This window comes from Rattus norvegicus, chromosome 20, assembly GCF_036323735.1.
Source record: "Rattus norvegicus strain BN/NHsdMcwi chromosome 20, GRCr8, whole genome shotgun sequence".
Lineage (NCBI taxonomy): Eukaryota > Metazoa > Chordata > Mammalia > Rodentia > Muridae > Rattus > Rattus norvegicus.
Genome location: NC_086038.1, coordinates 43,241,019 through 43,313,107, shown reverse-complemented (window position 1 = coordinate 43,313,107; position 72,089 = coordinate 43,241,019). Strand labels below are relative to the sequence as shown.

General features: G+C 38.4%; 1 pseudogene; it reads left to right on the top strand.

Moving 5' to 3' along the window:
- The first annotated feature begins 23,485 nt into the window (after window positions 1-23,485).
- Timm21-ps1 (translocase of inner mitochondrial membrane 21, pseudogene 1) lies at window positions 23,486-52,267 on the top strand (annotated as a pseudogene).
- Window positions 52,268-72,089: the final 19,822 nt, after the last annotated feature.

Here is a 72,089-nt window from a genome sequence, read left to right as displayed (position 1 = left end):
TAAATTCAAAATTTCTAATATACTTCTCTGCTATGAAAATTTTTAACATGTATACACGTATTTTGATCATTTTTACCTCCAGTACATCCCTCCCCCTCCTTCTCTTCCTCCTGAGAACCCTACCATTTACCTTTCCAACTTCGTGACTCCCCTGTCTCAGTGATAGTGGCAAATTGCTAAATTTCTTAGATTCGGTTCCAAAGGAAATACTTCATTGACAATCATGTTTGCTCTAAGACTCTTTAAAAATTATATATATATATATATATATATATATATATATATTCCCAAAGAAAAATTACTCTCCCTACTCCAAAAGCCATCAACTGCCAAGTATGGGCAGAGCCTTGTGAATCCATTCACATCCATATTGGAGTTTTGCCTGGACTGACTGCAGGACTTGTTCAGATGATTATACAAATGTGATTTCATGGTTATAACTGTCATGAAATGTCTAGCAACAGCATTTTACAACTTTCATCCTGTTCTGTCCTCTCTTCCTCAATGCTTCCTGAGGAAAATTTAGGAGGGGTAGTAGGTTAATAAAGATGCTCCAACTGGAGCTGAAAGTTCCCAGTTATTTAGCCTCAACACCTTGACTAATTACATGACTTTGCATTAACTGCTGTCCATGGGGGGGAGGGAAGGACAAGTCTTTCTGGCAAAGACTGAGAAAAACATAGATCTATGCATATAAACAAACATTTAGTTTGATAACATATCAATTAGTTGTAATAACGACAGTAGATTTCTCTTACTTTCTATGACATCTTGGAACATAGGATTTTGACTAGGTTTACAGTAATATGCATAGATTTTCTCCTGAAGAACAGGCCTCAAATCAAATCAGAAAGTGACTGGGTCACCATAATATCAGTCACTTCGCTATTGAGACAGAGGACATACTCTGCATGGCAGGCCTACATTGGAACATATGGAGTCCACCATTGGGAAGGTCGTCTGGTTTGTTCCCCTCCTTAGCAGTATGTATAAAACCTGCAGGCATCCAAACACTATCCAACAGGGAGGAAGTTTCCTAGTCAGCTTGAGATTGATTTCTCTGTGTCCTTCAATGGAAGTGTATGATGTCTTCAGCAACAGGGTCTAACTATGTAGTTATGATGTGCAATCAAAAGCAAGAACAATAGCTTGTGTTGTATTGGAGATCGCTGGGACCTCTACACAGAAATGTTGAATTTAGTAACCTAGGTTTTATGAGGGAAGTATTGTTTACCCATGCAGGGTACTCCTGTTCAAACAAAAATTGAAAATTTCTTTTCCCCTTGGTCATCATTCTATTCTACTGTCAGGCTTTGAGATAACAGTGTCACAGACACAAAGCCTATCATATGTGCAAAGATAATTTCTGGTACTTTACAGTGGCTGGCTTTTGGGGCTAGAAATGTTAGTAAAAAGAGTGGACTCATGAAGCTGGGTGAACAGGCTATTTCGCTCAGTATCACTCCTTCCTCACATGGAGTTGTCATGTTCTTTCGTCTGTGAAAGCTGGTAAGAAGCTACACAGATTACACACCATCCTGTCTTGCCTCATGCTAAGGTTTTTAAAAAAAGGCTTGCAAACCTATGATTAAAAGCAAAAGTGCCATGTAAGCTCTTGCTGGGGTTGGCAAAAGTTAGCACACTGTTTGTCTCCTTTCAGTTCCTTATAGACTTAAAGGAGGATCATTTCCCAGTCAGTGACTCTGAGAGTGTCACTTTCAGGAGATGTCACTGTAAAATCATATTACAGATGTTCAAAGAAAATGGCAAAATGATCTTCACTGGAACCAAAATATCAGAGATGATATGAATGGCTCATTTGGCCTGACTACATTATGACAGATAAATAATTTCCAAGGATAGATGTTGGTCAATGATAACAATGAATAATAATAATAATAATAATAATAATAATAATAATAATAATAATATACTACTACTACTACTAATAAACCTTGTCAGGTAACCTGCTTTGAATGACTGTTGAGTCATCTCCTTGTCAACTGGAAAATGTTAGTTGTTCAGTAAAAAGCAGATTATTGTCTCCATGGCAGCATCTTTAAAGCAAGAGCCAGAACCAGCCTTTACCAATTGCATAATAATAATATTTCAAGATACTTAAACCTCCTTTGAAGAAGTTGGGCTAAATTATTGGTTTATTTTATCATCTTAGTGATATCTTGTGTGTATATCAGGTATTGACAAACCTCCAGGTACAGGACTGAAAAGCCACTAAAGTTCAAACCCTCTTTGTATTAAGAAGTAATTTATTTCTGTGGCATGCCTCCCTAATTATCCCTGCTTTTTTGAATTACTCAGGACTCAGAAAAATTATTTTCAATACATATTCAAAAGTAAGAGAACAATTGTAGATATTACCACAGAACTATTCCTTATCGAATTTCCCACATGTGTAGGATAGCTACCAGAAGAAAGGGAGAGGAAGAATATGAGAAATGATTGGGGTCCATGGTGACTAAGTACCACAGGAACTCCATTTCAGAAGAAGTCTGGACTTTGTGGAAGACTATTCACAGAGTTCCCACTCAACTCATGTAACTCAGTCCAATATGATAATTGATGACATCATCAGAAGACCAGTTATGAGGCTCAAAGTAGAGTTTCCAAGTTATAATTAGTTTGAGCAACCAAACATATTCCAATGTATGGGTTTATTTACTCATAATTATTTTTTTAAAGATTTATTTATTTTATGTATATGAGTACACTGTCGTTTTCTTCAGACACACTAGAAGAGGGTGTCAAATCCTATTATAGATGGTTGTGAGCCACCATGTGGTTGCTGGGAATTGAACTCAGGACCTCTGGAAGAGCAGTTAATGCTCTTAACCACTGAGCCATCTCTCCAGCCCCTCATAATTATTTTTATATCAGACTGTGCCATTTATTCTTCTTATCTGTTCAGCTCATCTTCCCGAAGATATGTGCAAAAAGATTTAATTAATTCTGGATTATATGTAGAAAGAGTTATTACATTGCAGACTTCCTAAAGATAATTTGATACAATGGTTTAGATGAGATTTGAATTCAGATTCATTCCTAGTATCTTCTAGAGAGGGTTTTGGAGAAGTTGGAAAGAGGAAGGGAGATACGAAGAGAGGGAGATGTGAAGAGAGGGAGGTAGAGGACAAGGTTGAGCAGAAGCAGGGAAGGAGAAAAAGGAAGGGAGGAAAGAAGAAATGAGGTTGATAAAGAAAAGCCTGTAGAACATTTTCTCATGCTGGTTTTAGCAGAAGCTGTTGTAGCTATTTAAACAGATCAATCCCTCAAACCCCAAGAGTAAACAAAAGTATACACTCTATCTCTCTCACACAATTCTTCTCTCCTCAGATTTATTACTTTGCAGACTTCCTAAAAATAATTTGATACAGTGGCTTAGATGAGATTTGAATTCAGATTCATTTCTAGTATCTTCTAGAGAGGATTTTGGAGAAATTGGAAAGAGAGCATATTTTCTAAAGAAAGTTAAAGCTTTATAACCGAGGGAAAAAAATGCCAATGAGCTGTATAGCTCTATTTTCTTTTAAAAATTGAAAGATATTTTTAAATTTAGATATAATTTGGTTAGGTCACAAAACTCCATAGAGTTGATGACTCTAAACTGACTTGTCATCAATACACTTTCCACTGAGGCTTGGTGGGTGGGTGTAGCATGAGCTGGCATTGTCTGCTTAGAATCTTCAGTGCAGCTCATCTCTGCACGGAAGCCTCTATCTAACAGGGATCTTCTGGTATCTGCTGCATTTCTATAGTGCTAATTCTTTAATCAAAGAGGAGTCCTCTTGGCTCCTAGCATGGAAAGCAACTCCTGTTCTGTAGCTATATGTGAGTAGTTAGAGAAATAAAGAAAATAATATAGAGGATTAGGAAGCTCCTGAAACATGTAATATTCCAAATTCCCTTCTCTCAAGGCTATGGAAGCAGTGATCCCTTTTCAAGCTTTGGTGACACTGCTCTTATAATGCATATTCTGTGCCTGGCAGGCTGTTCAGTGATGCAGCTGCCTTTCAGCCACCCACATTTGTGCCAACAATCCAAATAAACTCATGGGTTCACTAAACTAGACTTTGGTGGAATAATGTCTTTGGTCTTTCATGAGTGGTCTGCAAGGGTTAAATAGATGTTTGTTTGTTCATGTCTCCCAGAAAAAGTTACCCAGCAGGTATTCAAGGCAATAGAGTATTCTTAGTTTTCTTATAAATCTGCACCAAAAGCCCTGTTTAATTTTGAAAATAACAGATATCATTACAACGGACAGATGTCTGAATTTATTCTAGAAGACTATTTTTTCATCTACCCATCCATTTATACATCCAACTTATCAGTGAATACTTTTGTGCATAGAGTTCTATTTTTGTCAACCAATTAGGCCTTATTATACCTAATTTTGCACATTGTCCAGTTTAGAATCTGTATTAGTCTATTTCTAGGAATAGAACATCATTTCTGAGTCCATGTACATTATAAAGAAAGAGAATCCATTTGGTTCACAGTTTTTCAAACTGAAAAGTCCAAAATTGGGCATACCTCTGTATTTAGCCCACAATGGTTGAATGATAACAGCAGATAGCTTCACAAGAGGATATGCGAAAAGAGAACATGTCACCCAGGAGGCCAGAGAGAGTTAAGAACCTGGCCTGTTTTTCTTATAACAAATCACACTTTTGAAAAGTTTCACTGTCTCTCAAAATCTGCAATGGACTGACACTTCCTCATTTGTCAAACACGATCCAACCATAAACAAATCCTGACAGAATCCATGTTATTTTATTTAAAATTTTGTTAGATTTTTTAAATACTCATGCTTTGAAAATTTAATATACAAATATTACAAATACATTATTTCTACCAACCCTTAATCCTAGAAATAAATCTCTTCACATCTCCCCATTATACATATGTCCACACATACATACACATATAAATATAGACTTTTGAAGTCCTTAGTATCATCTCTCTCCCAGCCCGTGTGTGTGTGTGTGTGTGTGTGTGTGTGTGTGTGTGTGTGTGTGTGTGTGTGTGTTTAGGGCTGACCACTTGGGATTGGATAACCTATCAGGAGTCTTGTCACCATAGAACACTGTCCTTGATTCAATAGCCATTGATTTTCTGGAGCTCTCCATTTTGGGACATATTGGCATGTCAACTAGAACTGATACACCTGTCTGTTTTAGGTAATAATATTTCTGAGGTCATGTAGGTTTAGCTTCCACAGCATGTCTAGAAGAAACCACCCCACAGTCAAAATCCTGGTTCTCTGACTCTTACAGATTTTCCACATCTTCTTCCCTGTATTCTCTGAGCCTTTTGGATGGGGTTGTGTTATAGATTAGTCAATTAAGACTGGATAAATCATGGTCAGTTTGTTCACTGCATGTTAACCAGCTGTGGATGTCTATGTGGTTTTTATATTAGTAATACATTCCACAATATTCTGACATATATTTATTTTTCTTCCTCTTACCATGTTCACCTTTGATCTGACCTTGACTACTCATTTCCATTTTACTTCCTTGAAGCATCAAACATTGCTTCATTAGATAAAATAATCAAGTGTTACTCTTTATAGTATCTACAGTATTTACTTTTAAGATTTATACCTCTAATACTAAATTATTTTTTAAAAATAAGTTACATAGTGGTTGTCAAACAAATAATATATAAAAATAATGTGAACTGACCCTGTGATTACAATCTTATCAACTGTAGGTTTAGAAATAATGAAATAAGCAGACTCTTATATAATTTATTTTGAGGAATCAGATCTCTAGACCTTTATGTAAAAATTAAAATTTCTTTCCCTCTATGGGAACACACACAAAACAGGAGCTAATGTCATTTACTGGTAAATAGGAAATTAATCATGTTTTGGATATAATATAAAACAATAAACGCTGTTTTTGTTAATCTCTAAATAAGTTCCTGTTTATTTAAAATTTCCACTCTTTTTATTTTTTCAATGTAAGATATGGTATTTTCAGTTTAATCATATTATACTTCTCTGCATATCTCTTATCTGGATAGATTCACAAACATTGAAAACAGATACATTTAAACAGATTAACTTAACAGAAAAGCATGCATTACCATGGGAGACAAAGTTGATCAAATCTTTAATTCTTGGGAGTAATTAAGTATGTACTGAAAGAAAAACGGGGGGATGAAGATATATCTAATCCAAAAAGTACAGTTCTAGCTGGTTTTTGAGTTTGGAAGAGATTATGTGGACATGATATTGAAAAATAGTAATTCCAGTTATACCTAAGAACATTTCAGCCCAATACACTTAATCAGCTAAAAAGCATGAGTTAGAATCGCCAGTATGAGTTTGCTGATCCAGGGAATTAACTGTAAACAGCAATGGATCTATGAACACCATGTGCTTCAAAAATCACCAAGCATACATGGAAGGAGGAATATTCCAGCAAAGAGGTACATCTTCTCTATAATGTCACCAATATGAAGATTTCTTTTGTTGGGAACATGCTGTTTAATGCTGCCACTCACCTAAATGTGGATGCCACTTAAAGTAAAAAGTCATGATTCCTTTATAATAGATGCAGAAAGCTTCCCAAAATCAAAAAGGAATGGTTCTATAGTGTGAAATTTTCAAATGAAGCAGATGAAGACAAAGGAAAGTAAACAAGATGATATAAATACTAGAACTTGAGATCCCTCTTTATCCCCACCCCCACCCCACGTACCTATACTTTTTATCCATTTCATACTTTGGTCTTATGTTCAGAAATCAAAGAAAACCTGCAAAGAGGACCTTTTTCACTATTATCCTTGTATCCATCTTAGAGAAGAGATCTATTTGTGTCACATCCACTCTCTGTGAACCAACAAACTCTACTGGTATTAGGTTGACTGTAATTGGCCATCATCAATTTATTCTATGTTATCAAAACCTGTCTTTAATCAGAGCAAATAAGTAAGAATACTTGATAATGCAAAAAAAGAAAAAAGCAAACCAATATACCTGTTGTATATTTACTGATGTTTGCCAGTAGATGCAACAGTGTTAATGTATTAACTAAATCTTTTCTTATATATTTGGTTGTGAGCCTAGCCTTTAACGGCTGAGCCATCTCTCCAGCCCACTAAATCTTTTCTTAAGTAAAAAATATTCCACATAAAGATTTTAGACTGTTTGTTGACTGTGCGACACATTATTTATTCCTTTTTTAAATCTGGAAATCTATAGGCTATGATACTAGAACATGTTATCTTCATCAATTTCTTTAAATGTCATAAAACTCAATTTCCTTATTTAATTTACTCATCCTTAAAATATGAACAACTTTAAATATGTGTATTCACTTCCAAACCCAAAGTAATCATTGATCATTGTAACAAGAATGAGTACATATAAGAGTATTTGGAAAATTTGGGAGAAATCATGTAAAATTCTTATTATAGGAGATGACATGTTATATCACCACTGAAGTGCTCAAAAATCAATGAGGTATCAGTGAGTATTCACTGTTGTATGTTGAGGAAGTGGAAGGAGGATGAAAAGGGACCCCTCAGCAGGCTGTCACAAACTAAAGCAAAGGCAGGCCTGAGTGGCAAGGCATGAGTGCTGTGGTGATGTTCCTTCAAGTTATTGAACCTTACTTGTGTGTTTGTCTGCTTTTAAGACTATCTGGTATAAAATTTAGCCAAGTACAAGGATACTGGAAGAGCTGCATCTGTTCTTGTATTTTCACTACGTACTAAGTTCTGTGTTAGTTAACTATAAAATATATATGCAAAGAAAATTCTGAAGATTCCCAAATATCTGGATATTTGTCACCATGAATTTTTGATATATTGATATAATTTCTTGTTTTCTTTTTTCTTTTCTTTTATTGGATATTTTCTTTATTCACATTTCAAAAGTTATCTCCTCTCCTGGTTTCCCCTCCAGGACCCCCAACTCCCATCTGTCCTGCACCTGCTTCTATGAGGATACTCCCCAAGCCAACCACCTACTCCCTCCCACTTCCCCGCCCTGGCATTCCCCTACACTGGGTCATTGAGCCCTCCCAGGACCAAGATCCTCTCCTCCCATTGATGCCCTACAAGGCCATCGTGTGCTACATATGTGGCTGGAGCCATTGGTCACTCTGTGTACTCTTTGGTTGGTGGTTAGGTCCCTGGAAGCTCTGGGGTGTCTGGTTGGTTGATATTGTTCTTCCTATAGGGTTGAAAATCCTTTCAGCTTTTTCAGTCATTTCTCTTAACTCCTCCACTGGGGACCCTGTTCTCAGTCCAATGGTTGGCTGCGAGCATCTGCCTCTGTATTTGTCAGACTCTGGCAGAGCCTCTTTCTACATCCAGTCTTAGAACACCCAGAGGGAGTCTGACTCCTAGGTGCTCTGAAACATCCAGGATCACAGGATGACAGGATCACAGGATCACAGGATCACAGAAGAAGTTCTACTCTCAGGAGATCAGACACAACTAGGAGCACTGGAACTCTGGCACACTCAAGATCACAGTTGAGGTCACAGCATGTTCCACAACACCCGGTGTAACTGGGACCCCCACAGGAACCAGGGAAACACAAACCCCCACCAAGCCAGAGGCACGGGTTCCTTCCAGCTTGCACCTGTGCCTGGAGCAAAACTAGGGATCTGGCTGCCCACCTACTCCTGCAACACTCATAGAAAGCTCCAGGAGCTCTTATGCATGAGGATCTCAGGAGCTTGGTCAGACCAGGATTTCAGGATCCCAGAGGCAGCTTGACTCCCAGGAGTTTTGACACACCCAGGATCTCTGGATCCCAGAATCACAGGATCCCAGAATCACAGGATCACATAGACAGCTGGACTCTGAGAAGTTCTGAGACAACAACTAGGATCACAGGAGGGACAGGCTCCAGTCAGAGACAGCAAAGGCAGGTAGCATCAGAGATAAACAAATGGTGAGTGGCAAGTGCAAGAACATAAGCAACAAAAACCAAGGCTACTTGGCATCATCAGAACCCAATTCTCCCACTACAGTAGGTCCTTGATACCCCATCACACCAGAAAAGCAAGATTAGTATTTAAATGGGGGGAGGATGGGGAGGGGAACACCCATAGAGAAGGGGAGGGGGAGGGGAAGGGGGAGGGGGAGGGATTAGGGGATTTGGCCCAGAAACTGGGAAGGAGAATAACAATTGAAATGTAAATAAGAAATACTCAAATTAATAAAGATGAAAAAAAATAAAATCACATCTAATATTAGAGGACTTTAGGAAGGACATAAATCACTCCCTTAAAGAAATACAGAAGAACACAGGTAAACAGGTAAAAGCCCTTAAAGAAGAAACACAAAAATCCTTTGATATAATTTCAAAGCAACATATTGATATAATTTTTGCCCCGAAATATGTAGATTAAGTAGAAATACTTAATGAACAATTGAAAGTTTATTCCTCTTAATTTCTTTCTAGTGCTCCGAGTTATTCACATGTAAATGTCTTCTTTGTTGTTGGATAAGAAGAATACATGTGCTTTAAAAATCAAAGACATTGTTTTCCATAAACTTTGAATTATTTTATATTTTGTTCTCCAAGTGTTCTATAAGGCAAAGAGTATATATTTTATAATGGCATCGACAGATCGACAGATTATCAGTCATGCTACCAACTGACTGAAAGAAAGTGTACCACTGTGGCAGGAACTCAGGAAATAAAAGATTATTGGTACCTGATCCAGCATGAAATAAGATAAATATATTATCCTAAAACTCAAATAAAATTGAAAATGTTCTTAAATACAATGATATTACTTCCTCTGATATTCTTATGGTCAGATATTTTTTATTGTGATAAGTCTTAAGTGTTATATTTTTTAAAATTTCATTTATTTCCATATACATATATATACATATATATATATATGTTTTATTTCTTTTTGAACATTTGGATAACTTGTTTTTACATTATACATTTTAATAAATTTCAGTTTCCTCTCATTCCCTTCATCTCCCACTGAACCTTTCTCAACATGTCCACCTCCAACTTTCACACCTCCTTTTTGTGTGTAATCCACTGAATTTTATTAGAGTGTGTTGCCCCAGTATGGGTGGGGGCATTTATCAGGGTTTACAGCACTGAAGAAAATGGCAAGTATTTCCAAATAGCCAATGGTCCCTCAGTGAGGCTTGGGGCCTTCTAGGTCCTTCCCTCAGTTTTGATAAATTATTAGAGGCTCAGTGTTTTGCAGAAAACAACAGTACAGTGAGTTCCTGGTTACAATGAGCATGTCTTGTCTAGAAGAGATTATTTTGCTGAATATTTTCTGATCATCTCACTCTTATACTCTTTTTGTCTCTTCTTCCTCCAAGATCCTTAAGCTTTAGAGGAGGTAACATCGCTAACTCCTATAGTTCTGAACACTCAACAATCATTTATTAATGGCCAATTATGGAGTTTTCTGTGTTAAACAACACCTACTTTCATAGGAAGGCTTTCTGGTGAAGCTCAGAGGCAACACTTGTTTATGAGTTAGGAGTGAGTATTTAAAAGGCAAGTTGGCAACACGACCATTTAGCAAAATAATAAGAGTAGGTTCATTTTTAGGGACTATGACCTTGAAAACCATGGACTTATAACCACTTTTCCATCTCTCTCCTTTGGAACAAGCCTCAAAATTCCAATCAGATAGTTAGTTAACACCATCACAATCATGCCACTATTGTGTGAGAGGTTACATGTTGTAGAAGGCATGCATGTTTGTACACAAGTATCAGAGAAACAAGGAATGCTAATTATACAGAGTTGACTCTTAAATGGAGGAAATGAATAACTATCAGGGAGTGAATATTAGTGACCTGGTGACCTTTGCTATCTGTAGAGTTGGACCTCACCTGAATTCCTCAGAATGTTTATCCCAGACTCTCCCTCACTAGACCTTTATCTTTAGTTTCTCAGTCAACAGAACCCATCATTAGAGGAGATGCTACATGTACTTTATCCAGTTGACTTCTATACTATCTCCATCAGAGGGGACACCAGTCCCTAGGCTCTGAAGCTTTTAAACCCATCTTCACAATCACCTGTACTTTGCAAAAAAAGTTTCAAGTAGTCATTACTCAAGCTATATTTTGCACACGAGATAGGGATAGTTGTTACCAGAAAACATTATTCCAAAATTATAGTATTCTTATCTACCTATCTATCTATCTATCTATCTATCTATCTATCTATCTATCTATCATCTATCTATCTATCTATCTATCTATCTATCTACATATCCATTCATTCATTTATTATCTTTAATTTTTTTTTTACAGTTCAGTCATTATTCCACTCCTGGTCCACCTTCTGACAGTTCCCCATCCCATTTGTCCTCCCCCGTCTCCAAGAGGATGTCATCCCACCCCAACCCTGCCAAGCCTCCCAACTCCCTGGGGCTTCAAGTCTCTAGAGGGTTAGGTATATTTTCTAACACTGAGGCCAGACCAGGCAGTCCTCTGCTATATATGTGTCAGGGGCCTCATATCAGCTTGGGTCTGCTGCCTGGTTGGTGGCTCAGTGTCTGATCAATCTCAGAGGGGTTCAGGTTAGTTGAGAATACTGATCTTCCTATAGGGTTTCCCTCTTCCACACATTCTTCCAGCCTTCCCTAATTCAACTACAGGGGTCTCCACTTCCTGTCCATTGGTTGGATTTAAGTATCTGCATGTGTCTTGGTCAGCTACTTGTTGGGCCTCTCAGAGGGCAGCCATGCTAGGCTCCTGCCTGTAAGCACACCATAGTACCAATAATAGTGTCAGGCCTTGAAGCCTCCTCTTGAGTTTGCTCCCAAATTGGGCCGGTCACTGGATTTCCTTTCCCTCAGATTCTTCTGCATTTTTGTCCCTGCACTTCTTTTAGACAGGAAAAATTCTGGGTCAGAGTTTCTGACTGTGAATGGCAACCTCTACTTGATGCCCTGTCTTTCTGCTGGAGGTGGACTCTACAAGTTCCCTTTACCCACTGTAGAGCATTTCACCTAAGATCCCTCCCTTTGAGTCCTGAGAGTCTCTCACCTCCTAGGTCTCTGTACATTCTAGAGGGTCCCCCAACCTCCTATCTCCCAAGGTTGCATGTTTTCATTCATTGTGCTGGCCCTCAGGGCTGCACTCCTGCCCCCCAATACCTGATCATGTCCTCCTTTTCCCCTGCTCCTGACCTTCCCCTCTCCCAACTCTTCCCCTCTACCCTTTGCTTTCTTCTCCCTCTCAAGTGGGACTGAGGCATCCCCACTTGGGCCCTTCAGCTTGTTAACCTTTTTGAGTTCTGTGGACTGTATCCTGGGTATTCTGTATATTTTTGGCTAATATCCACTTATTAGTGAGTACATACCATGCATGTCGTTTTGGGTCTGAGGTACCTTAGTCAGGATGATATTTTCTAATTCCATTCATTTGTCTGAAAAACTCATGATGTCCTTGTTCTTTTTTTTTCTTTTTTTCAGAGCTGGGGACCGAACCCAGGGTCTTGCGCTTGCTAGGCAAGCGCTCTACCACTGAGCTAAATCCCCAACCCTGATGTCCTTGTTCTTAATAATTGAATAGTATTCCACTGTGCAAATGAACCCATTTTCTTTATTCATTCTTCCATTGTGGGATATGTGGGTGGCTTCTAGCTTCTGGGTATCAAAAATAGGGCTGCTATGAACATGAGGAGCATGTGTCCCTGTGGCATGCTGGGGATCTTTTGGGTAGATGCCCAAGGGTGGTATATCTGGGTCTTCATGTAGATCTATTTCCAAGTTTCTGAGGAACCTCCACATTGGTTTCCAGAGTGGTTGTACCAGTTTGCAATCCCACCAGCAATGGAAAAGTGTTGTTCTTTCTTCACATTCTCACTAACATGTGCTGTCATCTGAGTTTTTGATCTTAGCAATTCTGACTGATACAAGTTGGAATCTCAGGGTCATTTTGATTTTCACTTCCCTGATGACTAATGACTTTGAAGTGCTTCTCTGCCGTTGGAAATTCCTGTTGCAAATTCTCTGTTTAGTTCTATACCCCAGTTTTTGACTGGATTGTTTGGGTTTTTAGAGGTTAGCTTTTTGAGTTCTTTATATATTTCAGGTATTAGCCCTCTATTGGGGTTAGTCAAGATTTTTTTCCCCAAACTGTAGGATGCCAGTTTGTCCTGTTTGACTATGCCTTTCACCTTATAGAAGCTTTTCAGTTTCATGAAGTTGAATTTAATAATTCTTGATCTTAGAGCCTGAACCATTAGAGCTCTGTTTAGGAAATTACCACCACCACCACCACCACCACCACCACCACCACCACCACCACCACCACCACCACCACCACCATGACCTCTGCCAACCCCCATGCCAATGAGTTCTAGTCTCTTTCCCACTTTATCTTCTATTAGGTTCAGTGTATCTGGTTATATGTTGAGATCCTTGATCCACTTGGGCTTGAGTTTTGTAATTGTCAGACTCAAGCAGATTGAGCAAGCCCAATTAAGTCAGGCTAACCCAGGTTTTCCTTCTTACCTCACACAGATCATTCTGCCAGCTGTGATGCTTGCCCAGCCCCCTGCAACATGTTGACTGGCAATAGAGTGAAAAGTAATAACCTGGGTGTTGTAGCTTGTACAATTTACAACTAGGTAAGCCTTCTGATGGCTATTCGCCACCAGCAGTCTGCATAGCCCCTTTTGGTACTATCTTGATTCCTTTATAGCCTATGACCACATTGCCTGTGTTTCCAATGATTGAGACTTACCATCAAGCTCTGGTTAATAACCAAAACAAAGGTAAATGCCCATATTACTTTGGATGTGTCTGGGGCCTTCTTAGGAACATACTAGATATCCATGACTGGGATTTTTTAAATCATCCATGACTTCTACAAGGACTTCTACAATCCATGCATAAGGGTTACTCTTGTTCAAACTTTTTTCTCTTTAGGTTTCAATTTTAATATGCTTAAGACATAGTAGGTTTCTCTATGACTTTTCTATAGTCTTAGTTTGGGTACCTGTTGTCCTCCTTGTTCCTCTTTCCTATGTTCACGCCTTGCTTAGACCTTTATAAAGTTAGTATTTATATTCCTTACACTTTCATGTCTGATTTGCTCTACTATTCTGTTCCCTCTCTCTCTTTTGATCCCTTCATATATTTCTGACCTTTTAAACACTTAATGTTATGCATACTATGAAAAATTCATATAAGGGAGAATATGTTGCATTTATATTTCTTGACATTTTTGATAATTCACTCAGTCTAATATTTTCCAGATCCACATTTTTCTATGGCTTTCATAACTTCCTTATTTTTTACAGTTGAATAAAATCCCATTGTTTATATATATTACATTTTCATTATCCACTCATCTACTGCTTTTCATTTATTAAAGTTCTTTAAACTGCATTTTTATAAACGTCTTTGGTATAGATTTATACTTAAACTCTGATTTAATATTCTTGGTTCCTGAATCTATATGGAAACTTACCTTTGTTGCTTCCAGGTAAGCTTGCTCTAATATTCACTCCTGCCTGCCTCTGGTAAGTTCTGTATTACAGAGCACTGAATTCTACATGTTACATTCTAAGCCTTCTGAAGAAGATGTCTTTCCTTTTGTTTGTATAATGGACTGAACTAGGAAGAGACATGAGAATGGGGTAGAGGAACAACTAAGGTCATTTATTAGGAAAAGTCTCAAGCAGCTTTGTCTTCTCTGTTTATCTCACTTCTAGCAGCAATAAAACTTGACTTTCCTTATTTTCAAATATATTAGATAATCACAGCTCTTGAACATCAGGAAAGTCTCTTCTGTTTTTCCTTCTTCTGTCCTAGAGTGGGACTTGATGTTTCCAATTACTGACAATCATGGTTCTGCTTTATCAAACTTAGATTTATTAGTTCTTCTGTAATAAAATCTAGTAATTAAATTCTCTGTTTTTAATGATTTCATTTTTTTAGAATGAATCCACATTGAAATACTATTTTAATAACTTGGCTCATTTTTAAATAGGTTTTATACTATTTCTAAGCAGACTAAATAAAATATTCTAAACAGACATGATTTCTTATTAAAATTAATTCCTTGCTACAGGAAGATCAACAGAAGCAACTAACCTGGACACTTGGGGGTTCTCAGAGACTGACCACCCACCAAAGAGCAAGCATGGGCAGGACCTAGAGACCTCACACATATTGGCATATGTAAAGCATGATCTTTATGCGGGTGCCCCAACAACTGGAGTAAAGACTGTCCCTGAATGTTTTCTTCCTGTGGATCCCATTCTCCTGACTTGTCTTGAATCAGTGGGAGAAAATGCACCTAGTCCTGAAGTGACTTGATGTGCCAAGGTGGGGTGATACACAGAAGGTCCTTCCCCTTCTCAGAGGAGAACAGGAGGGAGCAACAGAGGGAGGGTCTGTGTAAGGGGAGACCAGGAGAAAAGGGGGCTCATATTGGGATCTACATGAATAAATAAATTACAAAAAAGAAAAAAAGAGTTCCTTGCATCTACATCTATTTCATAAAAGAAATGTGAGAACATGTACTCTTTAAATACAAATACATAGCCACAGTCACAGTATAGTCCAACTGAGTGATTCTAGACTCCTGATTTAGCTAGAAGGTGTTGGAGTAACAATACAGCATGGATAAGATATGGCATGTATACATGTAAATTAGATTAAAATTGTATTGTAAAATCTCCTAGACACTTTGTTCTACATTTTCAGTAATGAATAGGTCACTTTTATAAGAGTTGCTGTGGTCTCTTTAGAGCAATAGAAACCCTAACTAAGACAGGGTCTTCCTGGCCTTTCTTCTATAATTTCCTCAGTATTAAAGTTTAATCTCTTTAGATGCTAGCAGAGCCTACCTTTGGGAAAACTGGTTGCCATCAAATGCTTTTCATCTTTAATCAAGTTTGGTTTTCCTATAACTACTATTCATTAAGCCCACTCTTACATTTTGAATTCAACTAAGAACAATTTCTTTGCCTTTAAAACTATTTGTGAAAACAAACATTCCTCGTATGGTTTCTTTGCTGAACTAAATGTTGTCGGGTTCTATACTTACTGTTTAAAGGACTGGGCCTTTCATTTCTACCAGTTTATTACTCTGTAAAATTTTGGTTATAGCCTACAATACTAATTTCTTTTTGCCATGACCACATACTTGACCCATAGTACTTTTAAGAGTGATGTAATATGATTTGGCTAATATTTTCAGCATAGTCAGTTCTGAGGTACTTGGACAGAACATTATGGCAAAGGAAGTGTGGCATATAAGAGAGCGCTTCACTTCATGACTACCTAGGATGCAGAAAGAAATAGGAAGTAGCCAGGGACCTACCCAAGTGACCCACTTCCTTCAGCTAAGTACAATTTAAAATTTCCACAATCTCTCAAAATAGCACCAGCATCTAGGAATCAAATATACAAAACGTGAGCCCTAGGGAACAAGTCCCATCCAGTCAATAATGTGTACATATCTCTTGTTAGATTATTAGCATACATAACTCTTGCTAGATTTCTAACCCTGAGTGGTTCTCCATGTACGCTATAGAAAAGCAGACATTTAGGCAGGGGAGTGTATTTCCATAGCAGAGAACTTTCCCAGCACATATCACAACAGGGTTCACAATGGGGCAGGACGAGATTTCTGGCTTTATGGCTACTCTAACATTTCTGCATCTGTCTTTATTGTCTCAGCTCATCTCTCATGCTTACCTCCAGGCAAGCATAATAGGTTCTTGCTGTTTTTCTCACAGTCTGCTGTAAAATCATGCTCTTCTTGGCAGTTCTACTTGTGTGTTTATTCTGAACTAAATCAGTTTTTATTTGGTAAACTTCATCTTGTGACGGGGAAGTGACAGTGTAAATGTTGTAATGAGACTTGGTGTGACAGAGAGTGTTCAATATTCAACAACATCTTTTCTGCTTGTCTCTTTTTGGGCACCCAGGTTGGCCACACGCATTGTTTTGCTAGAACTGCATATAAAAATGTCATTGACTATGTAGTTTAAAGCAACAGACTATTTTTCTGTCACAGTCATGGATTTTAGAAGTTCGCTCTCAATGAGTTGAGATTTGTGGTTAGTTTGGGGGGCTTTGAAGGAGTCTCTGTTCCTTACTTCCATCCTTGTTTTCAATGTTTTTTTTTTTTCCGGAGCTGGGGACCGAACCCAGGGCCTTGCGCTTGGTAGGCAAGCGCTCTACCACTGAGCTAAATCTCCAACCCTGTTTTCAATGTTTATTAACAATCAATCTCACATTTGTGCCTGCTTGGCACATCATTACAATCTGAGCCTGTATCTTTGCCTGATTTTTTTCCTATGAACTCACATAACATTCTTCTGTAAGTATGTGTTTTATTGGCTGAGGGATGGCCTATGCTCCTTGTAATGAATGATACCTGAATGACCTTTTTCTACATAAGGCCAAAGTTGCCCATCATTGTTCGTTATGCTTGTAGAGTGTTATGTGACACTTCCTGTTTCAACAAGGTAAATATACCCCCATATCTTTTTCTTCTTCTTGGTGATGCATACTGTTGAAGAAGTAGAGACATCTAATGCAAAGGAGCCCAGATTTTCTCTGATGTCCCTGGTAAAGAGTGCTCATCTGGAGAGCAACACTTTCTTTGTTTAGCCTTTGAAATAAAGAGGACTAAATGCATTTTCTATCATTGAAAACATTTTTTTAAAAAGACTTGCCAACCCTTTACTACCTATGTGAATTTATTCTTGTCTTACCATTTCCTAATTGCATACATGTATACAAGATAAATTGCATCTTATTCAACTTTCTAAGTTTCTGGGTCCTTTATGCAGAAGGATGTCTAGTCAGGGGAGTGTATCTCTATAGCAGAAAACCTTCCCTCTACATATCACGTCCTTTCATTGAGTCAGTCATTTCTGAGGTTTTGCTCAATACAGAATGTATTCATGTACAAAAATTCCTCTCTCCCATGTTATTCTAATGTGAAAGATAAATGTTTAATGTGTAAGTAATTAATGACATAAATATGCGTTGTTCATAGGTATGTTGTCTATGAAGGAAACAAATTGGCAGATCCACAGATTAGGGAGGGTGGAAGATCACTTCAGTGTTCGTGGCCAGCAGGTTCTGTTCAACAACATGGAGCTTTGTCTGAGACAAGAGATGGTCAGATATTGCCATGCAGGCTCTAGGGAAAATTTCAAGAAGGTTCAAGAAAGTGACCCATAAGTGTTGTGATCAGAGTGCAGGGTAACATGTCCAAAGCAGGAGGATAAGGAAGGCAGGAAATGTCCCGAGGCAGGATTTTGATGGGACTTGGTTATAGTGATCATACCAGGTCACAAGATTTTGCTCTGAGTTTGAGAAGCTGATTTGTACATTTTAAGCAAGGCAGTTATGTGAGTCGAGCATTGTATTATTTAAGTCAGTCTGATAACTGTCATTATAGCCATTTGCAGTAATACAGATTGTGGCAGCTTGAATATACTTGACCCAGAAAGTGGGACTATTAGGAGGTGTGGCCTTGTTGGAGGAAGTGTGTCAATATGGGGTGGTCAATGATATCCTCCTCCTAAGCATGTGGGAGCCAGACTGCTCCTGTCTGCCTTTGGATAAAGATGTAGAACTCTCAGCTCCTCCAGGCTGATGTCTGTCTGAATGTTTCCATATTCCCACCTGGATGATAACAGACTGAACCTCTGCACCTGAAAGTCAACACCAGTTAAATGTTGTCCTTTAGAAAAGTTGCAAAATCCTAACAAACACACATCTGATAAATGGCACTGAGGTAGCCTGCGACAGTTTTCAGGCTGCAGAAGCAGCTGTCAACTTTATGGATCAAGTTCCTGTGTGAAAACGTCAGAAGAGTACACTGATAAGTGAGAATGACAATGTGTTTACAATAATAACAATATCACAATCTAAAATCGACCAATACTTTATTTTTATTCTTCTTTCATAAGTTACATCTGGACAGCAGATCCCCCTCCCCCCCCCGTAAACTACCTCCCTTTCCCCTCAGTTTCACCTCTCTTCTTTCCCTCAGGGAAGACCATGCCTCCCAGGAACATCAACTGAATATGGCACAAGCTACAATAAAAGCAGGCATGTACCATGATATCAAGGCAGGGCAAGGTAACTCAGTAGGAGGAAAAGAGTCCCACAAAGAAGCAAAATTGTTAGGGACAGCCCTTGTTTCCCCTGTCAGGATTTTCACACAAAGACCAAGCTACTCAGTCATAACATACTTGCAGAGGACTCCCTGATCTCTGTAAGTTCCCACGGGTCCTGGTAGGTTGATTCTGTGGCCTGTGTTCTGGTGTACCCCTGACCCTTCTGGTTTCTCTCATTCTTCACCTCTGTCCTCCACAGAACTCTCCAAGCTCCATGAATGTTGGGCTGTGGGACTCTGCATCTGCTCCCATCAGTGGCTGGGAGAAGTCTCTCTGGTTCTTTGATGATGATTCTGTTAGGCTCAAGTCCAGGCATACTCTACAGGCAGGACAATCTGTAGGTTTGAGGGTTTTCCCTGAGTTGTTGTCCCAATCCCTCTGCTTGAGACCTTGTCTGGTGACAGAGATAGCCAGGTTCAGGCTCTGTTCCCCACTTTACTAGGAGTCTTTGCTAGTGTTACTGTCATAGATTCTGTGGACATTCCATTGTACTAGGTTTCTGTCTTGCTACAGAAATGCACCTCCCCACTCCTAGTTCTAGCAAGTTCTCCGAGTATCTTCTTCCCCCCTTCCCTTTTATCTCATATCTCCTGTTTCCAACCCAATCTATTTCCTCTTCCGCAGTAGATCCTTGCATTCCCCCCTTAAGACCCCCTTATTGGTTAACTTCTCTGGATCTGTGGTCTTTAACTTTACAGCTAAAATTCACTTACAAGTTAATACATACATACCATGTTTGTCTCTTTGGGTCTGCTTTACCTTATTCAGAGTGGTTTTCTAGTTCCATCAATTTGCCTGCAAGTTTCATGATGTCATCGACTTTAACAGTTGAATGGTATCCCATTGTGTAAATGCACTACACAGTTTTCATCCATTCTTCAGTTGAGAGACAGCTGGGATGTTTCCAGTTTCTGGATGTTATAAATGAAGGTGCTACGAACATAGTTGAGTAAGTGTCCTGGTGGGATGATAGAACATCTTTTGGGTACATGTACAAAAGTGGTATAGCTGAGTCTTGAGGTATACAAGTATCTAGTTTTCTGAGAAACATTGATTTCCAAAGTGACAATACATGTTTGCACACCACCAGCAATGTCCCTTAACAGCATGAACTGCTACTTGAGCTTTTAATCTTGGCCATTCTAAGAGGTATGAAATGGAATTTCAAAGTCATCTTGATCTGCATTTCTCTGATGGCTAAGGACATCGAACATTTCTCTACATGTTTCTTGGCCATTTGATAAGCCTCTGTTGAGAATTCTCTGTTTAGATATGTATCCCCATTTTAGGTTGCTGGTGTCTAGTTTCTTGAGTTCTTTATATACTTTGGATATTAGTCCTCTGTCAGATGTGGTGAAGATCTTTTCCCATTCTGTGTGCTGATGCTTTGTCCTATTTCCTGGGTTCTTTGCTTTTCAGAAGCTTTTCAGTCATGAGACCCCAATTATTAGTTGTTTATCTTAGTGCCTACGTTGTTCTGTTCAGGAAGTTGTCTCCTGTACCTGTGTATCCAAGACTATTCCTCACTTTTTTTTCTATCAGTTTCAGTGTATCTGGTATCAGGATAAGGGCTTTGATCCACTTGACTTGACTTTTGTTCAGGGTGATGTGTAGAGGTTTATCTTCACACTCAGATCGATACCATTCGTTGAACATGCTGTCCATCAACTTGTCTATTTTTGTAAATGCCCATACCATGTGTTTTTTTTTTTAATTTGCACACCTCTGTAGTAGCTTGAGATTAAGGATGGTGATACCTCTGGAAGTTCTGTTATTATGGAGCACTGTTTTCAGTTATCCTGGGGTTTTTATTTTTCCATATGAAGTTGAGTATTGTTCTTTCAAGGTCTATAAAGATTTGTGTCGGAATTCTGATGGTGGTTGCTTTGAACCAGTAGCTTTCTTTTGGTATGATGTCCGTTTTTACTATTTAGTCCTACATATCCATGAACATCAGAGATCTTTCCTTCTTCTGATATCTGCCAACCTTTTTAACATTGGCTTTTCAGTATTTGGCTATTATATATTATTCTCAGTGATTAATAAAGTATTAAAATTATAATTTTAACCTCTACTTCCTACCTGTTGATATCCCATAAATGATATAAAATAAATAAACATGATAGACTTCAACAATCACAAAGATGATAGAAAATAAGAATTCTAAAGAACAATTTTTCCAAATGTATACACATGTAGAGGACAGAAGCAAACTTTGGGTATTGCACTACGCAAGCCATTGACCTTGATTTTGAAGACAGAGTCATTTACTTAAATCTGAGGCTTGCTTTTCAGGCTAGGTTGGCTGTTTAACAGTTCCAGGGATCCGCCTGTCTCCACCTCTTAATTGCTGTGATTACAAGCATGGACCATTGCATTCAGATTTTCATATGAGTTCTGAGTGTCAAACTCAGATCCTTAATGCTTCTGGGCATGTGCTTTATGGATGAGTTCTAAGAGCAAGTTTTTAAAATGAGAAACAGGTGAATCTATGAAGCCCAGCGTTAGCTACAGTCAAAGCTTCCCTGATGATATAACAAGTGGCTCATAGGTTTGGAGTAAAAAGTGAGTCTAAAAGAGATATAATTGATTTCATTGAGTTCAACTCCTCTATGCCTCATGAAACAGCCAAGCAGTAACTGCCAAGCAAGTGCAACCACGTACATAACCAAATGGGGGAAATTCTCTGCATCACTTAAGTGTTTGCTGACGAAATGGAGAGATTATTATATTCCAGGTACATTGACTGGCATATGGCCTTGATCATACTTTAGTAAAAACAATCAGATTTTAGGAAAAAGTGTATATTTCTATTCAATCACTTTGAAATATGAAAGGAAACAAAGGTTAAAACAAGATATAGGACAATTTAACCTTGAAAAATTCTACTATAATCCCAGCCCTCAGAAGCCTGAGGACAGAAAATTTACAAACATAAGCTAGTCTTACCCACATAAACAACACTGGCTTAAAAGCCAAAACAAACGTAATGAAACTTAGCACAAAGTTTCATTTGCATCTGTGTGTGCACATGTTTATATTATTACAACATATACTGTATATACATATGTAATTTACAAATTAAATAAACATCGTGACAGTCAAAGAGCCACTAGCTGAGGAGTTATTAGCATTTGACAGGTGCCTGCAAGAATCTGTTTTCTTTAATGATATGACTACTAGTAGATGAACAGTGTGCAAACCCCATTCCCAGGATTAGCTGACCTAATGACCATGATGAGGAAAGAAAAAGAAAGGAAAGGAAAGGAAGGGAAAGGGAAGGAAAGGAAAGGAAAGGAAAGGAAAGGAAAGGAAAGGAAAGGAAAAGGTTGTGTGGGAAGAGATAGAAGGATGCCAATGATGGTTTTGTGAAGAGCTGGAATTTGAAAGGGATGGGTATTTTCAAAATATGTAGTATGAAATTCCCAAAGAAATATAAAACCTTTGTTTAAAAATAAAATAAAGGATAAAAGACATTTTGGGAGAAATATGACAAGAATTGGAGGGAGGTAAGGAGATTGGATACCATCAAATTTTATTTAATACATTTACAATGTTCTCAAACAAATTAGTGCTTATTGGAGATTACTTTATGAACCTTGATTAACAATTAAATCAATACACCATCAAGTTATCAATCAAGATTTGTTTAAATTCAGATTGCTTTTTCTATACTTATTTTATGATGAAAAAGAAAATCATGATGAAATGTCATTAAAAATTAGAAAACAATTCATATTTGATGATACAGTTGTGTTTTTAAAAAAGTTTTCATTAATTAAGAACCATAATATGTTATCATTTTAAGATAATACAAACTAAGTTTCATCCTAAAATAAAAATTCAAAAATGTTGTCTTAAGAATGATGACTTAAGCTCTTCCTAAGTACTATATAAAAAGATTTTTCTAATTATTTAAGTTTGAGTTATCTAAATTTTCATGTTCATCACACTTATTATTTATTAGTTATTCTGATAAACACTTTACATATGTTGTATTTCTTTTATTTCTCGCAATGCTTCATGCTATCCTGTTTCTAAATGTTTTAACATCTTTTCTCTCCCACCATCCCACCAGAGGTGGTGGAAAGGAAAGGTTAATAGAGCAAAGGAGGATGCGGGCCTGTTTAGACATATTTCCATGGAACAAATCTAATCTGCATTGTCAGGTTATCAGATATTTAATTCACATGAATCAGTATCGGCAGTGTGATCCACTCACAAAAGCAATTCATGAATCACCAATTTCAGGTCAATCAAGAAAAAAATCAAAACATTCTGTCAATCAATCAGAGTCCACAGAAGCTGCTGTTGGAACACCATCAAAGGGTTTTTTTTTTTTTTTATGGTGGATTTTTATCTTTGAAGTCATGACAAAGGATGGCCAATAAAAACATGGCAAGTTGTATCAATATCATTGAGTGTCAGTAAAGACTAGCATTGATAAAGCCCAATGATGACCAGTAAAGAATGACAATGCATATCAATACTATCTAGCATCATCCATTGTTCTTTGGGTTATATTTATATCCTTTTCAAACATTACCAGGTCTCTCAAGCATTTGTTTTAACAAAGTATCACAAGTCTTTTTTCTAGGCTACCTACAAAAAACCATCCCTGTCTGAAACATCCTTTCATCAGACAGTTTCCAGAAAAAAAAATTCACATGACATAACCAAGTCTCTAAAGAAACCAAAAATCCCTACTTCACTATCCTCTCTTAACCACATCAGGAGCTATGGGTCTGTAGTATTAAATACTGTGTTTCACAGGGTAAATGTTTGAGGGACACACTTTTTTTTCAGAGCTGGGGACCGAACCCAGGGCCTTGAGCTTGCTAGCAAGCGCTCTACCGCTGAGCTAAATCCCCAACTCCGAGGGACACACTTTTAATTCTACATTTAAACATCTCCATCTTTCTGCTCTTGGTTATCGTAGTTACCACCAGGTGACTCACCCTGCCCGCTGCCTTGTACCCTTTTATAAATGTCCACTCCAGCCCCTTCTTCGTATTCAAGATTGTATTTCTGATTTTAAACTATGTTTTAAATTTTTCATAGAGATTTTAATTCGAGAGAGAGAAAAAATAAAGTGTACCTAACTCCTCTTGTAGATTATTCATCTTGATTCTGCCTAACACGGGATGTAATGGGAATGATTTGGTCCCATGTCTTGTCTGCCTGAGTGTGTGGATTATGAGCCTTTAGAAGTTGCAGTCTGGAAATCTCACAGTGTTTGTGAACATGATTTGTGCTTTTCTACGAGTTGTACGGCTTGCGGAGAAGCTGCACGGGTCGTTGGGCAGGCAATTGTTGTTGCCACACTTTGTACTCACCAAAGCTTGCTTGAAAACCCAACCTTTGAGATGGGGGCTGCGAGAGCAGAAGAAAACAGTGCAAGTTAGGTTCACCTAGAAAACCTTCTGGACACAAGGACCGAACCCCCGGAAAGCAAAGGAGGACAGTAACAAGCAAGTGTCTATTCACAGGCATCAAAGAGAGGAAACCGGTGTCTCAACATCTCAGAAAGTGAAAGAAGCTGGGAGAGACGTCACCTACCTCATAGTGGTGCTCTTTGGAGTCAGCATTACAGGTGGCTTGTTATACACGATCTTCAAAGAACTGTTTTCTTCATCCAGTCCTAATATCATATATGGGAAAGCCTTAGGAAAATGCAGAACACACCCTGAGGTGATCAGTGTCTTTGGTGAGCCTGTGAAAGGCTATGGGGAAAGGTCGAGACGTGGGCGGAGACATGTCAGCTTTGTTGAATATGTGAACCGGCTAAAGTGCGTGCCCGTGAAATTCTACGTGGAGGACTCTGAACCAGGGGAGCAAGGAACGGTACACGCAGAAGTGGAAGAGAACCAGGGAGTGGCCAGTCTGATTTTCGATTTGTGGAAGTGGCTCCTCCCAGACCTATTATTGTTGAAGATAACCGTTTCCAACAAAGTGAGAAGCCGCAAGCCACTGTGGTGCTTTCTGCCGAGAATGAAGGGATCCGTTCTCACTGTGATCCTCACAACTCTCTTCCAGAATTTGCTCAGAAAAACAAGGACAAAGTACGTCACATAGAAGGAAAACAAAATTTCATAGAATATATTTTGATCATATTCACCCATTTCTGTAACTCCTTCCAGTCTCTCTCTCTCTCTCTCTCTCTCTCTCTCTCTCTCTCTCTCTCTCTCTCTCTCTCTCTCTCTTCCTTTCTTCACCCCTCTCACTTTCCCCTTCCCCCTCAAGTCCAGTTTGTGTTTATCAGCAAATCCTGGGTGTCGGGTTTGCTCTGGAGTATGGTTTAACAGGCGTCACATCCTACTGAAAAAAGGACTTTCTCTTCTTCCAGCAGCAATTTATGAAACGCAAATAGCAACTGGGATTGGAGTGGGATTTTATGCCTACTCTTCCATGTTTGGATTTTGTCTGGTTTTACCTTGTGCAGATCTTTTGTATATTGCACAATTACTGTGTATCTTCCCCATCGTGCCTGGAAAACAGCTTCAAAGAAGGAACCCATTTGCTATGACTCTGAGAATCTCTCTGTCTCCTCTTCTGCATAAATTCTTGAGATGTGAGTGGAGAGCTGTGAGAACAGATGTCCTCTTTATAGTCTCTGTATATTGACCAGCTGTGGGCCTCTGTAAAAACTATCATCTACTATAAGGAGGAGCTTCTCTGATGAGAGTGAGCGATTTGCTGATCTTATAATGATAGGTCATGAAAAGTTCTTATTTTCTGTATCATTAACATAATTATCGTAGGCTTCCCCACTTGGATCAATGACCTACCTAGCCATAGATCCTTGGTTCATTTACAGTATCAGATATTTTTCTTGTAGAGGTCACTTTAAACCTTATTAAGAAGTAATTGGTTGCTCATATAACATTTGTGCCTCTACTGCACAAGTGAGCTCGTCTTGATGGTACTTCAAGTTAAAACTTAGCATCCTTAGCATCCTTTGAATTGAAAGTTTTTAAGATCTATGGCTCTTTACATCATTTTTTCCAGCCTGAATCTATACCACTATGACTACTTCAAAATTCTAGTGAAGTTGGTTCAACATTTATTGCTTAAATCTATCATCATGTCTCTTCCATGTCGATTACATATCCCACTTGCCTAGAACAACGGCTCCCAACTTTTTTGATGCTGTGACTTTTAATATAGTCCCTCGTGTTGTTGTGACCCCTAAACATAAAATTACTTTCATTGCTTCTTCATGACTACAATTTTTCTACTTTAATGAATCATAGTGTAAATATCTGAGTTTTCTGATGGTCTTATAGGACCCTCGTGATAAGGTCATTCAACCCCCAAATGGGTCAGTGCAGTGGAAATTTCTGGTCATAGCGTGTACTGCAGACTCACATGGTATTTTGCATAGGCAAGACTTGTGGGAGGACATGTATTGTTTGGAGAGAATATAAATAGTACTCAATGGACCGTGTAGTACTCAACAGACAGTGACAGCACCTTTACATAGCTAGCCCTTCAATGCTTCATTGGCCATGTCTTTGTTGACCTTGATTTTTTTGAGAGAGGCACATCAGAGAACTTCTCCTGCCATCCCAAAAGGTTCTGGTTGCTCCCTCTGACCCATGCCAATTCTGTAGAGGTCTGGCTGTTTCTGCTGGATTGTACCACTGCTGCTGATTCATGTTTGGTGTCCCGATGCTACTGAACTGTACTGCTGATATCCTAGAAAATGGAGACTGTGATTGTCCCAAGGAACTTCTTCTAAGCAGGCCTATATCTCCTTGTCCTATTGACCATCTTTTCTCCCCTACCTTTGGACAGTGGGTAAGAAGGGGGTTAGAAGCATTTAAGAAGCCTTACTAAAATAAGTTTTAAAAAATCTAAGCCTACAGGTCAGTGCCTACGGGTTGAGAATTGCTGCCATAGAACATTCTCTCTAACCTCTGTACGGATTTGCCCAAGTGCAAACTATGGCAAACGGTTACTTTTTTCTCTTTATGACTAGATCTCAAGACAAGCTCACATTGAGAATATATCTCCATTCATCCAGTCATTGTGACTTGTATCTTATATTCTTGCAAATTTTCTTTACATTTCCTATTATAACTCAATCTCCTTGGATATAGGACTAAGCATTTATATTCTAGAATCCCTAGGTTTTCCTATGTATATGATAGTACTTGGATAATAATAGTTATAAGCATTTGTAAACAGAGAAAATTATGCAATTTGCTTTTAATTAGGACTTTTTTCTATAGTTGGTCCCTGGTACAGACATATGTTTCAAATGTTACTTATACATGTACATATTTTAGGGTATCTTTGAATGTTCTCTACTCCAAAGTTAATTGGAAATGTTTCTGCTGAATGATTGCATTCGCTTTAGCTAGAACCTGAAAATCAGTATGCGTTGTAAGATAAATTTTATCTCTTGCTTGACAAACACACAAAGGACTACAAAATCTGTACCTGATGTTGATGCTATGGGTAATGAATTCCAGAAGAAGTCCTGAAAAAAGATGATTCTTCCATAGCCCAGGCATCTTTTCTAAAGTTAAACTATTTGAAGGATATATATATATATATATATATATATATATATATATATATATATGTATGTATTGCGTGTAGCAATGCTTTAAGTCTGTCATATGCCTTACATGTTTATATTGTAGACAGTTTCAGATACTAAAATTATCAAGCACAAGAGAATACAATGTGGATATCTGCTAATTAGTAATTAGAGTATCTTATATATCTCACATACTTTGCTCATGTGTTAGATGCTCCCACATAACCATTTCTGTGTTTTTGTGCCAGACTTTAAAGGCAATGGACTTTTTTGGTGGTCTAAGAATGAATGTAAATCATGGTAGTCTGCTTTTCTTGCTAGGAGCTTTTTCTCGTGTGCCTTGAGAAAGCCACACTTAGAAGTCACTTTTTCTTTAATATAGCTGGTTGTGTGGAAGGGGGAAAGTGAAGTTTGGTGAGGAAAAAAAAATCTGTGAAGGAATCCTTAAAAGAACGGGTGTTCTGAAAAGTTTGCAGTTGCTTAAATCTTGTGGTAAGTTTTCTCTTTCTAGTCTTATAAACTTATGAAAGAAGTGGAAGAATAGCAGAACACATGCATAAAGAAAGAAGGGAGTTGCTGATGGTTTAAGAATTAAGCAGAGATCATGACTTGGGGGTGGGTAGGAAGGAAAGGTAATAGGTTAACTAAAATGAAAGATTATGATAAAGCCTTATGTAAAGTCAGTAGTTGATAAGTTAATTTCAAAAGGCAACTTTAAATAGAGTTCAATGTGAAATTCTCTCTATGGATAGATATGAATCCTTTCAGAAGACACAGGTTATTAAGTGAAAATACAGTACAGGGTATGGGAAACCTCCTTAAGCATTATTGTTCAAAGATGCCCCAGAGACCTCCAAAATACTATTGTCATAGCCCTTGGTTATCCACCATAGCTACATGACAAGATCCAATTACTGAAGAGAGTACACACTTTTCGCAAAACACACTACTAGAAGGGGACAGAAGTGATGGCTTAGTGCTTAAAAACACTTGGTGCTTTTTGAAAGGACCTAGGTTTGATTTCCAAATGGTAGCTCACAGCCATTACTCTGAGAGGGCCAGGTATGCACATGACTTACATAGTATACATACACGCATTCAGGCAAAATATGCATACTTCTATAACAATAATATAATATAATAAGAAAGTGAGAATGTGCTTTGTAGTTTCCTGGGTGAGGAACAAACAAACAAACTCATTAATTATCTTAGTAAGCAATGGTAATATTGACCTCCTGCCAAGCAAGTTGTGCCTACTGGAGCAATAGTGTGTCCAGTGTTACAGGGTAATTGCCTACTTTTGATTCAATTGGAGACCTGAACAAATTGGAATTTTATGTCTGATACTGTAATTCCATTGAAAGGTCCTATACATGGAAAGCCATAGGTACTACTGAAGAACTTGTTATTTAGTTCAATATTCATGCTGCCAACTTGTCTTCTGATTTATGTTCATACCTATAGACCCGGGATACTCTCAATTTTGAAAATAGAATGTTCCATTTTGTAAGAGATGTCGACAGAGAGATGAATGCCTGGCTAGAGTTCTGAAATATTCATTAACTCTCTGCACCACTACTACTAAAGCTCACAGACTACAAAGAAGAGGAGGCGGGGAGGATTTAAGAGTTAGAAGGTAGGGAGGAGTGCTTTAAATTGTTGTCTTCTAGACATGACATGGACTTTGCAATATTAATCTCACAGTAGCGGTACAGGGCATGCTCAGGATAAAACCAGTAAAAACATCGACATAGAAGAAATAGATAAGGTCAATGCTCAACAACACACTTAGGAACTATTGGCATCAGATACTTTCTGGGAAAGGAGAATCATCCTTTGCTGAGAATGTGCCCATTGCTAGGTATCATATGTTCCAGTTGATGGTCCTTTACTCATGAACTTATAGTAGGTCTAATTTAGTGGGTTATCAAAAACTAAAGGCATAAAGGAAGATCTATGGTAAGTTAGAGCTATATATGACCATATTTCATCCTCTATGTATATGAAATGTTAAAATATAAAGAAACCTTTTAAAAAATGAGTGTAGAGCTTGACATATGTATTCACGTATAGCCTTAAGGATATTTGTGTTACTGAGACGTACAACTATGGGACCATGTAGGAACTCTATGAGCGTTGTAGTAATTGGGGAATTTGAAGAGACGTATAGCAAAAGTAAGGGCCTACTTTTTAAAAGTGTATGGAAAACTTACTCTGCTATTTTCCATTCACCAAAAAGTCAATGTTTAAACAATTCTACACAGAAGAGCTTAAATTTCAAAACTATTATGGTGATTAACTAAATTTGAATTTTATTAGTTTACTTCTATAGGGATAATCAATTTTTAATCATCTGCCCAACACTTATTTAGAATTGATTCAATAATCACTTACATTTTTCTTACATTTTTCTAATATAAAATAATTATTACAATGGATATATGTAGCTATTCTAAATTGACTTATTATAAATAGTGTTCAAAGTCATTTCGTTTAGGAAAAAATGGTACTGTGATTTTTTTTCAGTAATCAATTATGATTGAGGAGAAACACTCAGTTTTTCTTCAGTCATGGATTTGTTTCTTAACTCATACTTCTTAAACAAATGCAAAAAAAATTAATTTATCATTAGTCACTAAATCTTGGTGCTGTTACCAGTTAATCTTCTGAGGTGGGACAGTTGTTACGCTACATTTGAAAAATAAAATACCATTTAAATATACCAAAGCACTGATAATATTATCAATATGCAATATTACAGAAATTGAGTATTCCAATGACATATTTCTTCTGTGGCCTCACCCAATTGTCAGGACTTCATAATCAGCCCCAACCTGTCAATCATCATAGCTGGGCAGGTCTACGGAGTGTTTTTGTTTCTGAAAAAAGTCTATTAGTGACTCCTAAAATCATAACTATGTCTTCCTTCTCCTACATGTCTAACAAAACATAAACAAAGGCAGCACACACTTTATATCCTGACAGGTCCTACAACCACTGATGTAGCTCAAACTAATGCCGAGCTTCCCTTCCACTGAGCAGACAGTGCTATAGCATGGATTCCATATGTAATATAAAATGGTTGTTAACATGTCTACCTACAATTTAACAACCAGAAAGAAGCCCATAGTATAAAAGTTACTATCTGAATCTGGTATCAGAATTAGTTGACTACTCACTAAGTATCACATCTCCTTTTCTGACCATACAATAGCTCTATATTTCTGTTTTTTCTGGTTAAGTAATGTGGTCAGGTATAGGATATGATAAAATAATGTAAGCAGATACATTACATATTATCAAAAACCTGTGGTTTATTTGTCTTTTTCCTTCTGTTGGGTAGGTGTTGATCCATGATCCTTTTTCAAGTTATGTATATTTAAAGAAAAACATTAAGATAAATATATAATTGTAAAAGGTTCAGAGTTCAATGTAGCCAAGTACCCAAACAGTTAAATTACAAATCTCTAACTTTGTGACCCATTGAATTCTACACTATTGCTCTTCCTATTTTACTAATGTGGGAAATCACAGGGGCACAGATGCATGTGTGTGTGTGTGTGTGTGTGTGTGTGTGTGTGTGTGCATGCGCGTGCATGTGTGTGGTGCTTAAAATGCCTTTAGCATGTCCTTTTCTGATGCCTCTTCTGACTTTGTTGCTTCAAGGTCAGCCAGCTTTTAGTGGACCTTTGGAGTGGGCCTAAGTACCATGACAATACTTGGCTTCCTACCTTCATAGTTTCTTATCATTTTCCATCATTTCTGGTTCAGATAAAGCTAGGCTTCATGAAGACCCTCCCAAAAAGCATGAAAACCAAGGAGAGTTATCCTGTTAATGGTGTAAGTTTTTGACCAATGGCAGGCAGAAGTTGCCAGATAGATCATGGCTCTCCCACCTTGTTTCTGGACAGTGTCTGAAGACACAGTCATACCCAGGTGAACTATAAGAGAATGATTTCTCAGTTATAATCAATGAATCACATCTGGTACCAAGGAGTGCCCATCTCAGGGGTTCACACATTGGCATCTGTTCTGCCTTCATTGACTTTTCCCCCTCTGTCTTTCCTTCTTTGTAATTATATAGTCTCACTAGTTTTTAGCAAATGGAATTTACTTCAGTCTCTATTTTCTGGGAACATTGAATGACTATGCACATTAGAATATGGCAGTGAGGACAAGAGAGCTATAGATGATGTGATATGAGGGTAGAGGAGAAAGGGTGACCTTGTTTCTAGATATAGTTTGCGGGGTGAGCTGGAAAAAATGATGAGGAAAACTCGGGTTTTTAGATTTAATTTCAAAACATGACTGTGGCTAGACTGTATACCATTTGGAAAATGTTAGAATATGAAATACAGGGATAAACTAACTTTTACAGAAGTATTCACAGTGGTAATCAAAGGCTGATTCTTAAGGACAAAGTAGAGATGAGGCTAAAGAGTCAGATAATGGAAGATGGTGAGAGACGAAGATAATCCCAGACTACCACACTTGGTGGTCAACTGATGGCAACCTGGAGCCTCCTGAGGGGGACAGAGAGGGAGGAAGAACCATGTTTGGATAGGGCTTCTCATTTTGTTACATGAAAATCTCCCTCAGGTGAATTAGACTATTTTCTAATATTCTAGTTCAGTAGCTCTGAAGCTTTCTTCCTACTTCATTACTCGAAGCTCCTTTCTTCAACCACTGCACCAGGTAGCACTGTCCCTGCTAATGAAGAGGGCTTGATTTCTGTAGGTCAGTTGTGGAGGCAGACCAGACACGTGTGCTTAGTCACCCTTTAAATGCATTCTTGGCACGTTTGCAAAGCAGGAGGTTAAAATCCTTATCTGAAGCAATTTGCAAAACACCTAAGTTGTTGTCAGCTCTGTGGCTGATGTCCATAGGAATTTCCACTTTAACCTGAGATTAACTTTTCTAATCAACTTGCCACTGATCTACTTTCAGCAGAGGTCAGGTTCTTCCTGTGACTGGATGTAAAAGAGGAAATCTTGTCCTAGAACCATGGAGATGCACCTGAGAAAATAAATAGTGCAGTCAGAAAGAAATGAGGACCCTAAAATAAGGAACATTGAAAGAAGTGAGACTAAATAAAATCGTGACCAGCCATGTGGCTTGGCAGAAAAAGAGCTTTGCTGACAAGCCTGAAGACCTGAATTCAAGCCCACAAGATCCAGATGAAAACAGAAAGTCAACCATGGCAACTTATCCTCTGACTTTCTTCATCATCTCTCTCTTTCTTTTGGTCTGTCTCTGTCTGTCTCTGTCTCTCTCTCCCTCATATCTCTCTGTCACACCCACGCACATACACCCACACCCACACCCACACCCACCCACACACACACACATACACACCCACACACACACACACACACACACACACACACACAGAGAGAGAGAGAGAGAGAGAGAGAGAGAGAGAGAGAGAGAGAGAGAGAGAGTTTTTATTTGAATTACTACAGGTAAGCAAAATTGATAATTAAAATATGTTTTCTTAATTTGAAAAACATTAACAGAAATTCCACGGAGACAGGGGAATGATGGATTTCTAATTGTGTATTTTCACAAGTCTCAGAAGACCTAAATGTAGATGTGAGAATTCCATGTTGAACTGAGATTTGACATGGAGTTCTAAAGGCCATGTTTCCTACAATCAGCTGGCCCTATAAGCCTTGTGGTGGGTAGCAATCACTCCCTTGCTCCCTAGAGGTGCATGGAATTAGCCAGGTGTTACGTGTTAGAATAAAAATTGAGGTAAACCGATGGCTTTACAAGTGAGACTGGAATGAGTGTTTTTCCTGCTGACTAAGTTCAGAGTGAATAGGCTTTTACCTGCAGGCTCCACCTGTTAACTCATGTCCATAAAGAGCATTGTTAGATCTCAGTCGGAATGTGAACTAGTAAGTAAAGACATAACTGGCTGCCTGTTTAGAATGAAGCCATCTGTCTTCTTGTTGCTGAGAAGTCTTCAGCAGATACTTTTAGCAGTATAAGTTATGGCCATGATGGCAGTGCTAGGGTATTCTCACATAGAAATAACATACCTCTCTTGCAAAAAAAAAAAGATGCTTATTAATATTCTGTATGTATTAATTAATGCTAGAAATGAACACAGTGGCAGTTATTCCTTAACCTGTTAGTTCTCCCAAGAAAACACATGCAGAAACTTTTTAATTCTTTAACGTGTAGGCCTTAGCAGGGCAGAGTCTTACAAAGCTAGGTTAACTGGAGCATAGCCCAATCCAGCCAGGTGGCTTCCTTAAATTCCAGGCCCATAATCTCCTCTCTCCTGGTGAAAAGACTTTTTCTTTCTTCTTCCCAGAATTCCTTGCTCCCTTGCTGGAAGTCCTACTGAAAGGAAAATTATACAGATTTAAGGTTTAAAAATATGAAATTAAAAGAGTAAGTTTCAAAATTCAGACTCAGGCCTAAACACTGTGAAAAGCAAGTCCAGGCAGCCCCGCCCTGCCGCTAGGACTAACAGACCATAAAGGTAAAGAAAAGGAATGCAGGAACCAGCCCGAGTTATCAGGACTGACCCAAACCATCTGGCAGAAAGGCACCTCCCCCAGCTTACTCAGAGTCACACCTTAACCAGATGTCCTTCAAACCCTGATATGCCCCTAGCTCCTAAAATCCTGTACGCTCCAGTCAATAAGTACTCTCCTGCTGTGCTGTAATCTCACTGCCATGTTTAAATGAGCCAATCACTTATAGTTGCGCCAGAAATTAGCCAATTGTGTATAACCGCGCCAAACCCCCCTAGCCTTCCCTATATAAAACCCCTGACTTTTGAGCTTCGAGGTCGACACCTCTGTCTCCTGCGCAGGATACGTGTCGACCCGGAGATCCCCGTAATAGATCTCCGTAATAAACCTCGCCTTTGCTTATTACATCCAAAATGGTCTTTCTGTGTCTGGGGTCCGCGATTTCCCAAGACTTGAGTAAGGGTCTCTCTGCATGGGATCTTTCACTACCTATCTCACTCTATTGCCTAATCACAGGCTTTAGCATTTTTATTGGCCAATTAAATTGGGAAGCAAGGTTTGTACAAGAAAACATAGTGTATGTGAGGACTTGCTCTTACATCAGCCAGATCTGGGGGTACAGAATTTAGCATTTGAATAGATAACAGCACCAGACCACCCCCATCGTTCTTAGTATGCTTATTTAGATGCATATAGGAAAGGAAAGAGATTAAAACAAGTTTCAGGATAGAAAATAACAGTCATAAATCATCTATGATTTTTATGTCTCTTCAATGTTTTTCAACTTGAGGTCTGTATCTTGGAGGCAACTATACAATAAAGAGTAAAACTTGGGATCCATTTTCATAGTCGTGAAAGGAATAAATGTTACGTTCTACTATTTATATAAGTTTACTTAATTATTAAAATTATTTCAAACCCACAATGAACGGGTGCCCAGAGAATCCTGAAGACAGATTCAAAGAGAAGAACATTTGCTGATAACTAAACTCAACCCAGTCTGAAGAGACAGAGAAGACATAAACAGATCCAGGGTCCACAGATTTTTTAATTAGCTGACCAGAAATTTAAACTAGCCATGATTAACATAATAAAGACTGTCGAGAGAAAGAAAAACAGACAAGACAAGCAAGAACAAAGTGATAATGTGAATACAATAAAAATATCCCAAAATAGAATTAAAAAAGAAATTCTGATCATTAAAAATCAAAAGCAACAAAGGGGAACAGAGCATAGATTTTTTTTTTCAAAAAAAAATCTACATTGAGATAGAAATGAGAATAGTTCTGAGGGTTCAAATGGAGACCAGAAACAGTGGGGAAAAGAGCTAGAAAATATGTTTATAGAAACTCCAAAACCCAAAGTGTGCAGGAAGTGAGAAAAACAAAGTGTCCAGAACCTGTGGGACAACTATAAAAGGGAATTGCAGAGGGAGAAGAAACACAGAAAGGAACTGAAGAAACCTTTGAGTAATAATAACTGAAATTTACTATTAATTTTCCACTAATTCCCTACCTCCCTACCAAATAGTATTCCTTCAGTTTTCATGTCCTCAGTGTGTGAGTATGCATGTGTGCACGTGTGAGTGCTTAAGTGTGTGTGTGTGTGTGTGTATGCATGTGTGTGTATCTGTGTATGTCTGTGTGTATATATATATATGTGTTTGTGTGTATGTGTCTTTGATTGTGTGTTTGTGTCTGTATATGTCTGTGTATATATGTGTGTGTGTGTGTATGTTTCTTTGACTGTGTGTTTATATCTGTATATGTCTGTCTCTCTGTGTATATGTCTGTGTATGTGTCTGTGTGTGTGTCTGTGTGTGTGTGTGAATGTTTGTGTGTGTGAATATATGTGTGAAAGTACATCTGTGTGTCTGTGTGTGTCCGTGTCTGTGTGTATCTGTATGTATCTGTGTGTCTGTGTGTGAGTGTGTGTGTGAGTGTGTATGTGTCTCTGTGTGTGTGCATGTATGAGAGAGTGTGTCTCTGTGTGTATGTGTGTGGTGTGAATGTGGGGTATATGTGGGTGTGTATGTGCTGCTGCAAGTTGAACCCACCACCTGCCATTTTCCCTACAGTCTGGTCAAGGACTTAAGGTTTTGCCATAGTCTAGCCTCTGAGCACAGCAGGTGATTTAGTAGTGGTTCCTCTAAGTCCTCGTACACTACCACCCCCCCTCAATGTGCTGTACACTGTGCAGCTGCTCCCACCCCAAGTACTTTGCATAAGCATTTGCACCTGTTTGGGGTACACCTTCCTGCCATCTTCCTCTCAGTGACTACTCCTCAATATTCATACCCAAGCCCAGGTGTTACTCAAATTCCTTACGACTTTCATCTCGTTCCTCCCACGGTAACACTTATCATAATTGTACGCCTATCACAGTTGTGCCATCGGTTTTAATTACAACTCCACGAAACCAAAGATAGCGTCCGACCCTTCTCCTTGTTTATACCTTTGACTCAGGACTAGAAATAGGGCTGGTATTGCTAAATAATTTTTGAAGCAATAGGGAATTATCTTTAAAAACGAAACAACATATATACTTATAAAATGTGTTTTCTTCTGTTACAAAACAAACCCATGAACATCAGAAGGATTTTATTTGGGTCTGTTTTTAATCATGCGTTAGGCAAATGTCTGCCAGTATGGTAACATATCACCCAAGGTCCTGATTCTGATTACTCTCTTAACTACTGCTTAAAAGTCTGAGCAGAGAAACCTTAATTGTGGCTAAAGATCATCCCTATTAGATTGAAACTTCTGAGACTAGAGAGAAATATTCCTTTAGGAAATGGCACTCAAGTTGGATTAAAGTGGAGTTCTCTAATTCAGAAGCAAATTGCTGCCTTTAAGCTCTTATGTCTAAGCAAATACCCATTTTCAGAGTTACCTTTTTTAATGTTCTATTTATATCTCATCATCATCACCATCATCATGATCATCATTACCATATCTTGCAGTTAAAATGGTACAGGCACTTACCGAACGCTGCTGTGTGCTTTCTGGAATCTAGGTCTTAAGGGGCAGAACGGGGAGGAGGTCCACCCAGCTCATGGGTGGCCAATAGTCCCTCGGGTAGGTGATGAAAGTCACATAAAGACTTTGTTTCTTCACTCTATCCTTTTCTAGACCCAGAATCACTCCTACTTACGATGATTTTTAGCGCCTTTTCCCCAAGGCTGAATTGCTTCCAGAGTGAGACAAGGAAAGTAGAGATACAGCAAGCCCTGTGTTAGAGATTCATATGTGATGAACTAGATTTCACTTAGATGGGGGCTATCAAATCCAAGGGTATCTCACTGGACAAAGATAGCGATAAGCCTCCAATGCTTCTCTGTTCATTTTTTCTGCCTACCAATTTTATAATGCTTTTAGGATCAATTGGGGTGTTTTATAGCATGAAATATGACAGATGTTAAGTGCCTTGTGTATGCTACATTTAACACTATGAATCTAGGGAGAAATACTGTGTAGTATTTATATTTACTATGATGACAGTAAGTCTTAGTATTTAGAAAAAATGTACGGTTGCCTTTCTTTAGTCAAGAAAATTCAGAGTGAAATCATTTACCACTGTGTTTCTTCTTTGAAACCTACGTAGAACAAGCACTTACCTAGTTACGTAATGGGGAGCCCAGAGGGGCACTTTTGAAACTTGCTGGGTTTGTGGGTTAAGTGGTTGAAGCAGCTGAAACTCTTGTTTCAGCTGGTATCCTTTTGCTTTCTTGAGGGTGGGGTGGGAAAGCTAGATGTCTCATCCCCCTGCCTTTCAGCAAGTTTCCATTCCTATCAACAGCTGAGATCTCATTTTCAGAGAAGAGACACAAGGAGCAGGTGGCAGGTGGAGGTGAACAATGGAAGCTGGCCCAAGTTATGGATTTCCAATCAATTGCATCAGTTCTCATGCCCATAAGGGTTAGATACAACCTGATTACTCAGAAACACATGTTTTCCTCTCCTGCCAAGCGAAATTTCCTGGGAATCTCACTATTCAGTTCTTAAGAAAAACAAAACAATGAAACCTGAAGGTAGCTGGGAACAAATAATCTTAGTGAAGTAACCCAGACCAGGAGAGGAAAATGGTCCATCTCTTCTCTCCTAGCTAGCTTTAACATTCAGATATGTGGGAGACCCACAGAGGTCAGGAAATTAGTAGAGGCCATGGGAGATTTCAAGGGAGGGGAGTTAGAACACAAAGACATAGAGGGTTAGGAGAAATAATGGAACAGGAAGGATTAAAAGGGGTGAGGGATGGGAGGGCAGGGTAGAGGAAGGATCTACAGAGGGATAACTGACACTAAAGACCTGTTGATAAAGCCCAGTTCGGGAAGGCAACTAAGAGCATTGGCAATAGGCTGCCATGTTTGGGGGTCTAGAAACTCACTGGTCTACAACTCTAAATTGGATAACTTATTCATGGCACTAGGTTTTTCTGTTTGTTAGTTGGTGGTGTCCAATAAAAGCATTATTACACCTATATAAGGTAATTGCATATAAATATATCTTTTGATATGTATCGGAGGGTGGTTCAGGGCTGTGGCATCTGGTAGGTCATATGGTCATATACTCATGTGCATAAAAGGAACACTAATTGAACCCAGCAAATTTCAAACAGAAACAGTTGAGAGGGTACATTACAGGGGCATAAATGATGATATGCACATTAAATGCAGTGAGAACTGAATCTAACTAAATTTCAAAGTTTTACAGATCTAAATGGAAGTTGATATTGGCCAATACTTTTTCAAAGCAAGCCTGGGAGAAGTTATAAGGAGGAAGTGAGAGTGAATAGGTTCAAAGTACATTGTATGTACGTAAAAATTTTCCAACATAGATAAATAAAATAATAAAAATAAAAATAAAATAAATGGAAAAGCAATGTGGGGAACAAATAATTCCAATGATGGCATTTCAAAGGGTTTTTGGGGGGCACCACCCCCCAAAAGAATCTCCCCTCCTCCAACAGTCATCAACCATAATCAGCTATGGGTTCATTTAGCAAGGACCCTGTGTCATATTCAGTAGATACTATTACAGTGCAGTCCTCCTCAACCTCCATATCTTAAATTCTTCAGTCCCCCTCTTCCAAAATTCTCCCTGCAACATAGGTGCAATGTGATAGAGAAATACCTTAATTTGTTTCCAGAATGGTTGGATAGCATTTCTATTTTTTGAGTGAGAAAATATAGTTATTTTGAAGTAGAAAGTGGAGAAGAAATAAAAATTGTAGCATTTCCGTTTGGCAAAATATTCAAAAGATTTTAAAGTAGAGGCAAGTTTTATGTTGTAAAATTTTTGTAAAGATACATTTTCTAAGTTATAAGTTTGAGAAAAATTCCAACTTTGCAAGTTTCTTAAACCTCATCATACATAGAGATAATTTTTAACAATCAAATACTGTGTGGGGTACAAGAAAGAGTGAACTTAAAGAAACAATAACTTTATTTTAAAAATTTAAATCACAATACTTAATATTTTAAAAAAAATCTCAAGTGGCTTAATGTTAGATCAAATATGGGAGTTTACATCAAAAATAATGACTTAACTAAGTCCATATGGTTTAAGTGAGAGATAAAATCCTATTTACTATGTAAGTTATTAGTAATATTTACAAAAAACAGAGTGAAACTTTTTAAGAGCTACTTCTTTTTAGAAAGCATTTTAAAACTAAAACGTAATTAATATCATTTTCTTATAGTTATACATAGTTTCTCATATATATGTATATATGTATATATATATATATGAATTTGTTATTCTTAAATACATGAATGCAATCTGCTCCATTTAGTGCTACTTAAAGACACATATGCTTTCTGGCCTAACCATTGATAAGCAGTTTGAGGCTCACCCCTGGGGAAGACTATTTCTCTTACTCTCAAAATTTCTTAGTTGCTTGTCGTTCTTTGTCTGAGGGTATGGTCCTGTCACATTTCCCACTTCTATGCTATTATGTCTATTGATGATATCATTGCTTGGGTCTTTTTTGGGCAGCCATATTATTTGAGGTAGTGTAGGTGTTTCCTAAAAATTGCTTCATACTTGAATATATATATATATGTATATATATATATATATATATATATAAACTTTTTCTGTTTAACATTTCTCCAAAAAGTATAGTATACCTAAGATTTTTATAGAATTTACACAATGTTTTATATGAAAAGTAATCTAGACATAACTTAATACATAGAGATGAATGTATGTGCAGTATATATAAATAGTGTATCATTTAAATACTGGATTTGAGCATCCCCACATTTGTACCAGAGCCAGTTTCCCACAAATACCAAGTGGAAGCTCTTATGTGAAATTATACTTACATTTCTTTGAGGAAGGTGTGTGTGTTAGGGGTGTTAGTGAGAAGTGTCAGTCACCTGTAGGGAAGCACTCTTAGGGCTGTACAGTCATTAAATTGTATGTATGGCACCATATGTTCAGGAGATCAATGGGTCATTTGCTGGAAACTTCTTATATAAACTGCAAAAATTCCAAGTCAAGTACTAGTCTGGAAGTATTATTTTTTTAAAAGGATGTTCAAGCTTCATGGAAACAGTGTGCAGTGTTGTGTGTTTCTGGTGTAATTCCTGTGGCCGTGACACTGTTATCCCACACAACATTAAGAAATAAATGACCCCCAGAGGGGATTTCTGCCAGTGTCTCTGCCCTCTGCTAGTTTAGATATTCTAGTTCTTTGAGTAGAGAAAATAATTGCAAGTCTGAAGGGTCTAGCTCTTGCCATCAGATGACCACACAGTCTCAGGGGCCAGGCCAGATAAAGCTGAGGGGACTAGAACATATAATGGCATATGATTAATACCCCAGGATAGCATAATAAGGTGACATAGAGACAGGAACACTTTACCCAGCACTGTCCTAACCTAGGACTAACCCAAAAGACTTTTGGAGGAGCTGTTCCAGACCATGCCTGCAGACTGATTGAAATGATGAAAGGAGGCAGTCACTGTGACAAGCCAGGCAGATTCTTCCTCAGTATTTTTCCAAGCCACTTTGGAAAATAGTCTTCATAGGTGCTGGCAACTCCAGGAATTGGCTCAGCTGAAAAGATCTGCCTTTTCAGGCCATTTACAAGAAACCGCTAACGGCGGCGAGAAAGTGGAAAAGTCTGTCCTTGGGAAGGGATCCTAGCCTAAAGTTTTCCTCTCCTTGTCCTTATCATACTGAGCTCTGCTTCTGAGTCAACATTCTACATAGTAACATTAACATCTTAGAACCCAATGCTATCAGTGTCATTTCTTATTGTTGCATCTTCAATAATGCAGCTGACACTGTTCTCTAGTTACATAACCTCCATTCATGTATGTCTACATACATGTTTTTTACCTTTCCTATGTTCCCTTCTGACATCATTGCTGTGTTCTTCATCTAAAGATATACTTCAAGTATATCTTTTTAGTGAAAGTGTACTGGAAAGGTTTGTTTCAGAATGTTCTATCACTAGTCTTAAAATAATTGCTTGGGTCCCCAGCTCCGGGTAAAAAAAAAAGACAAAAAAATAATTGCTTGAAAATGACCCTATTACTTGGGGGAAATAGTCTCACAGTGTAGGGTTCCGGCTTAGTAATTTCATTCTTTCAGTACATATACTTTTAGTAATTTGTTAATTTTGGAAATGTGTCTTTTTGTATGATACTTTAAAAGAATTTTCTGTGAAAAATAGCATCAGTTGTTTTCTGAGGTATAAAGTACTTTCTATCTGAAGTTTAACATTTTTTATTACCTTCATAAATTTTCTGCTTTCATCTCAGAGAATATTGCTTTTTCAGAGTTCTTATTTGAGGATTGAAGACATGCATCTTCATGTACATGCTTATATATGTATATACACATACAGATATACATATAAAGCTATATACATATATACATATACACATATAAAAACATATGCACATATACACATACATTTACATATACTGCATACATGTATAAATATATATGTATGCATATGTATATGTTTGTACACACATACACACACATATATACATATACATGAATGTATACATATATAATGTGTGCATTCATTTTATTTTTTCATTTATTATCCCCGCCAGTGGGGACCCAGTTATTCAGGGTCCCGAAGAGGCTTTCTACCTGTGGGCCAAAATGGGGGTAAAGAGAAGAAGGAGACCAAGCAAAAGTTCTGTTGTCAAGGTCTCGTTTATTGGGATGAACGTTACAGCTTTTAAGGCTTTCAGGTAGGGGGAGTGACCTTTGTGAAACATGAAGGAGGGGGAGATGAGGGTATAGGCAGTGATAGCTGGAGGCAAAGAGGTCAGGCGATGAGGTCAGGTGGTGGAGACACTGGGTGTAGACTGAGGAGATAACTGGTATCTGCTCGAGCTGAGGCATCCCTTGAATGTTATCTTCCTGTGCTGTAAATTCATGGGAGAGGCTTTGTCCAACAATCTTAAGACTTATGGCACTCATCTTAGGGGTGAATATCTGTGGCCAAACAACCCAGAGTCACCTAGTCACTTTGAGCCATGCAGTCAAAAAGCGGTTAGGCCCAAATCCAATATGGCTCCGTGCAATTTATCTTTTCATTTCTTTTTTATTAAATATTTTCTTATGAATCTTCCCATTCATCAATTCCTTCTTTCATTCTGTCTATCGGACAAACAGATTTAGTAACAGTTTTTCAATTAAAGATTTGTTTTTAGATTCGTTTTTTAATCTCCCCCCCTCTGTGGTGTTTTTGCTATGATAACTTTAACATTTGTATCTGATAACTGTTATCTACTTTCCTTACAGGACATTTCTCTTACATCTGTTATATTTTTGTTCTGTATGTTTGCTCTTGCGTATTCCTGACTCCTTTGGGCTCAGGTAAGTTTTGTTGAGTTATCTGAAATTTCATAAAGTTTCGTAAGCAATGATGAATGTTTTCTATATGCAGACAGGAAAAGTCATAGCAGTAGTTAATTCAATTCCAGAGCCTGAGGGCATCCTGGGTCTCACCCCAACTGCCAATATGGTTTTGTCCTTCTTTAACAGTAGAGTTTAGCTCTCTAGGATCCTAACATGTTATGAACCTCATTTCTTTTGGTTCTGAAATCCTATTTCTTTTTCTTTTTAGTATGAAAAGGAGCAGAAACTCTGACCTACTCCAAGATGGATTCCCTAGGAAAATGCACCCCAGTCTTAGACTTAACTTTCTAGGGCCCCTTTACATAGACCTTGACCCCTCAATCTTCATTACTGTGCCAGCTGTTTAAGAAATTGGTCATGTAGCTTTTCTAGTTACTTTTAGTAGAATATTTGATTTGGATTCCACTAGCTGCCACGATTAGCTGTAAAACTCCAGTAATAACCACTTCTCAATCTGGCTTTTGTATTTTTAGAAGATGCAGTATCCCTTTATGTTGTTATTGATTTTATTTGTTTCTTTGGTATGGTTGTTTTGAGACAAGAGTTTTTTGGTATAGCTCCAGCTTTCTGGGAATTCAGGCTGTAGGCCAGGCTAGCCTCATATTCCGATTTGCCTGACTCTACCTCCTGAGTGCTGGGATTAAAGGTGTGCACCACCACCACCTAGCACAATGTACTGTTCTTAAAACAAAAGCAAACAAAAAAAACTATCAAGCTCACTTTTCCTATTAACCTTCATTTATTTTACTCATTAAACTTTCTTCTGTCTTCTCTAAGTTGCTTATGAAAAAAACTAGTTACACAGGAGAATACTCATCCTTTTCTAGAATAGAAGTATGATTTGTTAAGAACACTAACACGCCTAACTCAGAGCTTGCTCTTTAAAAAGTAGAGGTTAAAGGTGAATAGATCACAAATGGCATTTATAGTTAGATGAAAATTATATATAAAATATTCTCTGTATGATCAATGTTTAGCCTCAAAACCTTGATCTTGAAAGTTAAGATTCCGATCCTGGCAATAGAGGCATACTGTTGAATGCTTCCCATTGACAGTATACAGACTGTTTATATAGTCTGGTGTCTTTTACTCCTCCACGTCTCATCCTTAACTGTAAGTAAAACTAAAAAATGTCCTAATAACAGGTAATATTTTAAGTGAAAACTCTACAGGAGCCAATTTTAATCAAATTCATGTTAGGCTAGCATTCCTGTTTTTAGCAAAACCAAATGTTTTATATATGCATCTGAACATACAAATTCAAGAACAGATACTGATGGAGAAATGTCTACATTGTGTGCTGATTCATAAAAGTAGCTTCCCTTAAAGCAAATCAATACTGTGTAGTATTGTACTACTAACTAGTAACTAGTTACTAGTACTAGTAACAAAGAATGTGGCAGCTTGACTTTAATGAAATAGTAATGCTATGACTTCACATCTACTCATGTACACAAAAATCTAATTTGCTCTTGTTTTGTATGTGAGTAGACATTACCAAATCCAATATTTACATTTTTTTCCTGCTAGTCATAATTAGGTGATTAGTTTTTTTATGTTGTTTTCCTACTCCTTAAGCTGTCCTTGGTAGCTTCGTAAACACTTAATTTCAACTTCTTTTTCTTTAAATAATGATGAATAGGTTTATATGTTGGGTAAATATATTTGTAAGCAAATTTTCGCATCTCCATTTTTTGTCCAGAGTGTGAATTTTTGTTATGTTTTTATTTTTATCTACATACAAAATTCTATATAGCCCAGGATGGCCCTCTACTTCCTATGTAGTCAAGGAAGATTTTGAACCTCTGATCTTTCATCCTTTAACACATCAGTGCTTGGATTATAGGTGAAGTAAACCTTTAAAGTGTAGTTAAACCCACACACTTATGGATACTTGATTTTGACAAGGAAGCCAAAACCATACAATGGACAAAAGAAAGCATCTTTTTTTTCTTTTCTTTTTTTTTTTTTTTTTCGGAGCTGGGGACCGAACCCAGGGCCTTGCGCTTCCTAGGCAAGCGCTCTACCACTGAGCTAAATCCCCAACCCCAAAAGAAAGCATCTTAAATATATAGTGCTGGTCTAACTGGATATTTGCATGTAGAAGAATGCAAATAGATCTATATTTATCACCTTGCACAAACCTTAAGTCCAAGTAGATCAAGAACTTCAACAGAAAACTGGATACACTGAATCCAGTAGAAAAGAAAGTGGGACACAGCCTTGAACACATTGGCACAGGAGAAATTCTCCTAAATCAAACACCAGTGGCTCTAACTCTAAGATTAACAATTGGTAAATGAGACCTCATGAAACTGAAAAGCTTCTGTAAGGCAAAGGACACTATCAATAGGACGAAAGGGCAGCCTACAGATTGGGAAAAGATCTTCACCAACCCTGCATTCAACAGAAGGCTAATATAAGATATATATAAAGAAGTAAGACTCCAATAAACAATATAACCCAATTTAAAAATGGGGTACAGAACTAAACAGAGAATTCTCAAGAGAAGAATCTTGAATAACCAAGAAGCACATAAAGAAATGTTCAACTAGTTAGACAGGTATGTGTCCTTCTCCAGTGGAGGAATGGGAACAGCCACCTACCTTCAAAATTTTTGACCCAGAATTACTCCTGTCTAAAAGATATGCAGGGACGAAAATGGAGTAGAGATTGAAGGAAAGGCCAACCAGTAACTGACCCAACTTTGGACCCACCCCAGGGGCATGCACCAAAACCCTCACTGATACTATTTTGTGCTAGCAGGCCGGAGCCTCAGTCTGTTGTCCGATAGTCCCTACTAGAATTTGACTAAGACTTGTGCATATACTAATGGCCAATGATTGGACTGAGGTCAAGGACCCCTACTAAAACGATAGGGATGGATTGAAGGAGCTGAAGAGGATAGCAACTCCCTAAGAAGTCCAACAGTGTCAACTAAGCTAGATCCTAGTGACTAAGTCACCAACCAGGAGCATACACAGGCTGTTCTAAGGCTCCCAGCACATATGTAGCAGAGGACTGCCTTGTCTGACCTCAGTGGGAGAGGAAGAACCTAATCCTGTAGAAACTTGATGCCCCAGGAATGAGGGAAGTTCAAGGCAGGGGAGCACCCTCTGAGAGGCCAAGGGAAAGAGGAATGGACTGAAGCACTCTGAAGACCCATCTAGGTTTACCACTCCTGGGTTTATATCCAAAGTATACTCCTCCATACCACAAGGACACTTGCTCAACTATGTTCATAGCAGCCATTTTTGGAACAGCCAGAAACTGGAAGTAGCCCAAGTTCCCTCATTGAAAGAATAGATAAAATACTGTGGTTCCTTTACACACCGGAATACCATTAGCTATTAAAAAAATGAGAAAAATTTGCAGGCAAATGGAAAGAACTAAAAAATATCATTCTTAATGAGGTAACCCAGACCCAAAAGGACATGCATGATATCTACTCACTGATAAGTGGATATTAGCCAACCATGATAGACCTTACAGACCCAAAGAAGGTGTAATGGTTTGTATATGCTAGGCCCAGGGAGTGGTACTATTAGAAGGTATGTCGAGGTATGTGTGACCTTGCTTGTGTTACTGTGGGTATGGGCTTTAAGAACCCCATCCTAGCTGCCTGGAAGCCAGTATTCGAACAGCAGTCTTCTTCAGATGAAGACAAAAAATTCTCAGCTTCTCTTGTACCATGCTTGCCTGGAAGTTCCCACCTTGATGATAATGGATTGAACCTTTGAATATGTAAGCCAGCCCCAACTAAATTTCCTTGAGTTGCCTTGGTCAGTGTATCCGTTCACAGCAGTGAAACTCTAAGACTGAAGGTAAACAAGAAGGAAGAACCAAGTGAGGATGCTTGAAGTCCTCTTAGAAGAGGGACAAAATAATCATGGGAGGCAGAGGGAGGAAGGGATCTGGGTGTGAGTGAGGAGGTGGAGAGGAGTAGAGGGGTAGGATTAGGTATGGTGAGGGACAGGAGAGAGGCCCAGAGGGCCAGGAGAATGAGTGGAAATATTCGGCTGCTGGGGGGTTGGGCACGCAGAGGATGTCTAGGAAGTCCTAGAGGCCTGAGATGGCAAAGGTGCCCAGGAGTCAATGTGAGTGACCTTAGCCAAAATGTCCAACTGTGGGGACATGGAACCTGAAAAGACCACCTCCAGTAGCCAGAAAGAACCCCCAATAGAGGGATGGGGACACCAACCCATGGGCAGGCACCAATCCTGGACACTCTTAGGGATGCTATGTTGTGTTGCAGACAGGAGCCTAGCATAGCTGTTTTCTTAGAGTCTCTATAAGCAGCTGACTGAGACAGATGTAGATATCCACAGTCAAACATTTGACTGAGGTCAGGGAGCCCTGTGAAAGAGTTAGGGGAAGGTCTGAAGTCCCTGAGGCAACTACACAGGACGAATAACAGTGTCTACCAGCCTGGAGCCCTAAGAGCTCCCAGAGACTGAGGTACCAACCAAAGAGCATACAGGGCTGGGACCCTGTCACACAGGCAGTATAGGGCTGCCTTGTTTGGCCTCAGTGAGAGAGGATGCACCTAACCCTGTAGAGAGTTGATGTACCAGTGTGTGTGTGTGTGTGTGTGTGTGTGTGTGTGTGTGTGTGTGTGTGTGTGTGTGTTACCCTGTGGGGACTCCCTCTCTGAGGCAAGGGGGAAGAGGGTTTGGGGGAGGAATGCTGTGAGAGGGGACTGGACAGGGACAGCTTTGGGGGTATAAATTCATAAATAAGTACAACAAAAACAAAAACGAGCAAACAAAACCCCAAATCACTACCATTATGCAGACCAGTCACTGTGATCAATGACTGATTCTCCAGCTGGCCCACCATAGGGCACTCTTCAGAGCTGCTCAATGTGAAATTGGAAATTAGGTTAAAATATTCGAGTTTTATGTATATGTGTGTCATCTGCTGTTGTTATTTGATTCTTTCCCTTCATCTTACTTTATTTTTCTGTAATTTGCATGGTTCTTTCCTGAGTGTGAATTTAATGGATGACAATGTGGCCCAGGGAAGCAAAACATTGGTAGATAAATGTAAGAATATGCTTGACCCCACCTTTTCTGTTTCTGACTCTAGTTTTTTCATCTTTCCCCTTTGTTCATTCAAAAATATCATTTCCATCCCTTTTATGTTTTCTTATGAAATTCTATTATATTTTTACATTATAACAAAGTAATACTATAAAAACCACAGAAGGTAGTCCAAAGAAAAAGAAAATGTAATTAGTTTGAAAATACTAGCTATTTAATAAATGTTGCATTTTAAGATTAAAATTTAGATTTTACTTTTATTAAAGGAACATTGATCAAGGACATTAGTGATTTATAATGCAGTGATATAAAGCAGTGATGGTTTTGTATTTCCTGTACGAAATATTTCATAAGACAACAACTTGATCATTTAGAATGTTTTAACAATACGAAGACAGTGGTAAATGGGAAAATTTATTTCCTAATGATGCTGTTAATATCCCAATTTGTATAAATACATCCTGGGAGGTTGCTGTAATTTGAATAGGTATTTCCCCCCATTAAATTCCCGTGTTTATATGCTTGACCCATAGGGTGTGGCCTAGTTGGAGAGGGTGTAGCCTTGTTTGAGGAAGTGTGCCACTATAGGGACAGTCTTTGAGGTCTCTTATATATGCTCAAGCTCAGCCTAGTCTTGAGCCAATCTCAACTTTGCTTCCTGGAGATCAGGGTGCTAAAGTCTTAGCTCCTTCTCCAAGCACCATATCGACCTGGACTTGGCCATGCTTCCCATGATGATATTGAAAAAATCCTCTGAATTTGTAAACCAGTCCCAATTAAGTGTTTTCCTTTATAAAATTCACCATGGCCGTGATGTCTCTTCACAGCCATGAAACCCTGACTGAAACAGAAGTACACCTAACAGCGCTGAAAGTTGCCCCAGCATGTCTCTGAAAACATGTTTCCAGAGCTTCGTTGTATTTTCAAAACATAGGAAAGTTAAAATGGAATCTGCACAATGGGTCCTAGTCTATCATAATTAATGTCCTCTTAACAAAAGAGAATCTAGAATAGGACCGCACAGAAAGCTAACCATGGAAGTTAAGCAAGAAGGCAGCCATTTGCAAGCCTAGCAGCTGGGCATCAGGACAAGCAAAATCTGCTGCTGCTTTTGTCTAGGAGGTCCAGCCTGAGCATGGTCCAGCCTGAGCATGGTCCAGCCTGAGCATGGTCCAGCCTGAGCAAGGTGAGGATGCAGTCTCTGGTGTTTCAGGCCTTGGACTTGGTCTTTCATTATTAGAGCCATGGCAAACCCACATGCAAGGAAACAGAGTAGATGTGTCAAGGAAGGTGAAATTTGGAAAGGACATAGAACTTGTTTTGTTTTTTTTTTTTTCTTCAGGCATTCAGGGCCTGGTGAGATAAACTCTGCTTTTTAAAATATCAACATGACCTTCAACGCTGCTTTGAAAAGGTTATTTAATATTGTTCCTTTTGATTCACACTTTAGCTCACTGTAGAATATTGTCTTTTTTTAAATTTAAATTATTTTATTTATTTACATTCCAGTCATTGCCTCCTTCTGTCCCCCCTTCCCACAGTTCCTCATCCCATTCATCCTCCCACTTGCCTCCAAGAGGGTGCTCTCCTCTCCATCAGACCTCCTCCTTCCCCCGGGCCTCAAATTTCTCCAGGATTAAACTTACCTTCTCCCACTAAGGCCCAAACAGGTAGTTCTTTGCTACATATGTTCCAGGGGCCTCTGACCAGCCCATGTATGCTCCTGGTTGGTAGATCAAATTCTAGGAGCTTCCTAGAGTCTGGGTTAGTTGAAACTCCTGGTCTTCCTATGGAGTCCCTTTCAGATTCTTCAATCCTTCCCCTATGTCAACCATAGGGCTTCTCCACTTCAGTCCAATGGTTGGGTGTAAGCTGTCTCAGTCAGCTGCTGGTAGGGCCTCTCAGAGGACAGTCATGCCAGGCTCCGGTCTGTAAGCACATCATAGCATAGTCAGGAGTTGGTGAACCCTCCATGAGATAGATCCCAAGTTGGGCCTGTCATTTTTCAGTCTCTTCTCCATTTTTGTCCTGCAGTTCTTTTAGATAGGAACAGTTCTGGGTCCAGAATTTTGACTGCGGGTTATTAACCCTGTCCTTCCTCTTGAGGCCCTGTCTTTCTACTGGAGGTGGACTCTTCAAGTTCCCTTTCCTCAATGTTGGGCATTTTGGCTAAGGTCACCTCCAACCCCGGTCTCTGGTACTCTCTAGAGGGTCCCCCAAACTTCCACTTCCTGAGGCTGCTTATTTCCACTTATTTCTTGGTCCTCTGGGGTTCTCTCCTGTCTCCTCCCCCTATCTGATCCTGTTCTCCTTTCTCCCTCCCAAATACCTCCCTCCCTCTGCCCCCTGTGGTTATTTCCTTCCCCCTTCTAAGTGGGGTTGAAACCTTCTCACTTCGGCATTTCGGCTTGTCACACTTCCTACAGTCTGTTGGTTATATCCTATGTATTCTGTACCTTTTGGGTAATATCCACTTATCAGTGAGTACATACCATGCATGTCCTTTTGAGTCTGAGTTACCACGCTCAGGATGATATTTTCTAGTTCCAACCATTTGCTTGCAAAATTCATGACGTCCTCATTTTCAATAACTCAACAGTATTCCATTGCATAAATGTACCACTTTTTTTTGTCTCCATTCTCAGGTTGAGGGAGTAGTCTCTTAGAAGCAAAGGGAGGGAAGATGGGAAGGGTGTTGCTGAAGGGAGACCAGGAAGGGGGGCAACATTTGAATTGTAAATAAATAAAATAATCTCTAAAATAAAAAGTTTAAGCCAGGGCATCTCTCGAACTGCATTGCTTCTGTGAAGAATACACATGCCCTCATGTTCAGGGAGATCATAGGGAGTAGAATCAAAGTGACTAGTTTTTAGCAGCTTAGCATTATTATCTGACTACATAAATAGGATTTGAAGAATGTTCACTGAAAGATAAAAACTAGACTGTTCAGTATGGGATGAGAAGGAAGGGTGTGGGCAGGGGAGGGACAGATGGCATGGTGGAAAGGGAAGTACAGTACAAACATGTTAACTTTCCTCTTTACTTTCATTTGGAGGGCTCCAGTTTGCAAGGAGTGTAGTAGCTCTCAATGTGTCAGGGAAGTCTTGTGTCCCCTCAAGCTATGACTCGGAGTCTACATTTGCTGGCTACCATTTGTCCACTTCTGTGTCTAATCAAACATATTATTGCTAATTCACATGGTTTCTAAAGCTGGAGAAAAGGTTGAGATTATTTTTCTAAATTTTTAGTAATTTATTAATTACCGATTTAGAAAGCATTTCTAAAATTTGATCTTGCTCCCAGTTTCTCTAGATAAAGGTATTATTTTAAAACTAAGCATTTCTATCACCGGAGTTTCTTGTTCATAATTCTGCCATCAGATGCTCATAATTCACCTTAGGGAAAGTGAAGGGATGTCTAGTATAAATTCAACTGGGTTGATACTAAATATTCTTGTTAATCTCATAAAATATGAAATTCAATACATATATAAATGTAGAATTGATTTTTTTGAAATTGTTTTTTCTGGAGGTTATAATTGTCTCCCTAAATGTTATTTCTTAAATGTGGTTGCATTTCTTCTCTTCGTTACTTAAATAGAGTCTTATTTCTGTATAACTGAGGAAAGCCTTCCCTCAGACCATTTTGCTTCTGCTCTTGACTGTGGGCTTCCAGGTATACAGCACCATATCCAGCTATATTTTTTTGTTTTACTAACATTTTAATAGTTACAGGTTTTGTTACTCAGTACAAATTATATTATATTATATAGTAACTTGTCAAATCAATTTATATTTTAACCTATATTTACTATGCTTATTAGTAGGTGTGTGTGCTATTTACATACAACACACACACACACTCACACACACACAGTATACATTGATTAAATGCACTCCCCCTTTTATATTCCTTCTCCCACTCTTGTCATTTTCCAGCTTCTAGAAATCTCTGTCTTATATTTCAGTCAATTTCTTTTCTTTTATTAAGAATTCACGTGAAAGAGACCTTTCGATATTTATCTTTCTGAGTCTGACTTCTGTCAGTTACTTTTTAATTAGCTACCAGATGAAACTTCATCTCTCGGGAGGCCGTACATCATTGGTCATTGCATGGAAATGAAAACTCCCGGAGCACAGAGTCGCTTCTGGTGAAGTATTACTTAACCGAACTGGGCAACAGCACAGCACATGACATTCCACAGAGCACGGAGGTTGGACTTATTATCTCTAATTACTAGTTTCAGAAATGGATGTCACCTTGCTTTCCCCTAAACTTCGACTTTAGTGGCGTTCCCAAGCCTTCAAGTCATTTTATCCATGGGTGTGCCTACGTTACTGCTGAAATGAATGCACGCATCAGCACAATGCTGCACCCGATATTGCTTGTCTAAGCCCTTCTGGCGTCTACTCATCTGCTTGAGCAGACTCCCGCCCGTCTGATTCTCCTTACAAGTGGTCAGTGTAGATGAGCAGATGTTGTTCAGCTGCAGTTGAACAAGCTATTTCCTCAACAGCTTTACGCCATGAACAGCTTTCAGACCTTTCCGGTGGTCCCCTTGTTGTGTTTTCTCTTACACGGGACTTGAAAGTGCATGACAGTCTCGATCACTTCTCTTCTCTGGTAGCGTGGGAAGCAACCGTTAGCACCGGGAACACGAGTCAGTAGGGGTGAAGCTTCTGGGGACTGGCTTGATTTCTCCATGTTTGAAGGCATGTTGTCTTCATCGACAGGGCTTTACCATCAGGTGATGGAGAGTGATCAACAGCCTTGGTAACAGCCTGCGATGTTTGGGGGTGGGTTGTGGAACCCACAGAAAAGAAAAGGAACCCATTTCTAGAACTGGAGGTTTTACTTGGAGGCATAAGATATCTAGTTGGGACATTGTTTTCCCTACGATGTGGTGACTCCATTTTTAAATTCCTTCCCTATTATATTTTGAAGAAACTTCTACAATAGCAAGTTTTTATATGGCTTTTTAAGTGGCTTGTGAGCCTTAGAACAGTTGTGTTTGTTTTTACCCTAGGCCTCTGTTTCTTGGTCACCAAAGCACTGTATGGGATGGGTTTCAGCTCATGGAGTCGGCCTTAAGTCAAAGCAGACATTGGCTGATTACTCCCACAAGCTTTGTGCATTTGGCCATCTATTCAACTAGGTACAATCCAAACGTGAGACTGGAAACTTTATTCGGTGACAAAGGATGTCCAATTACAGTTCTGTTTCTCCCACTATTTGGAGAGTTCACATAGATCGACTTCATATATTTTAGAAAGTTTCTGATGTATGAAGTGCATTATCCTGCTAATGGCCCTTCATTTTGCGGTTCCTCTCCATATTCTCTCCAATGTTTCCCTCCTTTCCTTTCCCGTGACACTTTATCCTCCCATTCTAGTCTCTGCCCCCATACATCCGTAACTATCTATTTGTTTTCATTTTTTCTAGGGAGATCTATATGTTTCCCCCCACTAATCCCTTACTCTCCCTAACCTCTGTGGTCACACGGGTTATAGTTATACATCATTGGCAATAGAGCTCATATTCATAAGTGAATACATTCTTGTTCAGGTTACCTCACTCCGGAGGATTCTATTGATTTTTTTCCCCCTAATTCTGTCATTTACCTGAGAACTTCATGACTTCATGTTTTTTAACAGCCGAGTATCACCACACCATGTAAATGTACCACTTATCTTTAGTCCCTTCATCCGTTGAGGGACATCTAGATGGTTTCTGATTTCTGGCTCTTATGAATAGAGCAGCCATGAACATAGTTGTGTAAGTGTCACTGCGGGAAGACAGAATATCCTTTGGTTATATGCCTATGAGGGGTATAGGCTAGAGCTTGAGGTAGATCCATTTCCCTCTCTCTAAGGAACCACCCAATGGTTTCCATAGTGGCTGTACAAGATTGCACTCCCATAAGCCGTGGTGGAGCGTTCCTTTTATCCCTCATCCAGACCAGCATAAGTTATCATGTGTTTTATTGGCCATTCTGATTGGTAAGATGAACTCTTAAAGTAGTTTTGATTTGTATTGCCTTGATAACTAGGGATGTTGCACTTTTAAGTGTTTTTCGGCAATTTGAGTTTCCTCTTTTGAGAATTCTCTGTTTAGATCTGTCACCCATTTTTAATTGGGTTTTTCTTATTGATATCTAAATTTTGTGTATGTTTGTGTTCTTTATATAAACGGATGTGATCCCTCGATCAGATGTGCAGTTGGTTTAAAAAAAAACTTTTTCTTACTGTGTTGTCTGCTGCTTTGATCAAATGACAGTGTCCATCGTCTTACAGGAGATTCTCAGGAGTTTCCGTGTCTCCCGCCTTATGTTGAGGTCATTTATCTATTTGGAGTTGAGTTTCATGCAGGGTGGTATGTATGGATCTCTTTGTATGCTTCTACATCCTGACATCCAGTTGGACCAGCACCATTTTTTGAAGATCCTTTTTACCACTGTATATTTCTGCCTCCTTTATGTAAAAAAAAAAAAAAAAAATCGCATGTGCTGATTTGCTTCCGGGTCTTCAATTTGATTCGATTGATCAATATCACTGTTTTTGTGTCAATACTAGGCTGTTTTGTTACTATAGCTTGATTTTAGAACATGAAATCAGAGGTGGTGATATCCTAGGAACTCTTATATTATTTTGGATTTTATTTTGTATATTTGTTTCTATATGAAGGTGACAATTATCCTTTCAAGATCCGCGAAGAATTGTGTTGAAATCTTGATGGGGTTGTTGAATGTATAGGTTGCTTCTAGTAGAACACCATTTCTATTATATATTAACCCTACTAATCCATGGGCATAAAAAATTGTTCTATCTTCTGGTATTTTCTTCAATTTCGTTCTTCACTGAAAAATAGTTTCTAATTATACAAGTCTTTCACTTATTTGGTTTGAGTTACCCAAGATATTTTATATTGTTTGAGGCTATTTTGAAAGGTGTTATTTTCTTATTTTCTTTATTTCTTTCTTAGTCCATTTGTCATTTGAATACAGGAAGGCTACAAAATTTTCTAGTTATTTTTGTATCCTGCTGCTTTGCCTCAAGTGTTTGTCAGCTATAATAGTTCCCGGAGGATACTTGAATACACTATCATATCATCTGCAAATAGAAATTCTTTTAATTCTTTCAGTCCAATTTGTATCCCTTGATTTCCTTGAGTTATCTTATTACTCTAAGATTTCAAGTACAGTATTAAATAGATGGAGAAAGAGTGAACAACCTTGTATGTATTTAATGTTTTTTCATACCTTTAATTACTGAAAGATCCCTTATGAAAAGCTTAAATCTCTAAATTCTTGCTTTTAATTTGTTTGTCTTACAATAATATCCACAAGCAAATTTAGCAGATATCTTCCAGTTACTGTTTTTCTCTCAGTATACTATAAAGTCACCCTATTCTCACAAAGAATAATATTTCAGAGAAATTAGCAACTAGAAGCACGTGGCTCAAAGTGTATCACCTTAGTAGAAGGCAGAATGTCACAATAATGTAAATCATTCTTAGGGCTAGCCTTCTTCAGGAACTAATGGCATGATTGACAGCTTCTACAGAGGCTGTTGAACAACTCTCTTGTGAGCAAATTTCCACGTGGACTCACAGAACTTCTGCATCTGAGGAAGTAGATACTCGAATTATTCTTCAAGGAAACTCAGACCACCTTAAGGAGAAACAGCAGTGCGGTGAAAATGCTGTGTGAAATTTCTCTGTAAATGGTCTGTCCTGAACTAATCACCCGTTGCAAAGGGAATGCACATATTTTTGTTGGTGGTGTTTATGTGCTGTTTAAACCAGTAGCCATTTTTGTTTTGTTTTGTTTTGATTGTTTATTATTCAACCTAAAATATACCAGGTTATAAAGGTAAAAGTTGAAATAGAAAAACCCTCTGGGAAGTATCTGAAACTATAGAACTTGCCAAAGTTTTCTGGTGATAGAGCTCATGGTTCCCAACTTTCCTGAATATAAATTAGACGTTCTTATGGGTAAGTCAGAACATACATGCCTTATCCAATGGCAAGGTAATTTACAAAGGGCTAGAGAGCTGAGTTTCTTTCGCCATAAGTTCTTACATGTCTGTTATGTAAACAGATTTGCCCATGCAACCACATAAATGTAGAGACCCATAGTTTAGGCCGAAACTGAATCCCTTCTCACTGCTAACTGGGCTACTAGTGTAGATATTAACTTCTAACTACAATTACCTCTGACAACAAGAATGTTGGAGGTGTAGAATATTTCTTTAGACTTTAAAGGACTGACATTTAGGGGAAACAGTATTTTGTTACAGTAGAACTTACTTTAGTAACATGCCAGATATACATTATTTGTAACCATGAAAGCTTCCATTAGTATGAAGAAATATAAGAATACAAATAACTTATACTGTGAAAAATGGTTTAATTCTATATGACTTATTATATAGCCTCCAAACTATGGAGACTTGCATCAAACCAGTGCCTTATGTGAAGTACATATTTATATTTCTATAAAGTTTATTTTTCCCATGTACCATTCAAACACAAATGTGAAGGAAAGATTACCAGCTTCAAGGCTGTGAAAATTACGATCACTAGAATATAGTCTTGGGTTTGATTGATGGAGCACTTGTCTTACCCTGTACACACCCATGTGGTAAACTGCTCACGTGATTGGGTGGGATCCACACTGTGTAGCAGGAAAATCAGTATTCCAGATAATAAACCTTCCCATTCAGGCTCCTCCCTGACTACTCTAGTACATATAACTTATAAGCTCAGGGCTTCTAGTAAGTATCTCTCAGGGAAGTCAAACAGTATTTTAAAAAAATTAATGAACATTTATGATATTATTTTTATTTATTTATTTTAAATGGATATTTTATGCATTTACATTTCACATGTTATCTCCTTTCCCCTCTCTCTCTAATTCTTCTCCCCCTTCCCTGGCTTCTACGAAGATGTTCCTACTGCCACCACGTCAACACCCTGGCACTCCACTATACTGGGGAAATGAGCCTTCACAGGACCATGGGCTTCTCCTCCTACCGATGCCTTATAAGCTATGTGGTCCCTCCATGTGTACTCTCTGGTTAGTGTTTTAGTCCCTGGGAGCTCTGGAGGGTCTGGTTAGTTGATATTGTTGCTCTTCCTATGGGGTTGCAAACCTCTTCAGTTCCTTCAGTTCTTTCTCAAACTCCTCCATTGGAGTCCCCATGCTCAGTGTGATGGTTTGCTGCAACCATCCTCATCTGTATCAGTAAGGCTCTGGCAGAGCCTCTCAAGAGACATCCATATCAGGCTCTGGTCAGCAAGCACTTCTTGGCATCAGCAATAGTAACTGGGTTTGTGTCTGCATATGGGATGGATCCCCAGATGTGGCAGTCTCTGGATGAGCTTTCCTTTAGTCCCTACTCACTCTTTGTTCCTGTATTTCCTCCCATGATTAGTGAGTATTTTGTTTCCCATCTAAAAATGACTGAAGCATCCACATTTTGGTCTCCCTTATTTTTGAGCTTCATATGGTCTGTGAATTGACTGTTGGGTATTCCGAGCTTTTGGGCTAATATCCACTTATGAGTGATTGCACATCATGTATGTTATTTTGTGACTGGGTTACTCACTCAGGTTGATATTTTTTAGTTCCATCCATTTGCCTAAGAATTTCATGTAGTCATTGTTTTTAATAGCTGAGTTGTGTAAATGTACCCCATTTTCTGTATCCATTCCTGTGTTGAAGGACATTTGGGTTCTTTCCAGCTTCTGGCTATTATAAATAAGGGTGCTATGAACATAGTGGAGCATGTATCCTTGCTATATGTTAGAGCATGTTTTAGGTGTATGCCTAGGAGTGGTATATCTGGGTCTTTAGGTAGTACAATAGTACTATTCAGGTAGTAGTATTTTCTGAAGAACCGCCAGACTGATTTCCAGAGTTGTTTTACCAGCTTGCAATCCCACCAACAATGGAGGAATGTTCCCATTTTTGGTAATATTGAGATTATTTTTCAGTTATACATCAAAAAAGGAAGGAAAATATTCAGATTCAGGAAGACTTTGTGTTAAAACTGAGAATAAAAAAACTGAAACAGTTGCTATAAGATTGTCATGGGGCAAAAAGTACAACCCAGAAGGTACATCAAGAGAGGCTTACAGAGATCAATACAGGAGACAATGAGGTCAATGAATAGGACCCTCAGAATTCAAAGGCAATAATGATTTTTAAAAATATCCCCCTGACATAACATTATAAGACAAAGAATTTCCAAAGTTGTCATCAAATTGTTTTCTGTTGGCCATGTATGAACTGAATTTGCAGCATACTTTAAGAGTAGTTTGGTCTCATTTTCCCTAGCAAGAAATTAAATTTTTATTTGCAAGTGGTTATCAAGTGAAGATACATTCCAAGTTAGGGATGAGGTAGGTGTCCACTTGTCCTTTTAACTCTAGGAACAATCAAATTGTATCATTTTCTAGTTTTTATTTTTTATTTATTTTTATCCTTTCTTTCATTACCCTGCAGGTCCTTTGAATATGAATAATGACTTCCAGTTTCATGTTTTTATAGGATTCTAGTGGGTACAAGCAAGTGAGTTTCTGTGTCTATATCTGTTTCTTGTTTTTTTTCTTGGGTTCTTTTTCTTCTGTTCTGACCCATTGCAATGTGCTTGTTTTTATCATATCATATTGCACCATACTGTACTATATTATATTATTTGTGTTATAAACACTTAGTAACCTGATATTTTCTAATGAGAGGCAGAAAGGGGATGGTTCTGGATGAAAGGGGGTGTGGGGCATATTTGTGAGGAGTAGAGGGAGCAGAAAATGTAATCAGGATGTATTATGTAAGAAAAATTCATTATATGAGAAGAATTCAAATATTATAATTAAAAAGGAATAGGTGAATAGATAGTTATAGAAGGAAAAATAACAGCTTCACATTAATATCGTGGATGAGGACAGATTCTACCAGTTTAATGAGTCTTTGTGGAAATTCACTAAATCTACAGAAACTATATCTAAAGTTTCAAGCTGATGCTTTGCAAACAATGAAGTATCATAATAATATGAGACTCATTGGCAAGGCCTTGATGGAATAAACCCAAACTCCAATCCATCATCTACACACTTTATGGGAAACTTAATATGAAATATTAATTACTACCCAGCTAATCTGTAATGAAATAAAATGGAAACTCTTAGTAACTTTGCATGACATTTTCTGTTTCCAAGGATGTGTCCAGACAACATAGGGGCGCTAAAAGGAAGTGCAGCAAGCTAAAGAAACTGAAGACTGTAGCTAACCAGTGGGTCCAGAACTACTGACCCAAAATCTTGAGAGATCTAAGACCCTGTCACACAGATGAGTTTAGCTTTTTTCTTTGTTCAACCCAGGATGTCAAAGGCCTATTACCAATGCACAGAAAGACTATGACTTCAAGGTCACTCGAATGCCATAAAAGTAAATGACATTTTACTTCAGTATATGGTCCAGATGATAAAATGTCTGGAAAAAACTCCCACGAATATGTCTGTGGGTTACCCTCATAGGTTGATATCATATTATGTCATCAGATGTCAGATTGATGGTATATCAGTGCTAGTTAACTCAGTCATCTTCTGGGTTTGAAATGGAATAAATTGGTCAAAAATTTCTCAACGTAACTCTTGTAATTAAGGACTGCACATTTTTGAAGGCAGGAAATCATACAATAATTTAATTTAAAAATGAAGTTTGCATACTATTTAAGTTTTTCTCTTCTGGTGACTTTAAAAGGAAATATTTAAGCAAATATGAAAACATTATTTAAAGAAGCTTTATTGTGAAATTTAATGTATTTGTTCAGTAAATACATAATTCCGTGTCCACTTATTTAGATACAGTTACAGAAATTCATATCTTAAATGCCTAAAATGTTACAGAATAAAGCTAACTATGGCATATTTATGCATGGAGGTGGTGGTCATTATAGCTTTTGATGCTATAGTACTATATTTATTAAAATCCAGAAGTCCTTATACACATTTAAAGAAAGGCATGTCACAATGTTGCATACTCTCATATACAGACACATGTATATACATAACAAAGATGGATACCCTCTTCTTGTCATGTGTGAGTTCTTTGTCCCTAGGAGAACACCCTATCCCATAATAACAAGACTCTTTCTGGTTCTCTAACCCTTTCCCAAAGATGTCTTTCCTTTAGCATATTTTGGATAAAAACTCTCTCCACAAGACTTGACCTAAATCATTCTGTTCTGATTTCCCTCCCATGCCTGGTTAGCTCCTCCAGCTTCCTCCTCATTGTTGCCAGTCACTTTGGTACTTCCTCTCTTCCTCTTGTAAAGTGCTATTTATAATAATAGCTATATTAAGCTATCTCCTGTTATTGGTTTTTAATGGATGACTTGTTAGTAAAGGAGGAAAACTGCAGATTAGGAAAGAATCTGCTGCAATATGACACTTTCATGATTCCCATAAAAATAGTCCCATTTCTTCCATGGGAAAGTCTTGTGGTTATGTTCTATAGAGTGCTACACTCTCAAAGAAAGTTATATACCACCTTAACAGTAATGATTTATAATTAGGCAGAAAGAAGTCTTCTAACAAAATGGGCAGGGCATGAAGAAATACGGTATGCTTAGCATATGAAGGCAAAGAGGAAAATCTAAATCTAGAGAGCCAGAGAATGGAGATCCCAAATGAATAAAACATGAGATCACAAATCAGATTATAGAGGTCTAATGAGACCACACTACGTTTTGGGATTTTATTCTCTAAGACAAAAGAAATTGTTGGACACTGGTGGAATTTCATCAATCCACATTATTAAAGGAGCAGGTAAAATAGGATGGAGATTTTAACTGGCGTAGCAGTGGGAGGGGTAATAGAGAGGGAAAGAGATAAATAGCACTAAAGATCTGAAAACAACTATAAGGAAATTGCTTTAAACAGCAGGGAGGAGGGAAGGAAAGGGGAGCAGAGAAAGGAGGGAACATTAATTTTTCTACATATTCTCCCCCAAAGCCATAGCCTACCTAACAAAAATCTCAGTGACAGACACGGGAAATCTCCCTTGGTTTGGCAATCAGGGCAGTCAAGGAGACTCCCAAAACAACAGCTTTTGGTATCCTTGGTTGCTTCCCAGTATCTGAAGATAAACCCCTATCACAGAAGAGGCCACTCACTTGGGACACAAGGCACTCAGGAATCAAACTGGAACTGAATGCAACTCTCCTTCCTGTGGAGGATCTTCATAGTACTGAAAAGTGCTAGGCAGGTGACCCAGGAGAGAAGCAATCAACAATGCTACCCAACTATAAAGCCTGTAGGCCATAACAATGACCAGTCATGGAAGACATGTGTGCAATAGTGTCATTGCCCGACAACTGTTTAGAGTGACTTAAGTCCTCCTGCTCAATAAGAGGGAATTAATGCCTAGATAACTGCCTGTGATCTGAGGACGCATAAAACCTAGAGAAGAACCTGCTGTTGACAGTTTCTTGAACAAATATAATCTCTAGCTATATTCTAATCCTATACCCAGAGAGTATTGTGGCTCTCACCCTGTGTGATGGTTTGAATGAGAATAAAGTAAAAAAAAAATAATAATAAAATCCCAAAACTTAGTGTGGTCTCATTAGACCTCTATGGTCTGATTTGTGATCTCATGTTTTATCCATTTGGGATCTCCATTCTCTGGCTTTCTAGATTTAGATTTTCCTCTTTGCCTTCATATGCTAAGCATACCGTATTTCTTCATGCCCTGTCCATTTTGTTAGAAGCCTTCTTTCCGCCTAATTATAAATCGTTACTTTAATCTTGCCATTAGGGTGGTCTATAACTTTCTTTGAGAGCCATGATAAGGTTCGTGCCCTTACCCTCTACCTTCCTCGTGCCTCTACCCACACCTTCTCCTCTTCTTCTTCATTTTTTACCATTTTTTGTTTTGTGTCTGAGATGTCTCTGATCTTTCTTTTCTAGGATATAAAGCTGATATTCTCTTATTTTCTTTAGTGTAATGATTCTGTCTATAAGTCTTTAAACAGCTTAATTACCTATGTTGATAGAGGGCTGTAAGCACTGTGTTGACCATTTTGTTTGATTTCCCATGAGTTTGTTCACAAGGAGTCCAAAATGTAAAGTGTTAAAATTATCATATAATCCTACACCATCACATATTTTTGTGTGGGACACTGAGGCTACAGTCAACTAGGATGTTTGCTAAGGTCACACAGCTATCTCTAGCCCTAGTGAGACCACCCTTCTCACTGCTTACATTGTCTGCTCCTCAATTCGATTCTTTAAGCTTCCAAGTTTCCTAGAAGGAAGATGTTATCCGATGAAGAGCTATCTTTCTCCCATGCAAAAGCTCCTGTCAGCCCTTCAAAGGAGCAGGCTAATTTTAAGTACAGTTTGCTAAAAGCAAGGCAGTACCATTTTGCACACAATATTCTGAGTCCTGGGGTTACACAACATGCATTCTGAGCTAAGCCATCTAAACTGTGTATCTGTTTTCTAATGCATCCAGTATAAAACAAAACTCTGTTTAGAGAAAAATCAAACTATAAATGACCTTTCAAGAAGAATAAATATTGCTTGGTTTTACACGAAAGACTTACTGAAGTATTATTCTTATTAATTTTTGAGGTATCATTATTGAATTAGATCATAAACTCAGTCATTCCAGGATATTTTTACCTTTCTTGTGAATCCCATTTACTATCTTACTGTATTTAATATTTTTAAAGTAATTATTATATTCACCTGAGGGCAGAACATTTCAAAGAATATTTCTCAGTAGTATTTTGATGTCCTATTAATTAAGACAGAAGTCTACATGGAAATAAAATAATATTCTAAAACATGTATTCTTTCTATTTATAACTCATCCAACAATAGTTATACACTAAGTACTTTAATTATTTATATTGACTATAAATTAAATGGAAAATGTAAATTAGATGTAAATAAAGGTATTAAAAATATCCTCTTTTTTGCAAAAGAAAGTTTTTGCATTTGTCTCTGAGTGCTACACTGATAGGCATTCACTAGGATTCTTTTTTTTTTTTTTTAAGTTTCACCAAGCCCAGTGGTGGTAACTCAAAAAATTTAATCCATGGAGGAAGAGGCAGATGAATCACTAATTCAAGGCCACCTGGGTCTAGAAAGTAAGTTCCAAGACAGCCTGGTCCATATAAAGAAACCCTGTCTTAAAAAACAAATGTACAAATAACAATGAATGACCTCACCAATAGCCCTTCAATATTTTCTGATTTAATACACAGGGGTAAGAGTTGGATCTGGGCTCTTAGTTTCCATCATGTGTTCATTATAGATGATTTCTTTCTTATTTAAAATTAAATTATTCTATTTATTTACATTTCTAAAGTTGCTACCCTTCCTTGCCCCCTCCTAGAGTTCTTCCACTATCCCCCACTTCTGATAGGGTACTCCCCGACCTGCCCACTTCCCCACCTCACCCCGATCAGCATTGCTCTTCCCTGGGGCCTTAATTTCCACAGGATTAAACACATCCTCTTCCCCTGAGGACATACAAGGCAGTCCTCTGTTTCACATGTTTCCAGGAACATGAAGCAGCCCATGTATGTTCCTTGGGTTTTGGTTTAGACTTTGGGAGATCTGAGGGGACCTGGTTGGTTGACATTGTTGTTCTTCCTCTGTGGTTGCAATTCAGCCCCTTCAGTCCTTCCTCTAACTCTTTCCTATTGGCCCCCGATCTCAGTCCAACGGTTGGCTTAAAGTATCTGTGTTTGTTTCAGTCAGTTGCTGGTAGAGCCTCTCAGAGGATGGCAATGCCAGGCTCCTATCTGCACACACAAAAGGGCCTCAGTACTAGTATCAGACTTTGATGTGTACACATGGAACAGATCCCAAGTTGGGCTGGTCACTGGGTGGCCTTTCATTTAGTCTCTGTCCCAATTTTGTCCCTGCATTTCCTTTAGATAGGAACAATTTTGGACTAAAAGTTTTGAAGATGAGTGGGTGGTCCCCTGCCTCAACTGTGGGCCATGTCTATCTACTCAAGGTGGACTTTTCTTGCCATTGTTCCATCTCCCCACTCTTGGGCATTTTGGCTAATGTCATCCCCATTGAGTCCTGATAGCTTCTCATATAACATGTCTCTGGGACTTTCTAGAGGTTCCCCCTGCCCCCAACCCCTACTGCTATATATTTCAATTAATTCTTCTGGCTCTCTGGACACCCCTCCTATCTCTCCCCATTCTTCATCCTGCTCCTCCTTTCTCTTCCCCCTCTCTCCAAATTTCCTCCCTCCCTCTGCCTCCCATGATTATTTTGTTCCCCTTCTAAGGGGAACACTTCGACCTTCCTTCTTGTTAAACCTCTCATGGTCTGAGTTGTATCATAGGTATTCTGAACATCTTGGCTAATGTCCACTTAACAGTGAGTCCACACTGTGCATGTCCTTTTGTGTCTGGGTTACCTCATTCAGGATGATATTTTCTAGATCCATTCATTTGCCTGCAAAATTCATGATGCTCTCATTTTTAATGGCTGAATAGCATTTCATTTTGTAAATGAACCACATTTTCTGTATCCATTCTGTAACTGAGGGTGTAACAGAATCTGGGTTGTTTCTACCTTCTGGCTATTACAGATAAGGCTGTTCTGAACATAGTGGAGCATATGCCTTTGTGGTAGGGTGGAGCATCTTTTGGGTATATACCAGGAGTGGCATAGATGGGTATTTAGGGAGAGCGATTTCGAATTTTCTGAGGAGCCTCCAGATTGATTTCCAGAGTGGTTGTACCAGTTTGCAATCCCAGCAGCAATGGAGAGGTGTTCCTATTTATCCATATCCTTGCTTGAATTGCTTGAGTTTTTTAATCTTACCCATTCTGATTGGTGTGAGGTGGAACATTTCCCTGAGGATTAAGGATGTTGAATATTTCTTTGGGTCCTTCTCAACCATTTGAGATTAGTCTGCCAAGAATTCACTGCTTAGCACAGTACACCATTTTTAAATTGGGTTGTTTTTTTTTTTTTTTGAGTCTAATTTCTTGTACATTTTGGATATGAGCCCTCTATCAGATGTAGGATTAGTGAAGATTTTTTCCCCAATCTGTAGGTTACTATTTTGTCCTATTGACAGTGTCCTTTGCCTTATAGAAGCATTTCAGTTTCATGAGGTCCCATTTGTTAATTGTTGATCTTAGAGACTGAGCCATTGGTGTTCTGTTCAGGACAAGTTCCCCTATGCCAGCATAGGTAAGGTTATTTCCCATTTTCTCCTCTATTAGATTCAGTGTATCTGGTTTTATGTTGAGATCCTCAATCAGCTTAGACTTGAGGTTTGTACATATTTATTTGCGATAAATATGGCTCAATTTGCATTCTTGTACATGTAGACCACCAGTTAGACCAGCAAGATTCTTTGATTTTTTTCTTCAGGGAATTGAAGATTTTGTCATACATATCTTTTACTTGTTTGTTTAGAGTTATACCAAAATATTTTACATTATTTGTCACTATTTTGAGGAGTGTTGCTTCCCTATTTTCTTTCTCAGCCTGTTTATCATTTGTATAAATAAAGGATATTATTTCTTTTTTTAGTCAATTTTATATCTAGCCATTTTCCTGAAGTTGTTTATAAGCTGTAGAAGTTCTCTGGTAGAATTTTTTGGGTCAATTATGTATACTATCCTATCATCCACAAATAATGATACCTTGACTTTTTCCTTTCTAATTCGTATCCTCTTGATTTCCTTTTGTTGTCTGATTGCTCTGATTTCCTTGGGTTTTGTCAAGGAGATCATGATATACTTCTGTGCTATTTAATGCTTCAGGCTCTCAGAGCTTTTTGGGCATCCAGCTTGGCGTTCTGAAGATTCTCATTAGAATCCAATGATGTAGTTTTTCACAAATGGCATCCCCAGTTTCTGTATTCTCATCTATTTACTTTTATTAAAAACAGATTATTTTTTCACACAATATATCCTGATTATGGTCTTCCATCCCTCTGCTCCTCCTACTTCCTTCCTCCCCTCCCGTCTGGATCTACTCCCTTTCTGTCTCTCATTAGGAAGAAAGGGCCTCTAAGAGATAATAATAAAGTATAATAATATAACACAAGAACTGACACATCAGAATTCAAGATAAACAGAAGGAACAGGGCTGGAGAGAAAGTAGGAGAATCAGAGACCCATTCATTTGCACACTCAGGAATGCCATAAAAACACTAAACTGTAATCCATAGTACATATGCAGAGGAAACTATGCATGCTGCTTCAGTCTCTGTGACGTGACTCTATGTCCTCCTTTTCATAGCTCACAATGTTTGCCTTTTCAGTTTAAGCATGTTTCTGTCTTTTGTGCTTTTTTTCTCCATTTTACCCCTAGTGTCTACATGCCTCTATCTTAATGATTTCTGGTGACCTACTCTCTAATTCATGAAATATTTTTATTTCTAAGATACACTGTTATGCCTATCTAATGATCTTATATTTTATGCATTATTTTTCTTCCATTTAAATGTTTTTGTTTATATTACTTTCTATTTTAGTTAGAGTATTCATCTTCAGTAATATTTTGGCTCATTATCCACTTTAAAAATCCAAGAATAGCTGATGTTGGATGCACTTTTATAGTCTGTGTTTGTTGCCTGATTTTACTCTCAGTTCCTTCATATTTTATCCTATACACAGAGGTACATACATGCAAAATTACATTAGCCCAATTTATCCTATATATTTACATGCATTGTCATTTAAAATATCATGCAGGCTCTGAAGTTACAGTTTACACATCTTAATCAGTCAAGGAGTATGGGAATTATTTACTGGATTTTAAGCTCTGGGAAGTCTGATCTATTGATATTTTGCCTTTATATTTCCTTATATCATTGCATTTCAATGTTCTTAACTGAAATCTTAGGATATTTCCAAAAGTTCTCTTTGGCCAAGTTGAACAATATTCCCTTTGGTCTGTCTGTAAAACAAAATGCCCCAAAGTCTGCCTGGCCTTTTGTATCAATTTTATGTTGGTTTCTCTCCTTTGCATCCTTCTGAAGTTTTGAAGTAGACATATGTATATAAGGGGAAATGTTATATTAAACATGATATTAAAAGAGCTGGCAAGATGTCTCATCCCTTAAGAGCACTTGCTGCTCTTGCCATGAGTTTGGGTTCAGTTCCCAGGACCTACAAAAGGTCCATTCTTTGTTGCACCCCAGCTATTCTCACGCAACTATACAACTGCTTATACCTCCAGCTACAAGACATTTGGCTCTCTTCTGTCTTCCATGGGCACCAATATATAGGTGGTACATGGCGTGCATGCAGAACACACACACACACACACACACACACACACACAGACAGACACACACACACACAAACACACACACACACACACACACACAGAAAGAGAGAGAGAGAGAGAGAGAGAGAGAGAGAGAGAGAATCAATAAATCTTTTACAGAAAAATGATGCTGTTATCTATGGGTATGAGGAAAATGGTTATATATTGCTGTTAGGGATTATGTTGCTTTAGTAAATTAGTTGTTGTAGCTTCTCCTCCAATACCCATGATTTCACTAGCATTAACGATTTAGCTGTGTTTCTAGTACCAGACATGGCATCCTTCTCATTGAGATGTTTAAGTACAACTAGAGAGCTTTTGGTTATAACCAAGATGTGTCTGCCATTTCTCCACCCAAAGAATTATTGAATGGTGCAGGTGGTTGCATGCGACAACAATCAATACAAAAAGAGGGCACAAATTTGAAGGAGAGTGGGGGTGATATATGGGAGGTTTTTGCGTGATGTCTACTTCTCTTTGGGTTCTGCCTGCCTTGGTATCTCTATGCTGTAGGAATTTATTCTACAATCTATTCATTCTGTAGTCCTGTGGATCTATTGTAAACTTTGGACTGCTATTGTCCTGAAGAGAACAAAGTGCTTCAGTATAGGCAAGCCTGCATCAATACTCTTTGTCAGTAATGCTGACCCTCATGGTTATGAATGTTTTGCTGGATTGCCAATGCCTGTAACCAATAGCAATGAATTCTTCTTTTGTTGCTTTTCTTGGTTGGAAGGTGAAATTGCTACAGGCTCTTCTGTCACTTTTAAATTAATAGTCATAGAGCCTAAATTTGTGCTTAAAAAATTATTATGGCAAAAGAATTATGGAAGTCTGAGTTACAAAAAGAATCTATCTGAAATAAGTTTCCTATGATGACATTGATATATCTCAAATTTTAGCACAGTACCTATATAAGCAGGGGCAGGAGTTATTTTAAAAGGTCTAATTGAAAAAGTAATTTTATGATTATCACTGAATCTCTAAGGAAAACTCGATATAATCACACAGTTGAATATCTAAGTGCATATGAGTATGCTCCATCTAGATGAGAACAGTTATGGATAGAGTTAGTGACCGGATTAAATAAGGACTTGGAGAAGGAATAGAAATGACCTGCACTGGCAGACAGGAGCCGAATGCGGATCTCTCCTGAGAGACACAGCCAGAATACAGCAAATACAGAGGCGAATGCCAGCAGCAAACCACTGAACTGAGAGCAGGACCCCCGTTGAAGGAATCAGAGAAAGAACTGGAAAGCTTGAAGGGGCTCGAGACCACATATGAACAACAATGCCAAGCAACCAGAGCTTCCAGGGACTAAGCCACTACCCAAAGACTATACATGGACTGACCCTGGACTCCGACCTCATAGGGAGCAATGAATATCCTAGTAAGATCACCAGTGTAAGGGGAAGCCCTGGGTCCTGCTAAGACTGAACCCCCAGTGAACGTGATTGTTGGGGGGAGGGCGGCAATGGGGGGAGGATGGGGAGGGGAACACCCATAAAGAAGGGGAGGGAGAGGGGTTAGGGGATGTTGGCCCGTAAACCGGGAAAGGGAATGACACTCGAAATGTAAATAAGAAATACTCAAGTTAATAAAAAAAAGATAAACAAGCAGAAAAAAAAGAAAAAAAAAAGAAATGACCTGCACTGATCTGAGCATTAAAAATTTTTCAGGAAGTAGATTGTATCAAAATGGAAAGATGAAACTTCAAGCCCTCAGGGTTAGCCACCAATGCTCGAATTCTTCCAGAAAGCATTGGCTGACAGTATGAGGCTATATCACACGGCTCAGGCACTGGTGATGTGAAGGGGTTTTCTTCATAAGAGGTGGGTTGAACATTATGCAGCAAAAGTGGTGACAATAACTACGTTCTCACTGACCGAGTTTACGTGCATAATGAGATGTAAGTGCCTTACATTAAGCCCTGGTTTAAGCCCTACAAGTTTGTGAATCAAATGTCAGTCTCACTTTACAAACAAGGAAATGGGAGTGGAGAGGGCACATTGTTTAGTAGTCAAGTAGCAAAGGGTTAGATCGGACTGAAACTGGACGGAACTTCAAAATGTCATTTGATATCATTTCAATGCCTACTCTGAGTTTACTGATAGCTGTATTTCAGGTAAGTTTTTAAAATGTACTTTGAGAAAATTCCAGACAAATCAATCTAAGGCCTCCTTTGTTCTCTAAATTTTATCTTAGAACCTTTGTCAGCATTTACTAGTATTCTGTGAAAACCAAAGCTATGTGCCTTAGTTCTAGGCCAGATAAAGTTAGAAGACCACACAGATGATTCAGGGCTTATGGCTGATCTCTGGAAAATCATGCAGACCAGAGTTCAGATTTTAGTAGCCAGGTAACAAGCCCATTGTCCTGAAAGTCGCTAAGATTCTAGCCCTAATAGATGCCACAGCCTCTGTTGGCCTGTTCACCCCACCACACACATATGCAAATATGTCAGCTAATAAGATACTTTTTATGTCAGGTATACTGATGCACGCGTCTAGACCAGCACTGGAAAGCGAGAGGCAGGAAGATCGCTATCAGTTTGAGGCCAGCTTGGTCTACATTGTGTGTTCCAGGTTAGCAAAGGCTGCACCATAAGATAGTATCTCAAAAAAACAAACAAACAAACAAAAAAAAAAAACAAAAAACAAAAAAAATCTAAACAAAACACTAGATTACACGCATTATACATTTGTGAGCATTTCTTACCATGCAGTTAGCAAAGAGAAGACATTTTCTGTATCATCATAACAGAAAAGTTTTGAATTCAGCTCATGAGTTGCAGAATCAATCATTTATTTTACTTCTTATGGCTAATCTGGAAACCACAATAAAATCATTCTTAGCATAAATCAAGCACCAGATCTACCGTTTTTGAAAGGTTATCAAAATAACATCAAAAAGCACTCTTCTACCCCAGCATGGTTATGACAGGAGACCGCCTTAATTAGCTGTAACTGTGTCTCGACGTTTCTGAGCAGTTTCTGACACAGCTCTTTAAGGGCGTGCTGGAAAGCCTGTTTTGCTCTTTCATTTGTAAAAACTTCAAAGGAGTCTGCTATTTCAGAAGACTGTCAAAATGTGCTGATGCATATTTGAAAGATCTCATATTTTTATAGCTTGCTGTCGTTGGTGCACATCATTTCTCTCCAGTGTACAGCTAACGACCCATAGAATGGAAAAGAAGTCTGTGTGTGGGAAATGCCAGGCTTCTCACAGGGCAAAGGGGACCATCCAGTGTCTGTGACTTTTTTCCAGAAGAAATTAAGAGAAGAATTCATCAAATGTTAATGTTAACCGAGAAACTCTGGAATGTTTGTCCGGAGTCCCCAGTTTCAGAGCAAAGGCTTCTACACCACTGGGCTCCAGGGGAAGGCTTCAGCCAAAGTCAATACGAGCAGAAACTCCATCTGATGGGGCTGTGGAAACAGCTGGAAGCACTTAGCAGACAAACCACCCCGAATTCCTCTCCCAGAAACGCTGACTGCATGGGAGATGTGTGTGTAGAGGGACAGGGGAAGGTGTGGGCTATCAGGATCTCTCTTTAACTGTGGTCAGAAAAACTATTTTCTTACCCTGAAAACTGTAAATATATGTGTTCAAATGTGGTCAAAGTAAACATCCAATACAAAATTGGTCAATGCTGGGTCCTTTTGGTATATTAATCAGCATTTGGTTTCATTCAGATTCCTTCCTTCCTTCCTTCCTTCCTTCCTTCCTTCCTTCCTTCCTTCCTTCCTTCCTTCCTTCCTTCCCTCCTTCTTTCCTTCCTTCCTTCCTTCTTTCTCTTTCTCTCTTTTTTTCTTAAGATTCACTACTCTTAGGCTTTATTTTCTAAATGAAGTTGGACAGCAGCCAGGCTATTAAGGGGCCAGCCTGTCCAATGAATGTTCCGTTCTGACAAATTTTAGCTGGTAAAACTATAGTCATAATTCTTTGCCTTGTAAATGTTTTTCTCCACACTATCCTTAGGAAGAAAATATTTTAAATGTTGCACAAAACAGCAAGTGTATTTCTTTTCAGCTTTGCTGCTATATAGTGATGAAATAAAAAATACACTTTTATAAGTTCTAGAAGAGGATTTCATAAGCAGTGCATTTAGAAATAGCCACATACTCAAAGAGTGTGCACTCCCTACCTCACAGTTGCACTTTCTGGCATAATGAGTAGACTTGAGATCTACGTTCTTAGACAACCTTCTGTATACAGGTTGCTAGACAACGCTAATCCACATAGCACTGCTAATTTCCTGTAATACCTTAGATTACCAGTACTTGTGTTATAAAATTGTGTAACTGAAACCTTTTACCCTTTGACTGACACCTTCTTGCTGTGAATAGACATATGTTACTATGTTACTAAGTTTGGCTTTTGTAGAGCTGTATAATATCATATATAGGCTATATATTAAAAATAGATATTTTCTACTCAATTTATGAAGAGATAATTTTGACCAAAGCTTTGAAAATTATCATTAGTCTCATGACTGTAGCTATGGATGGAATAAAGAATGAACCAAGGGAAAAACTAAGAAGAAAAGAAAGCCAAACTAACATCATTTGACTTCTAAGCAATCAGAAATAAAAATCTAAGGGCTGGGGATTTAGCTCAGTGGTAGAGCGCTTACCTAGG